At 45.5% G+C, this 72,089-nt stretch overlaps 2 protein-coding genes across 4 annotated transcripts; one reads left to right on the top strand and one right to left on the bottom strand.

Annotated features, from left to right (window-relative positions):
• Window positions 1-3,819: 3,819 nt before the first annotated feature.
• Window positions 3,820-6,135, top strand: LOC136458886 (FCS-Like Zinc finger 8-like). Of its 3 annotated transcripts, none has more exons than XM_066458792.1 (3): window positions 3,820-4,064; window positions 4,811-5,559; window positions 5,705-6,134. In XM_066458792.1, exons 2-3 carry the CDS (start codon window positions 4,889-4,891, stop codon window positions 5,799-5,801), a joined length of 768 nt encoding a protein of 255 aa, XP_066314889.1. In that variant the 5' UTR covers window positions 3,820-4,064; window positions 4,811-4,888; the 3' UTR covers window positions 5,802-6,134. The 3 variants fall into 3 exon arrangements, with proteins under 3 accessions (XP_066314889.1, XP_066314890.1, XP_066314891.1); XM_066458793.1 differs by lacking the exon at window positions 3,820-4,064 and adding an exon at window positions 4,076-4,248 and having other exon boundaries at window positions 5,705-6,135; XM_066458794.1 differs by lacking the exon at window positions 3,820-4,064 and adding an exon at window positions 4,256-4,475 and having other exon boundaries at window positions 5,705-6,135.
• An 18,116-nt stretch (window positions 6,136-24,251) lies between these two features.
• On the bottom strand, window positions 24,252-29,153 carry LOC136456474 (probable E3 ubiquitin-protein ligase RZFP34). The gene is made up of 12 exons (XM_066456369.1): window positions 27,947-29,153; window positions 27,224-27,785; window positions 27,028-27,115; window positions 26,477-26,536; window positions 26,353-26,385; window positions 26,190-26,267; window positions 26,053-26,096; window positions 25,928-25,968; window positions 25,237-25,319; window positions 25,030-25,121; window positions 24,848-24,953; window positions 24,252-24,695 (listed from the first exon to the last, which is right to left on the bottom strand). Exons 2-12 carry the CDS (start codon window positions 27,400-27,402, stop codon window positions 24,591-24,593), a joined length of 909 nt encoding a protein of 302 aa, XP_066312466.1. The 5' UTR covers window positions 27,403-27,785; window positions 27,947-29,153; the 3' UTR covers window positions 24,252-24,590.
• Window positions 29,154-72,089: the final 42,936 nt, after the last annotated feature.

Raw genomic sequence — 72,089 nt, forward strand, 5'->3', positions numbered from 1 at the left:
ATCCCGTACCCGATGGCGGAGGCAACGAGACTAGGCAGCGTCCGTACACACACTCTCTCTAAAAAAACTAGCTATTATCTCTCTCAAAAAAAAACTAGATCCGATCAAAGTTAATAATATTAGCTTTCACTAAATTTATAGAAAATGGTATGAATATGTATGACTAGCTCATATGTATGACTCTAAGCATGTTATAATTATATATTTCATGAGTCATGAAGAAATATGATAATACTTATTTAATATGGTAAATTTGGTTAATTTGGATAATTTAACTAGCACTATTTTAGAATTATATTTTTTTGAAGGAGAAAATAGCTAATACTAGTATAGTAGTATGGCCTCTAGAAAATACTGTATACTCCCTCCGTCCCTAAATTTATTTAGAGATACTAATGTTACATACATTTAGTTTTTTTACAAATCGAGTCAAGATCCACGAAAACCAGCGGCCACAGTTATTGGGGGAGTGGATGAGTACTCTAGTGTCTTACCATGCAAACTGCAAAGCCCAACTGGCTATACTACAGACTACAGTCTTGGGCCCAGTTTGGATGACGAAAATTTTTGCAAAATGGCACTGTAGTATTTTCGTTGTTATTTGACAATCAGTGTCCAATCATAGTCTAATTAGGCTTAAAAGATTCGTCTCGTAGATTTTGTCTAAACTGTGTAATTAGTTTTATTTTTTATTTATATTTAATGCTTCATGCATACGTCTAAAGATTCGATGTGACAGAAAATCTTGAAAAATTTGTCAAAATGAAGTGAAACTAAACAGGCTCTTGCTGCTGGCCGGCTGGCTGGCTGCTGCCAAGAAAGGCGAACCGCTGAGCTCGTGACAGCATCTGAAACCCATGCTGACAAAGACTTTGAAATCTTGCAGCACACTGCACACGAGCTTTGATGTTGATGGTGCATCACAGTTCGCAAACAAATGCACTGCATCCCATCGCATGCTGACGCACCGCCGGGACCGCAGCGTCAGAGGATACAATAAATAAACTCGCTCCGGAGGAAAAAAGCTTTCGTCCACTTCGCTTAGTTTATAAGTCCTATTTTTTAACAAATAAATAGTATTTTTCTCTCGTAACAAATCAGTTAACCATACTTTCGACTTATCAGCGAACCGAGCTGGCCATTTGAAATGTGCATCGCCAGTCGCCACGCCACCCTCTGAGATTTCTGGCCTTCGGGGAGACAGATAAATTTTATTTTTGGGCAGAGGGTGAATCACCACTGGCTGTCCCCTGCAGGCGCCACAATCACTCGGTGCCCTGTAAAAAAGAGGCACGAACACCCATCATCGAAGCAAAGCGAAGCAGACGCAGCCCTCCGATCTGAAAAAAAAAAACAACTAGTAACAATTTGCAGCAAAACGGCAAAAGATGAGAGGACCAAGCCAGGAATTTCTCGTGGTTCGCGACGGTGCATGAGCCAGCGGGTTAATTAATTAATAATTAGCGTTAACCGTTCGTACCGCACGAGGGGGGTTTAACGCAGAGCAAGAGGTGGCTGCTGCTGCTGCTAAGCTCGGCTAACGATAGGATAACGACGGCTCGGGAGGTGATACCTGCCCCCCATGGCCTGTGACAAAAGCTCACTAGGGTTACTAATTCTAATCACCATGTTTGGCCGCTACCGTGTCAGTCTCAATGAACCTGCTGGTGAATTAATTTAGGGCAATGGCCGAAAGCACTGCATCCATCTCACCAGATCAGAGAGAGCGCCGACAGACAGGACTTTTGCTTCTTTTATAATCTACCTTTTTCAGTTTGTTTTTTCAGCTAGAACAGTGTTTTTCTCTTATAATAAATCAGTCGGAACATTGTTTTGACTTGTTTTTTCAGCGAAGCGAACGGACCTTTTTTGTATTGTACGACACAGTAGTATAGTTTCACTACTGGCTGCTATCCTATTCGCTTGCCTGATAAGCTATGACTGAAAATACTATTGGTTAATTTATTGTGAGAGAAAAATATTATTCGTTGGCTGAAAAATACGGCTTATAGGTCAAGCTAACTTAGCAAAGATTAAAGGATTTCAACAACTGGTCCGTGGGCCGGCATGTAATACGACGGTGGTGGCCCAGCGGACAGAGTATCATGTGCCGTCGCTTTTCAATGGGTGGAGAAAAGAAAAGGCAAAAGGCCCAAAGGCCCAAAGGCCAAAGGCCGAGCTAGCTGCTGCTAGCAGGTCCCTCCGTGGTCGTCCAGTACGATGGATGCTCCGGTCGATAGGAGCACGGCCATACACGCGTCGTACTACGGATGTCTCTTGGTGCACAAAACGACAAGAACCCACCGTTCATGTGCGATGCGTCTCCGTTTCAACGTTTTTACAGCAGCGGTCTAAGATGTACTCCTGCTAGGCTACTGGTACAATGGTTGTGGCTCTAGACTAGCAGTAGAGTACAGGAACTGCAGTGCAGCAGTAGAGTAAGAGTAGAGTTCTCAACCTTTTTTTTTTCTTTGGGCGCGTTGTTGGCAAAATTTTTTGGTTTTAGCTACCATAGCACTTTCGTTTGTATTTGACAATTAGTGTCTAATTATGGACTAATTAGGTTCGAAAGTTTCGTCTCATGATTTCTCACCCAACTATACAATTAGTTTTGTTTTTTTGTCTACATTTAATACTCCATGTGCCGTAAAATTCGATGTGATACTTTGGGGTGAATTTTTTTTTTGAATCTGGGCCTTTGTTGACAACCAAAATGCGGGTCCAACCGGCTCAAAATGCGAGGACATCAGGGCACTGTTTGATTTTCTTATATTCTGTATTTTTTAATTTATTTTTTAGTTTAAACAATATTTTTCTCCCACGATAAATTAGTTAGAATAATATTTTAATTTATTTTTTCAGCAAAACGAAGAGCGTACTAGTAAAAATTGCTTTCGGTCAAAACAGATCGGCGATCAGAGTACGAGTAGTAGTACGTAGTAAAAATTGCTGCAAGGCCAGTGACCGGTTCAACGAACTGAACGAAGAGAGAGCTAGTACGATGAGATAGTACTGTACTAGGTAAACAGGTGGCTCATGATACGACACGACTCCTCAAGCAAAGGCGTTACAATACGGCTAAAAGCTCATCAACACAATGCTGCATAAGCACATGATGACGACACGTTTCTGGCTGGACCATCTTACTGGAATTATTGGATTACCATTGAGGTGTCACTCGTCGTGACGCGTGATGATAATTGAGCTAAACCACCGAGTCATGAACACATAAAACATTTTCTCTCTCTCATTTTTGTTATATGTACCCGGTGAAAAACATTTCTCCTGCATCCGGATTTGCTGTACATTTAGATTAAAAGCCCTGCAAGAGTTGAGTAAAATGTTCATTCCTTGCACTTGAATTTTAATTGCAACGATTGTATCTAAAAGTTGCATCAAAAATAGTTTTTTTTGGGTGAATTACATCAAAAATAGTTGTACGCCATAGGCATCGTTCGGCTTACCCCATATTCGACTTGTTTTTTCAGCCGGAATAATATTTTCTCTCTCACAACAATTCAACCAGAACAGTGTTTTTCAGTCAGTTTCAGCAAGCCGAACGAGACCATAGTTTATCAGTAATTGAAACTAGAGTTTTTTCTTGTAACACAATGCGGGTGAAAAAAAAATCTAAGCTGTTGATTTCCAATCAGAGGGTCGAACATTCGGATGTTAGAGTGTTTTATTACTAGCCATTTTTTTTATCTTCCGTTCTAAAAAAATCAGAAAAAAAAAGATACAGAGAGAAAGAAGGAGAGGGTCTAGAGTGGAGAGGTGGTGAGACGTGGAGACGCCAGCGCAGTGACCCGTTCATGCAGCTCAGTGACACCACCACCGCGCGCCCCGCGCACGAAACCCCACCACAACAGCCAGAGTTGGGAAGCGGCCCCACCGGCGCGGCCGGAGCAAGTCTCGAGCGAGGAGCAGTGTGTCGCCGAAGCCTCCTTCCTTCTCCTTCCCCTTAAGCAGCAGCAGCCCCCCGTGGCCAAGGCCAAGAGAGCCGCCGCGCGCCCGCCCACACCCAGACCGAGAGCCAGCGCGCCGATCCGCTCCCGGTCGACGAGGTACGCCGCCGCTGCCCATCCTCGTCTTGCACAGAGTGCTCGCGCTCTTCCCTGCCATGTGCTAGCTTGTACGCGGCTGCTTGCGCTGGGGCCTGCGTTCTCGGGAAGTTCATACATAGCTGGGCCGCTGGGCCTGGGGATTGGGGATTGCTTCTGTTGCGGATTAGCGAGACTTGTGTAGAAGGTGATTGATTTGTTGTGCTCATATGGTTTTTTGATTGGGATGTAATGCCGCCTTCCTCTGGTGGAGCTATGAGTTTGATTTCTGCATTCCAAGCTTTTCTCAGTTCTCATTGAAGCGACCTGTTTGTTCTGAAATGTTTGAGACGAATTCGTCGATGGGGATCATAATAGAGGATTTGGGAAATACCCTACTCCGTGCCATGGTGATTTTGCTGCACAGAGTTTCAAGTGAGTGTTCCTTTTTCGGTCCCTGGCCTTGTTCGGTCCAATGACTTCTTCAAGTGAGTGTTCCTTTTTGGTGATTTCATCTTGCTCTTTGGACCTGCAACAAAATCACGTTTTCTTTGAATCGCTTGCCTTTGCGTTTTTGTTTTTTCTGAACTTTTTTTGATGCGCGCATAGACAATCATTACCCCTTTCTCTTTTTTCTGCAACTTTGACTTGATGACAAGAAAAAGCAAAAGCTCAATTTCAGTTTCTTTGCTCCCCAATACAAATTGATCCATCCATCTTATTACAATGATACAACTGAACCAACCGACAAACGTGGTGACCGTTTTCAGGGGCATCCTGCTGACCTGCTCTCGTCCTGAGCGCTTGGTGGAATCCAACCGCAACAGTTACCGCTCGACCGCCAAGCCATGGTGGAATCCAATGGCCACCGGAGCACCACCGCCCCCGCGGCCGTCGGGTTCTTCCGCGTCCCGGGCCTGTTCGTGAGGCTGAGCAGCAAGGGGGGAGTGAGCAATGCCGTGGACGCCGACTCGGTCTGGAGCCCGACCTCCCCTCTGGACTTCAAGCACCACCTCAGGTCCAGCCCGCCGAGGGTCGGCCTCGGCCTCGTCGACGCCCTCACCGCCGACGAGACCGGTGGTTCCATGCAGTTCGGGGGCAGGAGCTCGTTCCTCGACTCCATCAAGCCGTTCCTCGACCTGGCGCTGCCCAAGGCGGCGGCGGTGTGCGGGAACAAGGCTGCTGCTGCCCCTGCCTCGTCGGCCGACGTCGCCGCCGCAAGCCTGGACAAGGCAAACGAGTACGACGCCGACTGTGAGGAGTATACTTGCGTCATCTCGCGCGGGGCCAATCCGAGGACCACGCACATCCTGGCCGGCGAGACGGTGGAGGCGGTGCGCAAGCAGGGCGATGTAGGTGGCTGCAGGAAGGTGATTTTCAGCATCGAGCCATTGAGCGACCAGCAGCCGCCGTCGTCCACGTCCTCGTCGCCGGCGGCGGCAACCGCTAGCGTCGCGTCCGGCCGTTGCTGCTGCTGCATGAAGAGGCTGCAGGAGGACATGGACATCTTCATCTACCTGTGAGTTTTTTAGTTTTCACCATCCTTTTTTTTTTTACTTCTCGCTAGAGCTTGAATGCAGCAAGCAATACGTGTGCCGGTGTGCGACATGTTTTTTTCTAGCTGTTCAGTTCTTGAATTTTGACGGAACGTGTTGTGGGTGCAGGGGAGAGAAGGCTTTCTGCAGCAGCGAGTGCAGGAAGGGGTACATCGAGGAGGCGGCAGAGGAGCTCATGATTCTGGATCCTGCTCTAAATCTTTGATCAAGATTTGTTTGATGGTTGATGCTGTGGCAAAGTAGTAGTAGTAGTAGTAGTATAATATTGCCCGCAAGATTTTTCTTCTGCCTTCAATTTTAGGGACTACTGGGAGAATGAGGGAGGGAAAAACGAAGGAAGGGAAAAATAAATGGAAATGCCTCTCGTTCAAGTTTTTGCTGAAAGGAGAGGTCGGTTCCGGTTTGGCCAGTCAGTGCAACGGCCGAGCCAATTTTCGTGATTTGTTGAGCTCCATTTTGGCTGCTGTCAAACTAGTAGCTATTCGCATCAATCAATATATTACTGTTTTGTTAAAGGCCAGTTTGTGCCTTTTGTTCTCCATTTTTCCTTTTTATACTATTGCATTTTTTTTCTTGTTACTGATAATAAAATACTGCTATGCTCGCCGTAGAGCTCGTTTTACCCTACGATTTCTCATCATCATGCCTGCTGATTTGTTGTACTCCGTCAGTAAGGTCCTTGGTCGGACCCTTTTTAAACATAATTTAAGGCAGTAGTCGAAAAATACACAGCTTCAAGCAACCCCTTAAATTACAACTCAAGGCCTCGGGCTAAAAACATCTCTACCAGATTCAAAATAACTGACCATTTCTCTGGAATAAAAAGGAATATCTTTTTTTATAATAACTAGAGATTAAAGGTAAAAAAGAAAAAGCGTCAACAAACTTTCTTCTAAATAAATCCAACAGATCACCATTTCATTTCTTTTTCCTAATATTTTCTTTTCTCGATTGAGAAAATCAGTCTCAGAGAAAAAGAAACTAGAGATTTTTCTTGATCCAGAATGCTCCAGCGGCTTGTCGCGTCAAAGCCGTCAACACAAAATTTCACAGAGGACGACGGCAGGCTTGCCGCTGCCGGCCCGGGCTCCTCGCTCGGCCCGGCCGGATCAGCGTACCGTATGCTTGCCAGGCCGCGCGGCTATGGGCCTACTGTACTCCTATGGGCTGTGGCATGGAATCCAATGCTGGTAACTGGTACGGAGTAGTACTACGCAGTGATGTTGCTAAAAAAAAAAGTACTACGCAGTGATGGCCGATGGAAGAACTTGCGGCGTCTTTGCGTTGCAGATCGCACTATCGCACAGCACGTGCCTCACGGCGACCGCCCCCGAGTCCATCCATCCTCTTTCGGGAGACACTGACAGCTCTGGCACTCCGGCCGCCGGCGACATCCATTCCAAGAAGGATTCATCATTCATGTAGTGCCTTTTTTTTTTAATCTTTCCGAGATACTCCCTCCGTCCAACTATGAGATGAGACTCGTGCAAGTTAACTAGTTTACTAATTTTGAACAACAAAGTTTAAAATAAATAGTACTAAGGACATGTTTAGTTGGCCGGAAGCGGCGTCGCAAAAAAATACTGTAGCATACTGTAGCGTACCGTAACATTTCGTTTGTATTTGGTAATAATTGTCTAATCGTTGACTAATTAGGCTCAAAATGTTCGTCTCGCAAAGTACAACCAAACTGTGCAATTAGTTTTTGATTTCATCAACATTTAGTACTCCATGCATGTACCGCAAGTTTAATGTAACGGGAAATCTTCTTTTTACATAGTGTCAAAGTTTGGATTTTAGGGTGAACTAAACATGGCCTAACATTTATGTTTTCAACTAGGGTACTATATGATTCAAAAAAACCTAGGGGTACTATAAAAATATATTATATAATTAATTCGATAATAGTACTTATTTTGTATCACAAATGGTAATACTTTTTTTACTAACTTGGACTAAAGTTTAAATTGTTTGATTCCTCTAAAAGTAAAAATTATATCTTTTTGACGGAGGGCCTTTTGTCCATAAAAGAATATAACTCTAGCATAGTATCAAGTTAAATTATCTTGAGTTTGACTAACTATAAACAAAAAAATCAATATTTTTAATTCGTCATAAGTATCATTAGATTTGTTATGAGATAGATTTTCATACTATACTTATTTGGTGTCATAAACATTAATATTTTTTATCTATGTATTTAATCAAGCTTTAGACAAGTTAACAAAAAAATACACTGTCGATGCGGGACCCACAGGATACCCCGCAGGGTAGAAAAAAGATCTAGTCCAACTAGGATTCCTCTCATATAATCGTAGTAGTAGAACTATTAGGTAATCCTACTAGGAAATCTCATTATAAACCGACTAGGACTCTGGCCTCCTGACTATATAAAGGAGGGCAGGGCTCCTGAGAGGGGGAGAACAATTGTACAACACAACACAACACATTACAATCGATCCAACGCAAAGGCTAACGCCGACTGGACGTAAGGTTATTACTCGATCTACGATCGAGGGCCTGAACCAGGATAAATCGACTGTCTCTTGCGTTAACCATCGAGTTCAGCATACGCCGAAGTCCAAACATACTGCCCCGGGTACCCCCGTGGCAGGCTATCGGTGGTGAAACATCGACAGCTGGCGCGCCAGGTAGGAGATTTCGGTGACTTTGCTTCTGAGAGCTCGATGGACCTCGACAACATGATTTTCCCGACGGGATCAACTTTCATCTTCGGCTCATGGATCTGCGAGGCAGACAACAACGGCAAGCTTCAAAGCCATCTCCTCGAAGATTTAGATCATCTAAAAGAAGTTCCTATTCCAACGACTACAACAGATCAGCTCACCAGAAGATTCGCGCAGCTCATAGTATCCGAATCAAATCGGATTTCACGACCACTCGTATCCGATTCGAATTCAAGCTCCAAAGCGAAGTTTTATCAGAGTGTTTTCCAGAAACCGAGTTCTTTTTTGGCAAGATTCCGGAACACAACCCAAAACAACTCGGATTACCCCCAGAATTCTCTCAAGAAGTCGAGTTCTTCTCCATTTGGACTCGACAACATGGCAAGATCCTATCAAGGACATGTCGAAAGATTTTTCAATCCAAGATTCGGGATACCACTGATAGGAGCTCAGGAGGGCCTCATGCTAACGATAATATCGCGGGACTGTATCATCCACTGGCCGGATTCCGTTCCTGAAGGTAGCGGAACCCAACTAGTCGGCACGACAACAACAGCTATTTTACCTTACCAAGAAGGAGACTTGATCCACGACACCGAGGCATCCACTAAAGTTATCAGCAACTCCGACAGTATGAAAACTAACGCCAATAACAGAACGACTCATGCGCGAGAAGTGTTCATGGTTCGACGACCGCGGTCACCATTAAATCCCCCGGAAGCACCCGATGTTAGATCATCAGATGAATCAGAATCCAACATATCACCCTTTGCCCAGGGCTATGACGGAGAAACAGATAGTCAGAAACAAGCTAGAGAAAGAAAAAACAAGTTGAAGCAAGGGCGCCAACACCGTGCTAGGCAGCGCAGGGAAGCTTGGACCAGATACGAGTCAGAATTAGATGAGTACAACAGAAGAAAATCATAACGAGAAGTCGAAGGGAGACGCACGGTGAATACGCCTTACGATAAGATTCGAGAAGCATTAGAAAAACTCAGAGCAACTTCGCATCCTGGTGAGAAGTATGAACAGCTCCAGGACTTGCTTCGATCGACAATCCCGAGAACACATGAAGAGAAAGCTTGATCAAGACTACCCACCAGATCAACAACCCACCGGCAAGAAGATCAAAATCAAAGGAAATCCGCCTTTGAAAGACTTGGGCCGGGTGGAAGCCATGACGGAGGAAGTAGGAAGGAACATAATCAAGGCCACCGATTTGAACAACTAAGGAAGACTAGGAGCAGGGTTCCTACCCAGACAACCTCGCAAAATTGTTCCCATCAGAACGACAGTTGGCCAGAGGAAGGCGCCGAATCTGAATTCAAAGAAACCAAGGCTCACGACAGGTTCCCTTGTTTCGCGAACAGGCTCGCATTGGTACGATTACCTCACAAATTCAAACCATCTAATCACTCCAAGTATGATGGCAAGACCGAACCAAAGCAATGACTCAGAATATATTCACAATCGATTGAACTAGCCGGAGGAGACGACAATATCAAAGCCCTCTTCTTCCCCATGGCACTAGAGGCCATGCCCCTCCAATGGTTCGATAAACTAAATCCAGGATCTATCAGAAATTGGGAGGATTTGCAGAGAGCTTTTTGTGAGAATTTCGCAGGAATCATTACACACCCAATCACTCATGCAGAACTAAAAGGACTCAAGCAAAAGGGAGGTGAAAGTCTCAGAAACTATTATCGGCGATTCGGCGAACTACGAGCTCAAGTGCATGACATAACCGAACGAGAAGTAATTGAAGCTTTTTCTCACGGAATCATGGCCAGATGGCAATTTCAAGACTTCTGCAAAGAAAATCTGAGAAACAATGAAGAATTCAGACGTACAGTAGAAAAGATGATTACTGCAGAAGAAAAAACACGAGAGAGGTTCCCGGACAGAAACAACCAAGACAACCCGGACAGGCAAAATCAACAAAATAGCAGACATCAAGAAAGAAAATGTAGACCAGACAATACTGTGGCAATGGCCGACAAATCAAAGAAATTTCCCAAACCAAGAAGATATGATGACATTGAAAACATACGTTGCCCATTGCACCCTGGTGGGAGGCACACTATCGGAAATTGCTACACTTTCAATGATCGATACACAAGAAAAGATAGTAAGGAAAACACTAAAGAGGACAATCAGAAGAGAGAAGAAGACAACCACGAGGACAAAGAATTCCAAAAACCTAGGGGAACGGTAGCAGTGATTTTCTCAGGGGCTCCGGATTGCAGAAGCAAACATCAAGAAAAACTAGCACTGCGGACCATTATGACAGCAGAACCGGCTACACCAAGATACCTCAATTGGTCACAGTATCCTATCCAATTTACCAGAGAAGACCAATGGACTAGCGTGGGAAACGCAGGCCATTATCCATTGGTTCTGGATCCGACTATTGCTGGTATGACCGTCACCAAAGTACTAATCGATGGAGTAGCTAGGCTTAACATCATCTTTTCAGAAACTCTAAGGAAAATGGGGCTACAACTCGCCAGGATGATTACGCCAACAAGCACACCTTTTTATGGAATAGTACCCGGCAAAGCAGCCATGCCACTCGGACAAATTACTTTACCTGTTACCTTTGGAACTCCTTCAAACTACCGAATAGAGTTTATCAAATTTGAAGTCGCCAATTTCGATTCATCATATCATGCAATCCTCGGACGTCCAGCACTAGCCAAATTCATGACAATACCACATTACCCGTACTTACTACTTAAGATGCCAGGACCCAACGGTATCCTCTCCCTTCGAAGCAATTTAAAGCGCGCTTTTGACTGCGACGTTCAGGCGATCCAGATCACAGCTAAAGCGCAAGCCGACAATGGAAGAAAAGAAATAGCCGCAATCGCTGCAGAAACAAGCCAAGAAGAATTAGAAATACCGGCTAAAAAGCCCAGCATCATCGCACCACCAAAAGAAGCCGACGTCAAGCAAATCGACTTAGGCACAGGCGATACCTCCAAGACAGCAACTATCAGTGCTCACCTCTCGGCAAAATAGGAACTCGCGCTCACCAACTTTCTTCGGGACAACAAAGATATCTTCGCTTGGAAGCCAGCCAACATGCCAGGAGTCCCAAGGGAGTTGGCTGAGCATAGAATCGATGTTAACAAAAGCTCCAAACCTGTAAAACAACGGCTATGACGATTCTCACCCGACAAGAAGGCAGCAATTAAAAAGGAAATAACAAAACTAATGGCAGCCGGATTCATCAAGGAGATCCTACATCCAGATTGGCTAGCAAACCCGGTCCTTGTACAGAAGAAAAACACGGACGAGTGGCGTATGTGCGTCGATTACACAGATCTCAACAAATATTGCCCAAAAGATCCATTCGGGCTACCACGCATTGACCAGATAGTTGACTCGACAGCAGGATCTACGTTATTATCTTTTCTCGATTGCTATTCAGGACATCACCAGATCGATCTAAAAGAAGAAGACTAGAGCAAGACATCTTTCATCACCCCATTTGGTGCCTACTACTACAAGACCATGTCATTTGGACTAAAGAACGCTGGTGCCACGTACCAAAGAGCTATCCAGACTTGCCTCGGGAATCAAATCGGTGAAAATGTGGAGGCATACGTGGACGATGTGGTGGTAAAAACAAAGAACCCAGACACTCTAATTGAAGATTTAAAGCAAACCTTCGAAAACTTGAAGAAATGGAGATGGAAATTGAACCCAAATAAATGTGTATTTGGAGTTCCCTCAGGACAACTACTCGGATTTTTGGTCAGTCAGCGCGGAATCGAAGCCAGCACCAAGCAAATTCGAGCTATAACAGAAATGGGCCCACCTAGAAGTGTCAAAGATGTTCAGAAACTAACAGGATGCATGGCGGCCCTCAACCGTTTCATATCAAGACTCGGCGAAAAAGGGTTACCTTTCTTTAAACTACTAAAGAAAACAGACAAGTTCGAGTGGACAATGGAGGCCGACGAAGCTTTCAAAAAACTTAAAGAATACCTCACTTCATCACCTATCCTGGCACCTCCGAAGAAAGATGAAGATATGATGCTATATATCGCAGCAACTCCTACCGTAATCAGCACAGCAATAGTCATAGAAAGAGAAGAACAAGGGCACGTGTATAAAGTGCAGCGTCCAGTATACTACATCAGCGAAGTACTGTCAGAATCCAAAACCCGGTACCCGCATATACAAAAACTACTCTACGCCCTACTCATTACCTCACGGAAACTTCGCCACTATTTCGAAAGCCACAAGATTACCGTAGTGACAGATTTTTCACTCGGAGACATCCTACACAATAAAGACGCCACAGGGCGCATATCCAAATGGGCAGTTGAAATTGGAGCTCTTGACATCAATTTCACCCCACGGAAAGTAATCAAATCTCAAGCCCTCGCCGATTTCGTGGCCGAATGGACAGAGATTCAACAGCCCTTATCAGATACAATCCTCGACCACTGGAAGATGTACTTTGACGGATCACTCAAACTAGGCGGGGCCGGTGCAGGCGTTCTCCTCATTTCTCCAGAAGGAAAACAACTCAAGTACGTCCTTCAGATATTATGGCAAGCTACAAATAATGAAGCAGAATATGAAGCCCTCATCCACGGGCTACGAGTCGCGATTACCCTCGGAATAAAAAGACTACTCGTATACGACGATTCAGCAGTGGTCATCAACCAAGTCAACAAAGATTGGGACTGCACCAAAGAAAACATGGGTGCTTATTGTGCTCAAATACGGAAACTTGAAAAACACTTCCAAGGATTAGAAATTTTACACGTCCTACGCGATTTCAACATTACAGCAGATGTCCTTGCCAAGCTCGGATCAGACAGAGCAAAGGTTCCACCCGGCGTATTCATAGAAGAGCTATCAGTTCCCTCTATCAAACAACCCGGTGAAACAACACATGAAATTCAGGCTAAAGGCGTTCAGATCTTGATAATCAACACTTCATGGACCCAAGTTTTCATTGACTATATCAAAGAAAACAAATTACCAGCAGATAAGGTACAATCCACCCAAGTTGCTCGCAGAAGCAAAAACTACGTTCTAGTAGGAGATAAACTTTACAGAAGAGCAGCATCATTAGGAGTACTCCTAAAATGTGTCTCATTTAAAGAAGGTAAAGAGATCCTAGATGAAATACACTCAGGTTGCTGTGGAAATCATGCCGCTTCAAGGACACTAGTTGGCAAAGCATTTTGCACCGGATTCTACTGGCCAACCGCTTTGAAAGACGCAGAAGAGCTTGTCAGAAAATGCAAAAGTTGCCAAATGTTTGCAAGACAAGCCCATGTACCAGCTCACAATCTTATCTGCATCCCACCTGCTTGGCCTTTTTCCTGCTGGGGGCTAGATCAAGTAGGACCCCTGAAAAAAGCAAAAGGCGGCTTTGAGTACATCTTTGTAGCGATCGACAAGTTCACCAAGTGGATCGAATACAAACCACTCGTGAAATACAGCGCAACCAAAGCAGTCGAGTTCATCCAAGACATTACGCACCGCTTCGGCATGCCCAATCGAATCATCACAGATCTAGGCTCCCCTTTCACAGCTACAGAATTCAAGAGCTGGGCACAAGACTGTGGTTTCAGTATAGACTATGTGTCTGTTGCACATCCAGAGGCCAACGGACAAGTAGAAAGGGCTAATGAACTCATACTAGCTGGATTAAAGCCAAGATTATATAAAGAACTAGTGGACTATGGGTCCAAATGGATTGAAGAATTACCGAAAGTAGTATGGGGACTACGAACTCAAATAAGCAGAGCAACATGCTACTCACCTTTCTTCCTAGTTTATGGGTCAGAGGCCGTACTACCTGCCGACTTGATCTGGACATCCCCAAAGATAGAGTAATACGATGAAGGAGAAGCGGAACACACAAGAAGATTAGAACTCGACAGCTCAGAAGAAATCAGAGTAAACGCTACCCTCCAATCAGTCAGATACCTACAAGGTTTAAGATGGCATTACAACAAGAGCACCCAACCTCGATCACTACAAGTCGGAGACTTAGTACTAAGAAGGATACAAAAGACTGATGGACGACATAAGCTACTCAGTCCATAGGAAGGCCCGTTCATCATCATAAAAGTCACCGAACCAGGCACATACAAGTTAATGACCGAAGATGGAAAAGAAGTCAGCAATACATGGCACATCAGCCAGCTAAGAAGATTCTACGCGTAAAAACAACTCAAGAAGAAACAGATATGCAAGCCACAAGGGACCTACTTTCACAATCAACGAAAGACAATACTCTTCAACAACATATGTATTAGTTTATACTCATGATCAATAAAAGATGATATTCATCCACAGCATGTCTTGTCATGACTTCCAATGAGTTGTTTTTATGAAACAAAAAGCAAAATGGCTGAAAACATGCCTGAGCATTCCGGCCAAGAGCAAAATAGCTGAAAAAACGCTTGAGCCCGCCGATGAGGGTAGCTAAAAGCTAACACCTGAAACAAAAAGCAAAATGGCTGAAAACATGCCTCAGCATTCCGGCCGAGAGCAAAATAGCTAAAAAAACGCTTGAGCCCGCCGATGAGGGTAGCTAAAAGCTAACACCCGAAACAAAAAGCAAAATGGCTGAAAACATGCCTGAGCATTCCGGCCGAGAGCAAAATAGCTGAAAAAATGCTTGAGCCCGCCGATGAGGGTAGCTAAAAGCTAACACCCGAAACAAAAAGCAAAATGGCTGAAAACATGCCTGAGCATTCTGGCCGAGAGCAAAATAGCTAAAAAAACGCTTGAGCCCGCCGATGAGGGTAGCTAAAAGCTAACACCCGAAACAAAAAGCAAAATGGCTGAAAACATGCCTGAGCATTCCGGCCGAGAGCAAAATAGCTGAAAAAATGCTTGAGCCCGCCGATGAGGGTAGCTAAAAGCTAAACACCCAAAACAAAAAGCAAAATGGCTGAAAACATGCCTGAGCATCCCGGCCAAGAGCAAAATAGCTAAAAAACGCTTGAACTCGCCAATGAGGGTAGCTAAAAGCTAACAAAAAGCAAATTGGCTGAGTCGACCAAAATTTCAACTTCAAAAGACCCTCCAGCACTTCGTTCCGAAAAGCAAGAGGCTCGGGGGCTACATCCAGATAGGAATACTTTTTCCTTAGGAAAGCACAAGCGCCACTCAAGAAAGCACTCGGATGCCGAGTCATAGCACGGACAAAGCACTCGACGGATCACAAAGGAAAGAAGAAAAGAAAAGTACTCGACAAATCGAGGGGCCTCGTCAGAATAACGCATAGAGTTGTCTTACGGAGCAGAGATGGGAACAAGACAAGGTACTCAGCAAGTCAAGTAACTTCAACCACACCCAGGCAAAGAATACATCGACAAAGATAAAGAATCTTCATTTAAAAAGAAGTGTAATATTACAAGAGGACGCTCAGTCGAGTCAGGCGTTGTCATCAGAAAGGGAAATATCAATATTTAGACTATCTACAACCCTACTGGCTAGATCTTCAACCTCGGGCTCCATCCTTTCAACGGCGTCAAGATATTCTTGGCTTTCAGCTTCTTCTGCTATCTTGGAGAGAGGCGCTTCTGGAGCAAGGACCCGGACCTGGGCCAGCACATTCTTGGTACATACTTGGGCACACCTCTTCGTGAACTCTTGGAAACGAGTCGGAATCCAGGGAATGAACTACGCCCAAGATTGCCCGTCATCCGCTGGAGTCTGGAGGACATCGGCCACCGAACAAAAAGATTTCCACAAGGCATTCCAATTCTCGGTAGCCGTCGCCAGCTTCCCGGACAAGCCTTCAATGGTTTTTTAGGCCTGCACAAGATCTCTATCAGCTCCACGCCTAATCAGCCTAGCAAGGGTGAGTTCTTCCTCAGCATGAGTATTTACCTCCTCAGCTCTATTATGACTAGAACGAACAAGGGCCTTCATTTCATCAATACTCTCCGAGAGCTTCTGCTTCTCAACTCGGAGAGCTAGACAGAACACCCAAGAACAAGTCAGCAGAAAAAGAAGTCAAAATACAAGAAGAAACAGGCAGAACCCGCGGCACCTTTGCATTCATTCTTCGCAGACTCCACCGCAGTATCTCTCTGTTTCTCCGTCTCCACTACCCGGGCGCGAAGGGCTTTCTCCTCCTTTTGGTGCAATTAACGCTCCATCTCCAACTCAACCCGGAGAAGGTCAAGATCGGCTTTCAGAGCGTCCACCTCCGAAGACAACTTCCTCTCATTTTCAGATGAGAAAAAGAAGCCAGAATGATCACGAGAAAAAGACTGGGCAAAAAGAAGCAAAGAGAAACAAAGCGTAAGGATAGAAGAAAAAATAAGCATGCAAAAGAGGAACGACAGTAAAACCTACCTGGAGCTTTTCACCAAAAGAAGTCGCGAGGGTCGACAAGCTCCCCCAGGCTGCGGTCAACTCCGATAACCGATGAGTGGCATCGAACTGTTGCACCACGTCACCAGAAAAGGAGGGGCCGCCGGAGACAAGAGAAGGGGAAGGAGAGGCCGGCTGGGGCGAAGGAGGAATGACCAAAATGACCTCTAGGGAAGCTGGAGCCAAACCCTCAGAAGAACCCGGCGCGACGGCCACAGTTACCTCCGGAGCGACCAAGTCCGCAACCCCGCCAGGTAGCTCTGAAGCCCCCACGGCGACTTCATCAACGCAATGTTGTGAGTCCCGAGGCTCGGAACTCGTTGGCACGGCGGGAGGCAGAGAAGAAGTCGATGAAGAAATTAGAGAAGACGAAACACTGAAAAGTGATAAAAGGAAGCACCAATAAGAACCAGAAGAAGGAAGATAAAAGCCAAAGAGATAAAGCTAGAATTTACTCACCTGACTACTTTTTTCTTCGCGAAACCAAGAGAAGGCCTCGCAGGGGGAACCACGACGGCGAAGACGTCCCCGCAACTCGGCGATGGGAGCGGGACAGCAGACAACGGAGCCGCGGAAGAAGCCGGGGCTGGAGCCGTGGAAGAAGCCGGGGCTGAAGAAGAAGCTGGGGCTGGGGCCGAAGAAGAACTCCGCACCGGAGGAGCGGTACAGCTCGGGATAGAGGCAACCAAAGAACTCGACACCGGAGCTTCAGAAGAAGTCGGCGTGGGAACCTCAGAAGAACTCACACCCGACCTCTGATTACTTCAAAAAGTCCAAGACTAAAATTCAAAACAAAGAGGAGAAATTCAATGCAACAAGAATATGAAAAACAACTCACCGCCGCATGACGAGGGGGACTTCATCATCCTCTTCTTCTTCAGCCAACGAAACCAGAGCACCCGCTGAAAAGGAGATGAAAAGTACTCGGTTCAAGAGAGAAACATGGAAATAAAAGAACAAAGAGTATTAAATGTGCTCACCTAAGAGCATGCTAGCAACAACTGGAGTACCTGAGGGAGTACTTGGTTTGCGAGGCTTCTTGGAGACAGGCAAGCCAGATGAAGACCCGTCCATTCGCCCCCTCTTCGGGACACTGCGAGGACCGCGAGGGACTAGACGAGGAACATACTCTTCATATACATCAACAAATCTGAAAGAAACCCCAGGAAGGGCTGTAAAGGTTTCAGACTTACTAATTGTAGAAGTACTAGCTAGACGATCCCCAGTCTCCGCCACGGCAGGGAGAACACCAAGGGGGATTGGATCGACAAAATTCCGCCCAAGCTCCTGCGAAAAAAGATAAAACACCAAGACAAAGAAAAGCTAAGCAAGAACGGATGCAGCAAGAGTACATAAAGAACTCAAATAAAAAAGATAGACAACTCACAGCTGGGGGCGGGTTGATGGCTGAGAACTCAGAGACGGCAAGAGGAATGACGCTCACTCCTTTCAGCATCTTCTGGAGGCGCTCGAGTACCTCCTCACCGGTCAGCTCAAGAGCTGGAACCATGCGTGAAGGATCCTCGGCCCCAGAATACTCAAAGCCGAGATGTTCCCGCTCTTTCAAGGGCTGAACCCAACGACGAAGAAAGCTTGAGACAATGCCAAAGCCGGTCAATCCCTGCTGTTTCAACGTGCTAATCCTATCAAGGAGTGGCTAGATCGCTTGAATCTTAGCAGGGGACTCAAGCTTCTTGTCCCACCGGTCATTCGCCACAGGACCGGATCCGGAGTGAACAACAAGAGAAGGGATCAAATTGGCAGCGTAAAACCACTCGGCACGCCAATCTTTGACAGAATCAACCAGGTCATAGTCAAAAAACTTAATTTTGAGACCCTGGCGAAACTGAATCCCGCAACCATCGAGGGCACTGGTTTCTTCACGGCGGGGTTGGGGTTTCAGGCGAAAGAAAAAGCGAAAAAGAGATAGAGAAGGAGGGATCCCAAGGAAGGCTTCACAAAGGTGAACAAAAACAGAAAGATGGAGAACGGCATTGGGGGTTAGATGGTTCAGACTAACTCCGAAATAACTAAGAAACTGATGAAGGAAGGCGGAAGCAGGAAGACAGAGTCCAGCGCGGACAAAGGAAACAAAAAGGACAATCTCACCAGGACCCAGAGCCGGAACCCGATGCTCGCCCGGAACTCTTCATTCAGCGATGACTTTGCTTTGGATCAAGCTATCACTAACGAGCTCGCGCAGCTGGTCTTCACTTGTTGTTGGAGCCGGCCAAACTTTCTGAGCTGCCCTCTTGGCCACAAACTCCTGGTTTTCAATCAAAGACAGGGATGACTCCTCGTCCACGAAGGTCGCCTGAGACTTGCTTGCGGTTTTCTTCTTTCCCATGAACTGGCGGAAGCAAAAAAGGCGCTAAAGGAGATGAAGCTAGAATGATGGTGCTCGGGTGATGGCGATAATGACGGCGGCGGATTTTTGAGAACTAGGGTTTAAAGGCAAGAACTGGGCGACAAAGGAAAGGAAGATAAAAGGTCTTTAAATAGATTTCTCAGTAATACAAATGGCCCACAAGGCCCGTTAAAGCACAGTGTGGGAACGCAACGGTCCATTTACCGGCGCAGCTAAAACGACGGAGGGCACGAATCCTCACAACGGTAAAAACCAACGGGCAGATTTCAGACTTATCCGTCCAACGCCACGGCAGGATTATCAGATCGATACAAGAACGACCTGTCAAACCAAGAAGAAAGAAAGAAGAAAGAAAGGGCTACCTCACGAGGAACAAAAGAACCCGATTATGTAAGAAAGAACTCAGTAGTCTCATGAACGACAGTGATCACAACAGAAAAGTCAAAGACAACTCAGAAGACAAGATTCGTTACATTACAAGCGATTTCAAAAATAGAAGATTATAAATCTTACAAGACCCAACGAACTCAGCACCATGAAAAGCAAAGTACCAAAGAGGAACACGGACATGACTAGGCTCTGGAACGACTACGTGTCCCAAATTGCTACTCGGAAGGACAAACCGCCATCAGTTACACTGTTTTCTTCAAAGGACGAACGCAGTGCATTCAAGGTGGAAATCGACAGCACGGCAGGGCAACATGGAGCATAGAAGACCGGCAGGCATCTGTCTACCCAAGACCGATGTGATGCTGGATATGGTGTTGATCTGCACCGGACGGTCTCAAGACAGGCGACGAGGATCAACCCAGAACTGCCGGATGAAGGAACGAAGCCCACATCACAAGACTTCCTCCAACTACCACCACATACATCCTGGCACAATGCTGTCGCGGGATCAGCCTACCTCTAATCCCTATCACAAGACTTCCTCCATCTACGACAAGACACATAGAAAGTACAAAACATGCCCGGGGGCTGCTCTACTTCACAAACTACCATGTTCATGACCACCAAGATTTCAACAGAATATCCAATGAATGAAAACAAGCACTCAGGGACAGTATTTATAGACCAAAGGATCGACGCACATGGACTAGGAGTACCAACGAAATAGGCCTAATAAAGGACACAGTGAAAAGACAGGACACAATAATGGACGACTCAGGCGAAAGGAAGCGGTACTCGAAGACGGGCATATTCGGAAGAATATACCAGCACAGTACAACCCGTGAACAAAAGGCATTTACACTCAACCACCACCATACAACTACACCTGACAACAGCAAAACTATCAAAGAATACGCCAAAACCACGCATCTGAGTTCTTCCTGAACAAAACAACACGGATATACGCTCAGGGGCTTGGACGGCATCATAGCTTAAACAACACTGAGCTAGGGAGCTCGGTCTTAATTTTCACCTATTCCCGGAGGCTCGGAACCAAAGACAAAAGACCAACAATACAAGAAACTCAAGACTACAACGACGACACATCAAGACTCTTCATCCGACTTCTTTTCTAAAAAGAAGAACTCGGAGAAAGCACGGGGCCTACACTCAGTGAGTGCAATTTTTTGACATAAGCTCGGAGGCTGCTTACCGCAAAACTACTCAGATGATGACGTAATCCAAGTCTCGGGGACTACTTCAGAATACAAAATTTTCAAACAACATAAAGGATCAAGACCCTCCAACTTTTTGTTCCAAATAGCAAGAGGCTCGGGGGCTACACTCAGTGAGTGCCCTTTTTCTTCGAAAAAGCGCACGTCACCAATAGGCTTCCTCAACGCAGACCACTTCAAGACATTACGGCAAAAAGAACCCGAAACAAGCCATGTTCGGGCGAGTTCTTTTTGATAAAATTCCAACGAACAATCAGGGCAACTTCAAGACAAGATCCTCCAGCTCCTTATTCCAAATAGCAAGAGGCTCGGGGGCTACAACCAGAGGGATGCACTTTTTCTTCAAAAGCACTCACCACCCAAAAATCCCAAGAAGCGCTACAAGGTTTCACTTCAGAAAACGCTCGGATGATATTTTGTTCCTACTCAACAAGACCAGAAGGAGCAGAGCGAGATTTTCAGAACTCAACCATGAAGTGCTCGGGGGCTTGTCGATGCGGGACCCACAGGATACCCCGCAGGGTAGAAAAAAGATCTAGTCCAACTAGGATTCCTCCCATATAATCGTAGTAGTAGAACTATTAGGTAATCCTACTAGGAAATCTCATTATAAACCGACTAGGACTCTGGCCTCCTGACTATATAAAGGAGGGCAGAGCTCCTGAGAGGGGGAGAACAATTGTACAACACAACACAACACATTACAATCGATCCAACGCAAAGGCTAACGCCGACTGGACGTAAGGTTATTACTCGATCTACGATCGAGGGCCTGAACCAGGATAAATCGACTGTCTCTTGCGTTAACCATCGAGTTCAGCATACGCCGAAGCCCGAACATACTGCCCCGGGTACCCCCGTGGCAGGCTATCGGTGGTGAAACATCGACATGCACCCAGAATTGTATTCTTTGTCGATGATGGTAGTACAACTTTAGAATAGTATTAAGTCCAAAACTTTTAAATCTAACTAAATAAAAATATATTAATACTTATTTCCTCCTTTCTCAAAAAAAAAAAACAATTCTAGGTATGAGTTTGTCTAGATTCGTGTTTTTGGGACGAAGGGGTACCATATTAAATATAATCATTAGTGTATCTATTTGAAATCATGAATATTTTTTTACAAATCTAATAAAAGTTTAAACCTAGGGCTAGACTCAGTATCATTTTTTAGACTGGATGGAGTAACTGCCTTCATTTCAGATCGTGAAACGTTTGGGGGGGCTATCTGATCCGTTCGTTCGAGAGAAGGTTCAGACTTCCGAAGTCAAAAGGTGAGCTCACACGCGATCGTACGCCATCAAACGCTGCAGCACTGTAGGCTGCGGCCATCAGAGCTGCAGAGCAGGAGATGTGGTGCTCGGCTGTGCTACTCCAAGCCGTTGCAGTACAGTAGTAGTTGCTGCAGCAGGAGCCCTTTGAAAACACTACTACATGCTACATCTAGTCCACACAAGGATGCAATTTTCACTTTTAAAGGGTCAAATGACCTAAAGCTTGATCAAGGTTATAATAAAAAGTACTAACATTTATGATATAAGATACATACCATCAAATTAATTATAAAAATATATTTCATAATAAAATCTAGTTGTAGACATAGATATTAATACTATTCACTTTAAATTTTTTTGTTGCGAAAGCTATTCACTTTAAACTTAGTCAAACTTAATTTAGTTTAACTTGCATAAATCTCAATTGCACTCTTTTATAGACAAAAGGAGTACTATGTACCTTATTAGTACCTAGAGTTACAATTCCAAACCTCATCAAATTTAAGCTCTCTCAATTTTGATTAATTTTAAATATATAGGACTTCAAAAAGATGTACTATAAAGATATATTTTACAACAAATACAATGATACTTATTTAGTATATAAATACTAGTAACTTTACATATGAATTTAACCTAGCACTATTGTATAATTACTTTTTTTTACTAGGGGAGTATAACCAAAACAGTTCAAGAATCCAAATGGATAAGAATTTATGAGTATTTTGACCGATAGCATCATGGCATTACAAGCTAAAACGCTGAATAACAAGTACTCCCTCAATTCTAATTTATAAGTTGTTTTTAGCTTTTCGAGATACATATTTTTGCTATGTATCTAGATATACACTATGTCTAGATATATACTCAGTCCGTTCTCAATTATAAGTCGTTCTAGCTTTTCTAGATATATTGATTGTACTAAGTATCTAGATATGGTGTATATTTAAGTGCACAACAAAAATTATGTACATAGAAAAACCAAAACGTCTTATAATTTAAAATAGAGGGAGTAGTTTAGTATGTATGTAGAAAAGTCAGAATGACTTATCATTGAGAACGGATGGAGTAGCAAAGTGCAAAGAAGTATAGCTCCCAAGAAATTACTTACTCATTCCATCCTACACTCCTTCCTTTCCAAATCAGATTTTCTAGATACATTACGTTTCTTATGTATTTAGACATAATATATCTAGATATGCAGCTTATCTAGAAAAGGTAGAACGACTTACAATTTAGATCGGAGGGAGTATATAAGGCGCAACTGCTTTAGCATAGAGATCAGATAAGGCATTTTACTTCCGCATGCATGGGGTTGGATGACTGTTTACCAGTACCACACACCCATTTAGAGCATCTCCACCAGTATTCTAATAATCTATCACTCAATATAGATAGACCAATATTATTTTTATGAATGCTGATGAGTTGCTACAACAGTACCTGATATATCTCCCGTAATACCCATATGAAAGACACCAACACCCATATGAAAAATGACCCCCCAACAGGTGTGTAATAGAAAAGATGGTTGAAAAGTGATGGTTAGGATATGCCTAATTAGGAGATGCAACTCTCCCTTTATTTTAAGATTTGAGACGAGAAGAAGAAAATATCAGTGGCCACAAAAAGAGGTATTAGGAGATTGTTGGTGAAAAGAAAACAGTGACCCTAATATAACAGTTTTATCGGGATAGACGACTATTGGAGCCTAATATAGCAATTTTATAGGGATAGGAGAGTATTAGAGGACTGCTAGGGATACTCTTAGGTTCCATTTGCTTGCATGCATCTAATTACTTCCATGCGTATTAATTCAACCAAGGAAAACACTTCATATGTGAGACTAAACAAAAAAAAAAATAGTTGCACCTTCTATATTGGAACTTTTATTGGGCCGGGGGGAGTAAAACACAACTTGGGAACACAAGAACACTAAAAACACATGGAGAATGGGAGATCCGGATTTGCCGTACAACCACAGGTGCACATCTACCAAGCTTGCCTGGCTAGTAGCTTAAGTAGCTACCCGCAACCATGACCTCTCTTCCTTGCTCAACAAAGGCACCTTCATGAATCAATTATTCAATTCCAGCTACAAAGCTTGAACAATTATCTCATCTACGAACTCTGACGCTACAATCTTGAAGCAACAGGAAATGTCACATTATCACACTAGAATCGCAGAGCGACAGGAGTAAAGGGGCAAGAGGACCTAGGCCTTGTTTAGTTCCCTTCAAAGTTCCAAGTTTTTTCACTCTCTTTCCATCACATCAATTTTTGTACGTTTGCATGGAGCATTAAATATAGGTAAAAAAAATAACTAATTGCACAGTTTAGTTGGAAATCACGAGATGAATCTTTTGAGCTTAGTTGGTCCACGATTGGACAATATTTACCAAATAAGACGAAAGTACTACTATTCATCGGGTTGAAATTTTCTTCAATCTAAACAAGGCCCTAGTAAGCTAAGATGCATAATGAAGGACGGCAGCTAGCAGCAGACAAATAATCTCGAGCTGTTTGCCTCCGCAGGACCCAGTGGAGTCTTGCCAGATAAACCAGTGCTCAGCAGCTCAAAGGAAGGAGCCATCACGCTTCTTGAAGAATGCAGAAACCCCACATGGATTTGTTACTTCAGATCTGACGGTGTTGTGTGACTGCAATTCTTACTTCAGATCAGGCGGGTGTTGTATGACTTGCAATTCTGGCACTTGTGCGCAATCAAATGGAACTGCACCTCTGATATTGCCCCGCAGTCGTTGCATAATATGCGGACCTACATGGGAATAAAATCCAGTTAGCAGTGTTCAAAACAGATTAAAAACTATATTTAGCACACCATCAGTATTGCAGTAAGGAGGGAACATATTTACTAGACTGGAACTAACTACTTTCTTTTCAGCTTCTGTTCTCAGAAAAGAAAATTACCATTTTATCATCACAGGAGTCAGACAGAGTTGCCAGCTCCATGTCGAGTCTCTCCCATGCCTTCGACATGTCACAAACCGACTTGGAGCAAAGGGGGCATGCGAACCTGGAGATTTATTAGCCATCAAAACCTAGTCACCGGTAACTAAGGCACACTAAAGGGACAGGCAGAACCAGCTTACTGGCAGTGCTCCTCCATTTCTTTCAGGCACTTTACATGAATGGTATGACCACAAGGCAGGACAGAAACATCATTTGTCGACTCGAACAAGTACTGAAATTCACGAAACAGGTCAGCGGGAAAATATAAGAACAGACTGTAAACAATTAAACAAAAACATGATCAGATCAGCAATATCTTGAATATAAAAAAATAACAGAGCAGCAACCTCAAAGCAGATTGGACAGTCATGATGCATTGCCCCTTCAATACATTCATGACTATTCTTCAGCGCAATTGAATAGCAACATCCTACATGAAACAGATAAACAGAGATGAGTTATAGCATTTACCCAAAATTGCCTATATAAGTTAGAACAATGCAGAACTACATAATAATATAAGGGTTGGGAATAAGTAAATAGTAAAATGCAGCCCTGTTTGACAGTTAGCCAAGTAAATTTTAGCAGCGGCAGACCTGCCACTAGGGCCACTAAGTTCATGGACCAGTCTTGGGTCATATTTACAATGCACCTCATCCTATGTTTTACTGTAGCGCAATAGATCCAGCACATGATCCTCATGTAATGACCCTAGTCAATTGGCCAGCCTAGGTCCACCCCTGCAATTTAGGATGTGTACCTTCTATTTTCCAAATTATTCTACAGCATTGTTCAGCTAGTAATCTACAAACTATGAAGAATGCAAACTGTAACTGAAAAGCTATATTCATGTAGCCTTACATACGCACAAACATGCATGTCTCGTCATAGGATTAATGGCAATGCATGCAGAGGAACACTTAGTCCAAACAAGTACAGAGAATGATCAAATATATAAGCATCATAAAATGGCAGTATATACATTAGCTTTGTTTCCTTAAAAATGAAATGTAAGACACAACAGGCATGAAGCATTACCACATTTTGAACAGTGGAAGAAATTCTCCCTCCCTCCGATTCTGCAAATGTAGCCAAAATTTAAGTACTAGTTTCCATACACTGCATCCAGACCATGTCTACTTGGAAAGTTATCACATACGCACCTACATATTCCACATCCGTTGCAGTGATACTGCTGTTTAGAGACCTAAAATCACAAAAAGAACCTTTAGCAAGGCATACTCCAATGCTTACAAAAAGCAAACACAGGAGGTACAATATCAAGGTTTCTATTACTAACATCATCGTCAAAGAGTTTGCACAACCCACAGAAGTACTTCCCCATGCAAACACCGCAATTGATGCATACTTGTCGTACCTGCCAGCAGACAAGAAACCATGATGATATAGGTGATACACATAGCGTTTGGCGAAGTATTATTAGTAAAGGTTCAGTCACACACCTCCTGTTCAGTGCCACACAATGTGCATACAACCTGATGACAGATAAAAATAAAGACATTGACTAAGTTGAATGCAAAAGTAGCATACAAGTAAAAGGGCAGTAGGCCTAGGGGCCAAACTTACCTGCTGCACTTCATGGCGTGGAAGTTCATGTCTCTTCATTTTATCAATTTTAATGGAATTCTGTTAATAGAAGTACAAACATTATAAATTTCCAATATTTAAGATGGCCCATAAGTTCAAAAATAATAATGGGCACACTCATGCATACAACAGAATGTATAGATCTTCCAGGGAAGACAACAAATGCAATATATAAACAAAACTTGTCAAATAAGATAATTTATTATAGATTTTGGACTTAGTTTCAGGTTGCGACAGGTGTGGATGAGATTTTAGCAGCATCAAACTACTAGTCTACAAAAGGTACCAACAGTATCTAGAGCAGAAACCAAGAGCTATGCTACCTACTATCATAATAAAAATTTACCATATCATGTATGACGATTTGTTTTCAGAATTTTCACTATTGCTAAGATTACACATCAATACAAATGGCATCAAGTTAAATCTCATGAAGAAAAATGATTACTGGCACCTCAATGAAACAGAGAGAAAAACTGGGCGCAAGATGTCATAACTCGGTATTCTAAAAACTTCTCTAAAATGGGTACCTTAGTTTCATTGTGGCAGTGTCGGCAATCAAAAATTTCATTGCAGCAAGGAGCTCTTATGCGGCATCTCCTTCTATAATGTGGACACCTGCCATTCAAATGTGTTAATTGATAGCATGGAGTTTTATTCAGCAAGTGAATGCTCTAAGCAGATGCCAAATGCATAAGGCAACCAAAAGAGAAGTGAAACACATACCCATACTGCATTATCCCTTTCTCAAATTTCCCATGGTCATCAGGGTTTGAACCATTGTTCTTCTCTGTATTGTAGTTTCCATCAGACAGCAAAGAGCCCTTGGCATATTCCTCGACATTTAGCTTGGCTTGTCCATGTTGAGCAGAAGCAAACTCAAGGTGTAGGTCCAAGGCGCCCATCTTGACCTTTTTTTACCGGTACAAGCTATCACGTTGCAAACACAACACAATACCTGCAAGTATCATGTATTTAGCAGGATTGTTCTCAATACAGAATGCAGTCAGAGGTCCTAAATTCGAGGAAACCACTGCACACAGTTCTGGAACGCCATATGCTGCCGAAGACCGGGCATATTGACAAAAGATGAAAGCAACGCCGGACAGCTCCAACCAGCAAAATCTCGATAACCTGGTTACCCAACAGTCACAGATAGCACTAACTATCTGGACAGTGAGCTGAGAGGGGAATTATACTACTCGATAGGTATCCATCCAGAGAACTCCAATCAATTTGAACACAGCATCCATCTGCACCAAATTTACCGCGTTGTCCACACCATTCTCTGGCAAGAGAAACACATCATAGCATCAAATGCCAGGAAATGGAAGAAAGAAAGAAACATGCTTCTTTCGTGACAAGGTTTCGACGTGTTAGCATGTACCACTCGTGCACGTTGTTATGCTCTTAAAGGTTATTAAGACGTTAGATTTCAAGGAAGCCTACCTCCAGCAGACATCAGCTTCATCTTCAAAATCTTTAGTTAATAAGCACTTCTATCCATAAGAGATTTTCAGTCCATTGATTCTTCGATCAGACATACCTTCGAGGAAACCAGCACGCTTCTTTCACACAGCATCCTAAGATTTTATTTAAAGGTTTCACCGTTCAGACCTGAAATTTAACCTACCTCTACTTACCAAGCGAATAGAGATAATCTCATATCACCAGTGATTGCACACCCTGTATAAGAAAAATGTGCTTCCCAATTCTTTCCCAAGGAATACAGAAATCAATAGCCTGCCAGTAGTCCACAAACTGCTCCTTCCCGTTCTTATCTGTGTATAGCTGGGGCACATAGCGGAATTCATCCAGAAGATGATATGTTCCCCCATTACGCTGATAAAATTGAGTGATACTTCTCTTTAATTTAGCCAAAGAATAGCTATTTTTCTGCTCACTGATGATATATGCAACGGCCGGCCAACAGAGGAAGTCAATCGATGTAGTATTGTGCCACAAGGAGAGATGAAAAGGCAAAAACAAGTGCGGTATGCATATGCAGCAAATATTTTTTTTCTGACGGAAAATATATGCAGCAATACTGGTTACCACAGAGTGTGCTGCTTTCGATAGAACATAGGGGACTACTTTCGCACAGGGAAATGTTAAATTCTGGTCCATCAATTGCTGTTAGGCATCTTGAAAACCATCATCCCCACGCATCAGAGAAGTATTAGCCAACCATTAACCATGCATACAGAAAAGAACACGCGAACCTAGAAGATTAAACACAAGCAGCAGAATGTTCAATCTCATCACAAATAGGCACCAAAAGCTGCCAGGTACAAACCAAATTAATCAAGCACATGCAGTGGTTTCAAAGCAATTGAGGGATTCGACATTTAAGATGAAACAATCAGTCAGCACAATCAAATCGAGCAATTAGTCACAGATCTAAACAATCAGACATTATCGAGCGATCATCATCTACGCGCACTCACGAGCAATCGACAATCTCGCGTACCTAAGCAGATCGATCAATCGGACAAAACATTGGGCGCATAGAAATCAAAATAGAGACTAGAAAAACCGCGAGTGGTGCCTGGATCCTGTAGCGCCTGCGGCCTGAATTTGGGGAAAAATCGGAGACGAGACGATGTGTATGAAGGGGTTCGGACTTCAGAGCACTGACTGCGATACGGCAGGGAAGGCTGGGAGGAGGGTATTTAAACTGCTTCGGGGGGCACACGGTTTCTGGAGGATTCCGCTGACGTGGATAGGGCCTAGTGGACCGCGACTGCGATTTTGGCCTTATCATTGCGTTTGCGTGTGACGGTGTGATGTGAGGACGACGACTGAAACGCTCGTGTGGACAGGGCGTATCGACGTGTACTGGAGTAGAGTGCGAAAAATGTTTTTTTCGAGAGGTGGTAAAACATATTTTCTAGTTGTAGAAAAGAATAAATATTCATAGTATCTTTTTTATTATTTATTTTTCTTCTCTCTTTTATTTCTATTTTTTTTTCACATTATCATGTCTCCTTCACCTCTCGCCGCCCCCACGCAATCCCGCCATCCCATTGCGTGCTCTCCGGCGCGCCTTCTTGTCAGAATCATTGTGCCTTCTTAGGGCTTCTCCAGTGATGTTTTAGAAGCGACTCATGGGAATATTTTAATTAGCATGAGTCAATGGAGAGACCACTGTAGCAAAAACGATGCATGGAGTGTGTCAAGAACCGACCACGAAACATGAGCCTAGTATTCATGCACAAGAAGACGAGGAGAGAAGGGATGAAAAGCACCGGTTCACTTGTGCATGTGTCCTGCTCATGAGGACAAAATAATTTTTTATTTAATTGGCTCACGGAAAGAGTCGACCCGCCACTGGAGATTATTGGAATCGACTCTGCCGTAGCTCACGTGGTCTTCTCTCTCTAAAAAATCGACTCACCACTGCGGATGGCCTTAGGCCACAATGTGCTAGTGATGCTCCAAATTAAACGGGTCCCACATCAAGTATTGGGCAGTGGTGCCTGAAGAGCTGCAGTGTTCCAAATATTGACACCGAAGCCATAAATCCGATGGGACCCATGGTCTCTGAGTCTAGCAGTTCCTTCTCTGAGAGAAAAAAAATCTTCTTTCTAACTTTCTTTGCATCAACCGAGGTCAGCAGCCAGCAAGAAAATCTTTGTTTATTTTTCAAGCATCGCCTGGCAGCTGCGCAACTACGTGCTTCGCTCCGCGTTTTTCCTGGCATCACTCGTTTTAAGCATCACTGGCCACAATGGCAGGAGTAACTCTATAATTTTCTCTCTCTCTTTTAGGCGTCACTCAAGCAGCACATTGTGGCCGGTCTTAGTCACCCATGGCGTGCCGTAGGAGCTAGGACGAAGTTGGTGGACAGGGGCATCAACGTCCACCCTAGGTGTGCCCAGACAAGGAGCGGACGGAAGCTAAAGGCGCGTTTAGAACCAAAATTTTTTGGGTTTTGGTACTGTAGCATTTTCGTTTGTATTTGACAATTAGTGTCTAATTATGGACTAATTAGGTTCGAAAGTTTTGTCTCGAGATTTCTCATCTAACTGTGCAATTAGTTTTTTTTCGTCTACGTTTAGTACTCCATGCATGTGCCGCAAGATTTGATATGACGACTACTGCGCAAAATTTTTTTTGAATCTAAACATGCCTTAAATTTTTCAATTCACCATCCACCTAGCTCCTGTGAGGCTTTACACGTGGAGTTGGGCGGAGCTGTCTGTCCACATAGAGGTTGGAGTGTCTGCGAGAGCTGTTGGAGAAGCTCCACCAAACGTCCTCTTAGCAACACCCGTGTGGTGAGCTCGGGTTAGGATGTTTCCAGCGATCTAGCACTAGGTAGTTGATAGTTGATACATATGGACGACAGACAGTGGCAAGTAAATATCATGTTGTGAGAGAAATATACATCGTGAAATGTGTAAGACTATCTATTATGTTCATGCTCATCTATTACTCTGTGCACTATTCGATGAGTAAAAAATTAATTCGACTAACCTAACATCTTTAGGTATGTCTGGGCCTCAGGATGAGGGGCGACTGAGCCGACTACGGGGCAGCGAGGCAGTGTCAGCAATGCCAATTGAAGATGTGCATGCAGCCCGCAGTCCGGTGGCCTGGTCCGAAGCACGGTTTTTTGGCCCGACCCAAGCACGGCACGAGCCAATGTTGTGCGGGCCCAGGCCGTGCTTGGGCCGCACCCCAGGCACGCCGGCCGGCATGGCACGGCCCGGTAAACAGCCTAAGTCCCGATAAAGGCCCGTTATATATATACACAAAGAGAAAACCCTAAATCCTATTTACTGTATTGTTTGTTTGCTTGTTCCTCCCATCCGGCGCCACCTAGCCGCGCTCGTGCCCTTCTCCTCCCCGCTCCTCGCCCAGTCGCGAGTCGTGACCTTCTTTTCCCCGCGGAGCCGCGCGCTTCTCCTCCCCACCCCTCCCAGTTGCGCCCTTCTCCCCGCCTCGCAGACGCCGCCGCCGCCACCTCTTGCACGCCCCTTCTCCTCCCCGTCTCCCGGCCACCACCGCCACCACCTCGTGCTCGTTCCCGACCCGCGACACGTGCCTCCGATGCCGCTTCCCCTTCGTCGGCTCCGTCGCCGCCGCCCCTCACCTTCTTCCCCGCTACCCCCACTGTTGAGCACCACGGACGCGACCTGCCGACCTCCTCCCTCGACGCCGGCGAGGCCATGGCCATGAAAGCCGCGACGGCGCGGGCCTCGGGCCGGCCTGGCACGGAAAGTGACTCGTAGCGCCGTGAGCCTAGCAGGGCACGGCCCGGCGGCATGTCGTGCCTTGCCTGGCCCGGCCCGATCGGGCTGTGCCGAGCCGGGCGGCCCGAATGCTCATCTTTATTGCCAATGTCGATGTCGACGAACCATTGACGGTACTCAGCCTGTTCCAGCTACCGTAGACCGTAGCTCTTCTTTTGCAGCCACAGTACACAGCTAAAAAAGCACACCCACTGTTGCCGGTGTGCCTGAGTTCAGGTCAAAGTATGGAGGCAAGAAAGAAAGAAAAAGAGCAGTGTACCAATTTACCATCTCGTGAGAAAATGGAGGGCATGTGCACTCACTTTTTTTTTTGGCTAGACAACAAAAAAAATATGATGGATGTTAAATTTCCATCAACTGTTGTCAAGCGTAAACGATTATTTCTTTGCGAATTGCACCGTGGAATGTGCATTTTCTCAATGTATTTGACTTTTCAACATAGTATGATGTAAATATCCACACAACAAGAATAAACGCACATTTATCGATATAGACATCTTTGAGGAACTATAGATCGATAATCTTGACATTGATATGATCGCGTAGAGATATGTTACGACTTTACATACTCTAAGGGCCTGTATGGATGGGATTATAAAATCCGAATTCAAGATAAAAATAATATTTGAGATTTTTTGGATTACATGTCTGTGTGTAAGATTTCCCTAGAGTCTTATGCTGTTTTTGGAAGGCATTCTGCGATTCTAGAAATTTTTTTTATCCAGATTCTTATAATCCATGAGTAACCAAACGGACCTAAGTACGAGACTTTTCCAGTGAACAAGTTCCACGGGACTTTTTAACTGAAATTGAGCCGAGCCCCTCACAGGAACCGCCGCACATCGCTTCGGCCCCCCCCCCCCCCCCCCCCCCCCCCCCCCCCCACGTGGCTCCGCCTGGATCTGCCGGTAGCAAGCAGTGCCGTGAAGGGATTACGCGCGACCCGACCGTGACGGCGCACGGCACTGCATGAGTTGAACTGAATTTTGAAGGAAATGAATCATGCATGCATCAGGCCAGAGCGAGCTCTTCCCGGGATCAGATCACCATGCATCCATGATCCGTTCGCTGATCTGGCTCTCCGCCGGCCAGCGCCGCCTCCATCTGGAGACACGACGTGTCCGCGTGGCGAGACGTGTAGATGGGCTAGTGGCTCTCCCGTGCACAGCGTCGCGCGGTTCATGAATTTATGCTCCTGATAAATTCTGAATTTTTGACGTGTTTGACTCGGATATAGTACTCCAAGTTGCAGCTCGCCACGAAATCGACGGTTCAAATGATCACGCGGATAAATCCAAGTTGCAGCCCGTTGCGTGTACGTCAGCTAAGAACTGCTATAACCAGGATCACCTCTTGCGTACCTGGCAGATTAAAAAAAAACTCCTGGATTTATGAAGAAACTGATTTGATTGGACGATCATTCATAGGACGAAACGCGGCAGACGGCCACTGGCCACGTCGCGATTATTGGTTCCAGGCAGGATCATTACAGGCAGGCAGCAGCCTCTGAATGCTTGATTCGCCAAGCATTAACTACTAACCAGTAGTAAACTCGTACATCAGGGAATGATGTTGCTCTGTCGTGGAGGGCATCGGCGATATGAAAGCTGTGTGGCATGACCGATGACGGGATTTGTGGTGCGGTTCATAAGCACGACGACGACGCCATGGACCAGTGTTTTCTACACGGGGCGGCAGGCAAGGCCGCGAGAAGCTGACGGTCAGTTGACTAGGACAAGAGCCGGTCGGTGCGTCTACCGTTAGCGACTTGACATGATGTTCAATCGATGCCTCTGTTCGAAGAAAGCAGGATCCGAGATCAGAGAGGATCGGTGGATCACGCTGTTGCTGGGGCCGTCGGTCGCTGTCAAGTCTGCTGATCTAATCTACAAAGGAAAAAAAAAAAGTAGTGATCTGCATTCAGTGATCAGAGCTCACGTTGTTCTCGGGGCCGATCGATCAACGTCGAACCTTTAACCTCCTCGTCTAAAAAAAAACTTTAGCCTCTTCTTTTCGTATATGCTGTGACCAGTGAGACAGAGAAAATGGGTAGAGAATTTGGTCCTCAACCATGCGTAACCACCAGATTTCCCAAAGCCCACAGAGATAGAGCAGAGATGGGCTGGATTGGGAAAATGGCCCATCTTGTTTGAATGCCTTCTTCCCCTTTTTTTGGATGCATGAAGGACTTTTTTTCCCTCAAAAAAAAATGAAGGACTTTTTTTTAAGATCTATAAAAGATTCATGTCCTACATACTCTGCTCAGATCTGATGAGTGATAACGGTTTGAAGGCACTTGTTCAGATCTGCAAAAAACCGTCTTCGAAATTGCAGTGCAAGATTGAAGCTGTCTTCACACGTATTCCAGGTGGTCATCCCTGTTCGCGCTCAACATCTTCTGGTAGTAGGTTAATCCATCGTGTTCGTGTGAGCCATCACTAGGTTCACTACAGTGTCAGGGCCTCCGAGGCCTCAAGCCGTGCACGGTGCACCGCCTAGGGTTTGTTTGGCTTTCAAAATTTTCTAAATCCGGTTATCATTTGGTTGGCTACTAAAACTTGCCAACCCTCTCATATTTGACTTGCCAAATTTATGGTAATTATTTTATTTAGTTTTGGCTTGCCAAATTATTAGCATGATAAATTTTGGTCGTAAACCAATCAGACCCTGAACTTTGCTCTAGTACGCTTTTTCTCTTGCCTGACTACCGCCCGTCTTCCCAAAGTTGCTAACTACCACTACCTCCTCGTACGTGCAGGTGCATCTGATGTGCCTTTTTGTATCCTGTTGGCTGGTTTGGCAGGGCAGTTGCATTAGCACACACTCAAATCACGCACTGTTTATATTCACATGCTTGCTTGAGGGAATTTGCTCGTCAGTTACAACATTCGGATCAGTCAATTGCGTACTAGTATGAAATTGAAATGCAAGGCTGTGATTTCCTAATTCCTACCTATGCGGTCAAATATGGCAGCTCTGTCATAAGCCTTCACTTCTCTTATAATCTGTCTTTTTCAATTTTTTTTAGCCAGAGCAGTATTTTTCTCTCACAACAAATCAGCCGGAACAGTGTTTTGTCTTGTTTTTTCAGCGAAACGAACGATGCCTAAACAGCCATTTGCCCATGCATAGTTCATCCTGCCTGAGCGGTCCTCTGTGTGCCTTTTGACAATATGACCTCTGCTCTACATAGGCCCCGTTCGCTGGTCTGAAACTTGGCTGAAACTGGCTGAAAACACTGTTCCGGCTGAATTGTTGTGAGAGAAAAATACTGTTCCGGTTGAAAAAAGAAGTCGAACAAGCCATTTTTAAGACAAGCGAACGGGGCCTATCAGTCAAGGCTCTAAAGCTAGTTATCACCATTTCAACACTGCATGGATAATTAGGTATTCAAGTTAGTCACCAGTTAGGTGTAACAATATACTACTTAACTGCGGGTTCTAGAAATTTCGATATATACGCATATTCATCAGTGACTAAAGCAGCAGGGTAAACAAATGGACTTCTAGAAACTGATCGACTGACCAGCACTGACAACTTTTAGTTCATATAATCCACTCACTCTCTCGTTGTTTTCCTGATCAGCTCAGTTAAGACATCTCGTCCAAAGGGCTCATTTCAGACTTTCAGTTCGGTAGATTGGCTCATATGTAATTGTTCCCTCCGTTCTAAATTATAAGTCGTTTTAACTATTTTAGTTAAATTTATAAAAAATATACATAAACATCTACAACATTAAATTATATTTATTCAATATACAATGAAACAATTTAAAAGTAGATTATTTAATACTATATAGATGTTAATATCTATAAATTTAATTAAAGTTAGATAAACTAAACTCAAAATAAAATCAAAACAACTTATAGTTTAGGACAGAGGGAGCACGGAGTAAAATACCCAAATGCAAATGATAAACCAGATGGTAGCATATTTAACACTGATTCTGCAATACGATGGCTGATAAAAGTAGCAAATCATCTATTTTGACATGTGATTACCCAAAAGGTGGCGGATTCTACTTGATCTTCTTCCGAATCATATGCCGTCGTCACGCGTGACAGTCGAGTGGCTAATTATGAGTGCATTCCGGTATATTTCACCTGAGGGAGGCATCATTCGGCGGTGGCTAGTAATGAGTGCATTCCGGCATATTTCAACTCTCTTTATGCGGTGATTTGGAAGTGATGACAGAGTCAGATTCGAGGAAAGTGCTGCATCCCTTTTAGCATTATTGGCACAATTGCCCTGTTATAATAGTTCAAAATGCCCTATTCTTCGTTGAACAAGAACAAGATGGATCCATGGTCATGCATCAGATCCCCAGCCCTATCCACCTGCATGGTGGGTGAAAAGCTAGAAGCAGGAACAAAGAAGTTGCATTCGTGGTCGTGGCATAGATTGTCTAGCTATAGCTAACTCGGGGCAAAGTAAATAGATATCATTCCGGATTCCATTATGTTCTGAGGGAAACATTAAGATATAGTTAGTGTCCTGCTAAGCTGGAAAAAAGAGAGTTTTGAAAATCTGGATCATGGCCACATTTAGGAATAAATGATGTCAGGGAATGTTGGCCTAGCGCGAATAACATTGATGACAAGCTAGGTAAGAGTTTCTTTGCAAACGTATCAATGTTTTACATGCCTGTCTTTTCTCCTTTTCTCCGAGAAAATTGGATATTTCTTTTGAAAGTAAAGGCAGGAGTTTTGCCTCTCAATTAAAAAAGAAGAGTTTTATGTACAAGGACACCCACGGTGCCAAACACCACCGGCCATAAGACAAAAAACACAGTTAGCCACCGCTCTCATACATAGTGTATTACTCCGCAAAACACATAGCCCTACACCTCTGCACAATATCTTCCTTAGTCAATGAGGCGACTTGTTCCGTAGTTTTCTGCTCATTTTCGAAAATTGTTCTATTCCTTTCCTTTCAAAGGTTCCACACAATGTAAATAACCACTCCATTGAACGTTCTCCATTCTTGCTTTGGCACCTTGCTCGCCGCATTTTCCCACCATTAGGCAAGGCACAGTGGGTCTTGTTGGGGCAGCTGCACATCAAAATTTTCCCAGGAAAAAACTTTGCTCCAGATGGCTCTAGCGAAAGGGCATAGTAGAGATAGATGCAGTCTTGTCTCCAATGGTCCATTACACAACACAATGATCTTGATGTGGTCATCCTCTCTTTTGCAGGTTGTCTACCGTGAGGATTTTGTCATGTATTAGTATCCAGGCATGCAGTTATTTTTCGCCCTTGCCTTCCAAACGAGCTCAGCCTGGAACCTGGAATGTGCTCCTCGAAACTGTATTATGTACGCCAAACATATGGAGTAGTTTCCATCAGCCGTCCATTTCCAAACTATGGAGTCCTGCACATTGGGCGTCAGCTGCACACCCTGAAGCCTGATCCAGAGGGCGACAAATTCTTGTATGTGTACAGATGTTGTCATTCGCGTCCTAAGGGATCAGATCCAGTTACCATTTTGTAGCTCCTAGCAAACTGTCTTGTTCTTTCTGCGTACTAGCTCGATAAGGTGGGGCGCAAGGTATCTTGGAGCTTCACCCTCTAACCAATTATGGTGCTAGAAATGTGCCTTGTTGCCATCCCCAATTGTTATCTTGGTTGAGGCATTGAAGAGCAGACGATCCATATCATTGCACGGCAGTGCCATTCCCACCCATGGTTTGGAGTCATGTGCCCATTCCTGCCACAGCCAACATAGGCCCAAGGCTCTTCCAAATCTATCCAAATCTGGCACCCCAACCCTTCCAAATCCTTTGGCATGCATGTTGTCGCCCAGTTAACCAAGCAATGCTCCCCATTTGCGTTCTCATCTCCCTTCCAAAGGAAAGATCTTCAGAATTTGTCAATTTTCTTTCTTGCCCATACCGCTAGTGGAAATACAGTGAGGTGATAGGTAGGCATTGAGGAGAGTACCGAGGTGACCAATGTAAGTCTGCCCACTCTGTTGAGCATTCTACCCTTCCAACCCGGTAGCCTCTTCCCAATGTGTTCAATGAGAGGCTGCACATGGACCTTCTGCATGGATCTCGTGTGGAGCTGTAGTCCCAAGTAACAGCATGGGAAGGATTCTCTTGTCCCTACAAAGGAGGCTAGCACGTGGTCTAGATCGATGTCCTGGCATCTGATCGGGTGGACTGAGCTTTTTTATAGATTTATGTGTAAGCCTGATACCCTGCCGAATTCATGAAGGATCATCGTGATGGAGTCCATGTCGTCCTTGATCAGATTAATGAAGATGGCCACATCATCAGCATACATAGAGATTTTCCACCTGGTGGTGGCTAGAGGTAGAGCAGTGAGGACGCCTTGCTGTGTTGCCATGTCTAGCAGGCGTTGAAGTGGGTCCATAGCAAGTATGAACAACATTGGCGATAGAGGGTCGCCTTGCCGAACCCCCTCCAGTGGCTAAAAACTGGACCCTGTTGTCCATTTAGTAGCACTCTCAACGATGTCGTGTGGAAGAGAATCGAAACCCATTCCTACCAACGTGGTCCGAACCCTAAGGCCTGCAATACCTCCAGTAGGTAGCTCCAGTTCACCGTGTCAAAAGCCTTGTGTATGTCAAGTTTCTAGAACAACGAGGGCATCTTCCCCTTTTGCATTGTCTGCACTGTGTTTTGGACATATAGGAAGTTGTCGTGGATGCTCCTCTTTTTAATGAAGGCGCTTTGGTATTTTGAGACCAAGGAGTCCAGCAGCGGTGCCAGCATGTTTGCGAGTAGCTTGGCGAAAATCTTCGCTATGCTATGAATGAGACTGATCGGGCGGAAGTTTGTAACTCGCAAGGCATCCCTTTTTGGGGGGAGTAGGATGATGTTTGCCGTATTTAGGAGCTCAAAACCTTGGGAGTTTAGCATGTACAGGTTGTTCACCATCGTAGCAACATCGTCCTTGATAATGTCCCAGCAGGCTTTGAAGAAGGCACCTGTGAAGCCATCTGGGCCCGGCGCCTTGTTGGATGGCATGGAGTTTGAAAGGATCAAGATGCCCAAGAGGGGAGGTGAATTGGACTAATTCTAAATTTCTTTGCAATAATTAAATCCTATGGTTAGCCCAATTAACCCCTTGTGCCTAGAAAGTGTTTCTAATTGTTCTACCGCACAAAAGACTTGCAACATAAGTTCCAATCCTACTCTAGCATGGCAATTCTATGAATGTAAAGACAAAAATTGAATTGCTCAAAGTAAATAGAGAAGGAGGAATACAGTGATGTTTTGTCGAGGTATCGGAGAGTCACCACTCCCCACTAGTCCTCGTTGGAGCACCCACGCAAGGGTGTAGCTCCCCCTTGATCCATGTAAGGATCAAGTGCTCTCTACGGGTTGATTCTTTGACACTCCGTCGTGGTGAATCACCCACAACCGCTCACAACTTGAGTTGTGTCACCCACAAGCTCCGCCAGGTGATCACCACCAAGCCGTCTAGGTGACGGCGATCACCAAGAGTAACAAGCACGAGCTCTCACTTGACCACGACAAGCCTAATGAGAAGGTGGATGCATACTTTGCTACTCTTGATCTTTACTAATGAGGGCTCTCTTTGAGATTCTCAAATCTCAATCACCTTACTAGGACCTTACTCTTCTTGGCACTCTCTAAGGTGTTTCTCAGCTGTTGGAATAAGCAAAAGTACCCCCACACACGAGCGGAGGTTGTATTTATAACACCGGCTAAAAAATGAACTGTTATGTGTCTCTGCGGGTGATCGGACGCTCCGGTTATGTTGACCGGACACACTGGTCAGTACACCCCGAACTCCAGTGGTTAAGAGTTGACCGGACGTTGGCAGCGTCTGATCAACACTGACCGGACACGTCCGGTCACATTTTCCCTTCACTAGAACCTTACTGATGTCGACCGAACGCTAGACCTCCAGAGTCCGATCACTTGCTGAGCAGTGTTCGGTCAGTAGCCGGAACCTGATCAGCGTCCGGTCAATATTGACCGGACGCGTCCGATCAGGATTCTCCCTCTCTGGGACCTTACTGGAGTCGACCAAATGCTAGCCTTCAGCGTCCGGTGACATGACCTCATAGCATTCGGTCACTTCTAGACGCTTTCACCTTAGTCAAATGAACTGACCGGACCCTGAGCCAGCGTCCGATCACACCGGAGCCAGCATCCGGTCAGTATTTGACCCTCCATTCTCTTCCAACTCTCGATCATATGTGAATAAAGTTTGCTCCATTGGATCAAAGGGCTGTTGTGGAGCTACCTAGTGCTAGTTTTAACAAGTGTGCACCACACCTAACTCACCTAGGTCAAGCTACCCGTTCATACCCCCCTTAATAGTACGGCCAAAGGAAAAACAAAGTCCTAAACTACTCTAAGTGTCTCTCCAACTCCAAATGACACTTAGAACTAGTCCATCCTTAACCTTGTCGTCCATCCTTTGAAAACCGAAACGATTTCCATCGTAGGGGCATGACAACCATGATTGCCTAATCAATCTCCATTACCATGACCTAACTCAATTGTTTCTGCAAAACACATGTTAGTCACAATAATCACATATTGTCATTAATCATGAAAACCCAACTAGGGGCCTAGATGCTTTCAATCTCCCCCTTTTGGTGATTGATGATAATACTACCTCGAGTATGTAAAAGAGATGAGATTTTTAACATGCTTGGTTCATATAAGCTTTTGGCAATAAGAACAAAGGTGTTAGGCAAGCTTATATGACCCAAGCCAATATGATGTACTCAAAAGATATGAAATAAGCATGAGTACAAGTAATAAAGCTCATTTGCATTGGAGTAAAACGCGGAAGCAAAGGCAAATGAGCAAAGCACAAGTGATATGACATAAAGAATTCAAAGTAGAGAGCACACATATCATATATCACGATCATGTAGATATTACTATCACATAAATATAGTAGTAAACATGAATGCATAATGTATCACACACACAAATGCATAATAGTGTATCTCACATATAAAAACTCCAAATGTAATAGATAAGCTAATATAATAACTAAGCTCCTCATGGATAAGTAGCTTCCCCTAAGCCTAACATACTCGAACCCCCTCCCCCTTTGGCGTCAAACACTAAAACCTAAGGGTCGGTCGGCGGGGCTGCAGTGGATGAGCCAGGCGCTGAGGTATGAGGAGCAAGGTGGAACTGGGTGCCATCATCGTCTGATCCTGAGTTCTGGGCTATCTGACCCTCTATAGCTGGTAGTGATGCTGAAGCAGTTTAGGTCAGATCAGGAACTAGTGCTGCTGTAGGCTGAGCTGGTATAACTGAAGCAGCTGGCTCTGATGATGCCACTGAGGAGGGGAGCATCTCTGTCGTCGCTGTGATAGGTGCAGCCATAAAAGGACCTAGAACTTGTAGGTATGGAGGAGTGGGCTGCCCTGTCAACTCACTGAAGGAGGCTCCAAGACTCTTAGAGACTGAAGTATCTGGCTCAAGCAGCGACGACGTCTGTGCCGATGTGAAGCCCATTTGGAGTGGTGTGAACTGTGGGGCTACCACTGGCGAAGCGAACCACTGGGACACCTGCTCTGTCGATGAAGCATACTGTGCTGGTGGCTATCCCTAACTTTGAAGCCCACTAGGCTATAATGCTAGAGTCATCGAAGTGGTTGTAGGCTTACCAAGCTGGGGCAAAGCCTGTGGCGGTGGGGCCCCAATCGCTGTCACTACATGTTGTATGAATCCGAGAAGCTGCTGCTGCATGAGGATCTACTACTGATGCATAGCCTGCTGCTGCTGCTATAGTGCTTGTGTCTGCTGCTGAATAACAAGCTGCTGGCGCTGAAACTCATCCTGCCGAGTCTGAAACTGAGCAAATGTAGTAGCTATCTCCTGAGCCTATCGTACCTAGTCCTGCCTCATCCACTCAAATATAGCAAGAAGAGCAGGGTCTATCTGCGGAGCAGGTGGCACTGAACTGGAGCTACCGGCCTCAGCATCATGTCATCGTGGAGGCATATGAGGAATGGGCTGGTAGTCATCATCACAACTGTCACTGGGCTCGCTAGTGACCAACCCCTCCTGCTGAGCAAGCTCCTCCTCCTCTATGGCTGCAATACCCCTGATAATATCATCCTGCTAGGCTATAGTCTCTGGCACCTCTAGACGATGGCATGGCTGACTAGGTGCCTATGGTGTACTGTGGTGAATCATCTGAGTTAGGTTATAAGCAGGAAACTCTATGGTGGCATCACTATACTCAGCAATCATCTCAGGTGACCAAACGGTAACTACTCTGTGGATAAGGAATGTGACCCAGTGAGCATAGGGTAGCTGCCTATGACCTCTGAAGCCCTCAGCTATAGTGTCCTCCATCTCTGATAGAAGAAGATCCCAGATATCAAAGACTATCTGCTACATCAGAGAGTTGAGAAGCCATAGCTGTATCCGAGTCAATCCCTCTCTATATCCCATCCTCGGAAGTAAAGTCCTCATGATAGCCTCAATCACTCGAGCAGTGGGAGTGAGATCACTGGGGTTCCTCCTCGACCCCTCGCCAAAGGGCTCTATGAAGCAGTGATGAACCAAGTCTGTAGGAGGTACCATACCACTATGAGGGTGTCTAGGGGTGTGGTCTGTCCATAGCACACCTCATGGAGCCTGACTGGCTGCTCCTGTAGCCTAAGTATCTCCCTAACCCTAGTGCTCGTCAACCGGTAGTCTCTGCCTCTGAATGCAAAGTGTATAGACCTATGATGTTGGTCAATCTAGAGAGATGCATAGAACTAACGAACCCAAGATGGAACATATAATCCGGTCCGTCCAATCAAATCTGTCAGCCCTAGCAGATATGCAAGGTAGGGGTGAATGTGCTCTCTAGCTGCTGCAATAATAGACTCGATGTTGCACACCCTCTGTGATCTGAAAACTGCTCCGCTGTTCAGATAGGCATTATAGAAGTCCTCCTGCAGGGGTGTATAGAATCCCTCTGATGCTCTCTGATCCCTCCTAGGTAGAAACCACACCTCAAAGTCCACAAACCTCAGCTGCTGCACCTGATTGGCCTTGGCAGCCCTCAGGTCAAGATGGGTCACTAGAGGCGGACCCTGTGGTCGAGGCGGTGGACGAGAACCCCTACATTGAGTGTTTGCCCTTGACATGACTAGAACCAGAGTACGACCAGAGCTGTGTAACTATGGCTGTGGTGCCGGCTCTATCTCCTTGGCTTGTTGGACCTGCTCACCCTCCTAAGACTGCTGTGCTGGCTGTGGCTCCTGAGTCTGCTGTGCTAGCTAAGGCTGCTGCTGAGGTGGCTGAGGCTACTGCTGTGCAGGCTCCCCCTAAGGTTGAACCTTGTCAATGGCAACACACCGTCCGCCAATCATGAGAGTCCCAGCTAGACCACCGTGAAGGTGCTCAACTCGCTCAAGTGAAGCCATCGCCTCTGGTGAAAGCAGATCAGCAATTAGGACTCCACTGTGAGCACCTCCTCTCTCGACATGCTCTGCGGCCTTAGTAACCGTGGTGGCTCTCGCTGTGTCTGCATCTGGATACTTGTGCTTCCTTACTGCCAACTTCTTGGTCGCCTTTCCTTTTGGTTCTGCAGGCTAACAAGGCAGGGGCCTCCAATCCTCATCACCGGGAACACCTCCAACATTCTTTGTACGAGCCATCTAATGGATCAAAGAAGAATCAACTGCCCCTGACAAAGATCAACTGACACTTTCAAGGCTTGGCCTCGTTCTATACTCACGAGCTTAGCCCCGAGTTAACTGACAACTGCCACTGACACCTCAACGGAACCGGCTCGCTGCACGATGGAATAGGTAGGATATACAAATAACTTAGATTATGCATCTAGAGATACGAAACCCTAATAGAGCAAGCAATTAGGTATGAAATTGAAACATAGGGCTTGCTACCTGGCGAATCTGATGAAACGACGAGAAGAGGAACGACGTGCGGGGAACCACCGAATCGCGAGGCAGGGTTAGGGTTAGCAAAGCGCAGGAGTCTCTGGCGAGGAAGCAATGTAGGCGCTAGGGTTTGGCAGTGGCACTGGAGATCCAATGGAGGAGCAACTTCTATGAATCTCGGTGATAGCTAGGGCAGTGGAGGCACGGCAGCTTTGCTGTGGTGGGTCTTGCGGTGGCGCGAGCACAGGGAGGCATGCGAGTGAGCTCGGTGGCGCTAGTGCAGGCACGGCTAGGGCATAGTGTGGCATAGGAGCAGTGGTAGCGCATGGGCAAGTGGAGCAACAACATGGTGGTGTGGTGGTGTGGCAATGGCGAGATGCGCGAACATGGGCACGACGCAGATGTGGCTGCTGCGGTGGCTCGACGGCGGCACAGCGGTGCGTGGATCTATGGTGGCTCGGTGACACATGGGAATGGCAGCATAGGCAGGTGGCTTAGGGCGAAGCTGCGGCGTTGATGTAGGAAAAATGCACGGTAGCACGCGTTAAAAAGGGGTCCTTGACATGATAGAATAAGAAAGGAGAAAAGAGTCCTGAAAATGCACATTCCCCATTGACCGAACGCTCCGGTGGCAGCGACCGGACGCTACCACCCAGCGTCCAGTTGATTCCAGAGAGGTCCAATTCCTCTAGAATTGCGATCGAACGCATCTGGTGGACACTGACCGGATGCAGCTCAGAGTCCGGTCAATACTGCCTTCGTCTTCTTCCACATGACCGGATGCTGAAAGCCTTCTGACCGGATGCTAAAAGCCAGAGTCCGGTCACTCCTTCGCAGCAAGTTCACCTCCTGTGAACTGACTGGACGCTGGACTCCAGAGTCTGGTGCAGCGTCCGATCACTCTTTCTTCAGCAAATCTTCAAAGTCCTTTGTGCTGCCTGTTCTCAATCAAGTCCCAACTCAAATAAGATCCAAATAAACACCAATTGAGACTGATGTGAGTGACCTCTCAAACCCTCAAGTTTTTCAAAATATTTTTCCTTAGGCTATAATTCTTTTTAAGAAAATAGACAATAAGAGGGCAATTTGAAGACAAACGACAAAATAACATTTATGCATATGCAATGCAATACTTGTAAGTAAATCTAGTTGCTTGTCAAGTTTGATCCAAGGTTAAGCTTCTTCACACACTTTTCGGCGGTTATCTTAACCATGTTAGACAAGCCCTATATGCATTACCAAAGATTTAAACATGTTGTATTTTACAATGCAATGCAAGGGACAACACAAGCTCAATTTTTAGTGAAGTTACTAAAATCAAGCACATTGAGCTCATTCCGCAATCTACAAAATGTGGCCTCATCTAGCGGTTTAGTGAAGATATCTGCCAATTGATCCTCGGTCCTTACACCTTCTAGTGATATATCATTTTTAGCAACATGATCTCTAAGAAAGTGATCGCGAATATCTATGTGCTTGGTGCGAGAGTGTTGAACCAGATTATTTGCAAGTTTTACCACACTTTCATTGTCGCACAAAAGAGGTACTTTATCTAGAACTACACCATAGTCTAGCAAAGTTTGTTTCATGTAAAGTATTTGTGCACAACAAACACCCGTGACAATGTATTCCGCTTCGACGGTGGATAAAGCCACACTATTTTGCTTCTTGGAGGACCAAGACACAAGTGATCTATCAAGCAAATGGCACCCTCTAGATGTGCTTTTTCTATCAACTCTACATCCGGCATAATCTAAATCAGAATAGCCAACTAATTCGAATATAGCTCCTTTGGGATACCAAAGGCCAATGCTTGGTATGTGCTTAAGATACCTAAGGATTCTTTTTACGATAATTAAATGAGTTTCCTTAGGATTAGCTTTAAATCTAGCACACATACACACACTAAACATGATGTCGGGCCTAGATGCGGTCAAATATAACAAGTTACCAATCATAGAGCGGTAGAGAGTTTGATCAACTGGGTTACCTCCCTCATCTAGGTTGAGATGTCCATTAGTTGGCATTGGTGTCTTGATTGGCTTACATTCATCCATCTTGAATCTCTTGAGAAGATTGTTAATATATTTCTCTTGAGAGATGAAAATCCCTTCTCTCATTTGCTTGACTTGAAAACCAAGAAAGAATATAAACTCTCCAATCATTGACATCTCGAACTCCTTCAACATCAATTCACCAAACTCTTTGCATAAATCTTCATTTGATGATCCAAAGATGATATCATCAACATACACTTGACAAATGAAGATATGCCCATCAAGCTTCTTAGTGAATAGTGTGGTGTCGACCTTCCTAATGGTGAAGCCCTTCTCAATGAGGAAGTCTCGAAGGCGCTCATACCAGCTCTTGGGGCTTGCTTAAGCCCATATAATGCCTTGGACAACCTATAAACATGATTAGGATATCTAGAGTCTTCAAACCCGGGAGGTTGATCGACATAGACTAGTTCATTAATAAAGCCATTTAAAATACACTTTTGACATCCATTTGATAAAGTTTTATTTCATGATGTGATGCATATGCAAGGAGGATACGGATGGCTTCTAATCTTGCAACCGGGGCAAAGGACTCTCCAAAATCCAAACCTTCAACTTAAGAGAACCCCTTTGCAACTAGTCTTACCTTGTTCCTCACAACACCTTGATCATCTTGCTTGTTTTGGAACACCCACTTTGTTCCAATGACTCTTGCACCTTTTGGCCACTCTAGAAGAGTCCAAACTTCATTGCGGGTGAAGTTGTTTAACTCTTCATGCATGTCATTTATCCAATCCAGATGTTGAAGAGCTTCTTCTACCTTAGTAGGCTCAAAGCAAGAGACAAAAGAGTGATGAGCAATAAATGAAGCAAGTTTTTGAGATCGAGTCATTACACCCTTTGATAGACTCCCTATGATGAGATCTTGTGGATGATCTTGAAGTAGAGGTGTATTTCTTCTATTGACCACTTGAGGAGGAGGTTGTGGGGCATCAACATCTTGTGCTTGTACCACCATTTGTTCATGGGACACATGAGTATCTTCATTTTCTACTCTCCCATCTTTTTCACCATATTATGGCACACTTGATGAAGAAGGTGGATCAATCACTTGTACATCATCTTTATCATCTTTAGGATTGATGTCTCCAATCGGAATGTTCTTCATAGCCTCCCTCAATGGTTCATCACCTACATCATCAAGATTCTCATGTGCTCCTTAGGAGCCGTTAGATTCATCAAATTCCACATCATATGTTTCTTCAACCAAGCCGGTGGCATGATTAAATACTCTATATGCTTTGGACTTTATTGAGTAACCAACAAAAAAACCAATATCATAATGTCTTTGAAACTTCCCTAGGTGTTGCCGCTTCTTGTAGATGTAGCATTTGCAACCAAACAACCTAAAGAAAGAGACGTCTGACTTCTTCCCATTGAGCAGCTCATAAGGTGTCTTGCCAATGAACTTTTGAAGGAATAGGTGGTTTGATGCATAGCATACGGTGTTGATTACTTCCGCCCATAGAGCTTCGGGGGTATTGTACTCATCAAGCATTGTTCTTGCAAGAGTGATCAATATTTGGTTCTTCCTCTCAACTATACTATTTTGTTGAGGAGTATATGTTGCGGAGACCTCATGTTTGATTCCAACTTCATCACAATAAGCTTCTATGTTTGTGTTGTCAAATTCCTTCCTATTGTCACTTCTTATCTTCATGAGCTTCACTTCAAATTCATTTTGTGCTCTCTTGGCAAACTTCTTGAAGCAAGATGCAACTTCGGATTTGTCATGAAGGAAGAATACCCATGTATACCTTAAATAGTCATCAACAATCACAAGACAATAAAGATTTCCTCCCAAACTCTTGTATGTTGTTGGTCCAAATAAATCCATGTGAAGGAGTTCTAGCACTCTTGCGGTTGACATGGAAGCTTTTGTTGGATGGGTATTTGCAACTTGCTTGCTGGCTTGACATGCACTACAAAGCTTGTCCTTCTCAAACTTCACATCCTTTAACCCTCTCACCAAATCATTCTTCATTAACTTCTTGAGTGAGCTCATACCAACATGAGCAAGTCTTCTATGCCATAGCCACCCAAGTATTGTTTTGGTGAATAGGCATTTCTTTAAGTTTGCATCTTCAGAAGTGAAGTCCACTAGATATAGGTTGTTGTATCTAAATCCTTTGAATATCACATGATTATCATCCTTCTTGGATACAACAACCTCCTTCTCGATAAACAGGCATTGAAGCCAAGATCACACAATTATCTAACGGATAGCAAGTTGAAACTCAATGAAGCAACATATAGCACATTGGAGATAGAATGATCATTTGATATTGCCACTTTGTCCAATCCTTTGACCTTGCCCTTTGAGTTATCTCCAAATATGATTCTTTCTTGTCCATCTACTTCTTCATCTAGTGAGGTGAACATATGAGGATCACCGATCATATGTTGTATGCAACCACTATCAATAACCCAATGACTTCCACCGGTCTTGTAGTTCACCTACACACAAGAGATCAAGCTTTAGGAACCCAAACTTATTAAGGGCCGTTCACCTTCTCAACAAGTAACTTTGTAACCCAAATTTTCTTAGGCCTATTCTTGTTGGGAGGACCTAAGAACATCACTTTCATCTTTCCACTAGAATCCTTTCTAAGTATGTAGTGAGCATTGAAGGCAAAAGGTCTAGCATGCTTGGGCAAGGGATGTGGTGGTGGAGTTTGGCACTCATGAGCAAAATGGCCTTTTTGTCCACACTCAAAACATCTCTTTGGCTTTGGCTTGGTCTTATGTTGTTGTTGAGCTTGAGCCTTCTTCTTTTGATTTGCTAAGTACCCAATGCCACTTCTATCCATCTTCATGACGGTGTTCATAAGTAGCTCACTTTGAAGATGCTTGCCTCTAGTGAACTTGCTCAATCCAATCTTAAGATACTCTTTCTCCAACTTGAGTTTCTTGTTTTCTTCCTTGAGAGCATCATTGTTCTTCTGTTCCTTGAGCTTCTTGTTCTCATCTTTGAGCTTCTCATTCTCAAGGATCAAACCATCATCATGAACAATAGTTTCCAGCACAATAGACTTGGTGGTTTTGAGTTCTTCAAGATCTTTCTTGAGCTTTTTATTGTCATTCTTGAGCTTGACAAACTCATCATAATCATCAGCTTCAACCACTTGCTTGCCCTTGCCACTAGAACTTTGCTCAATGCTCTCAATAATCAAGTCATCACATGATGTAGCTATATCAATCTTAACAACATTGTTAGTAGTATTATGTAGCTCATTGGATAAGAATTATTGAGCAATAACAAGAGTATCATGATTAACCTTAAGAGCAGTATATTCTTCTCTTAGCTTGTTATGGCTAGTGATGAGCTCATTATGTGTCCTCTCAAGTCTATCATGTTTATCTTTAAGCTCTTTCTTAGAAGATTTAAGCTCCTTGAGTTTGGATGTTATAGCTCATTTGCTTCTCTAAGCTCAACACTAGCCTTTTTGGCTATATCACATTTTGCCAAAAGAGCATCTCATTCTTAGCTCTAGTTTTTATAATGATCTTAGTGTATTGTTTTAGTAATCTAGCAAGATCATCATAAGTAGGTGATTCATATTCATCATCATCACTATCACTATCATCATCACTACTATCATCATTGTTCAATACCATGTGGTCACCCTTGGCCATAAGGCATAGGTGTGTAGAGGATGATGGTGGTGGTGGCGATGAAAATGATGAAGAGTTGATAACAATTGCGGCCACCTTCTCGTTGTCACTATCATCATCGGATGAGGCACTAGATGAATCAATGTCCGTGAGCCAATCACCGACAATGTATGCCTTTTCACTCTTCTTCTTGTGGAAGTCCCTCTTCTTTCCATCTCTCTTCTTGTATGGCTTGTTCTTCTTCTTCTCTTCTTCTTCTTTATTACTTGAGTCATCTTTCTTGCCCTTGTATTTGTTATTGAACTTGTCTTTCTTGGGCTTAGTACATTGGTGTGCTAGATGACCAAGTTCTCTAGAATTGAAGCAATCCATCTCGGAGATTGGCTTCCTTCTAGAGCTAGTGAAGAACTTCTTCTTACCATCAAACTTGATGCCACTCTTGTTAAGCTTCTTTAGCATCTTGGCGGTCTTCTTCACCATGAGAGCAAGACTTTCATCATCAACTTCATCATCACTTGAGCTCTCATACTCAAGTCTTGCTTTGCCCTTCTCTTGACTAGCTTTGAATGCTAAGTCCTTATCTTTCTTCTTGGTAGAGGATGAGCCATCTTATGGTGTGATGTGCATGTACATCTCATGAGCATTGATCTTTCCCAAGATTTGTGTTGGTGTAGTAGTAGAGAGATCACCTTGATGTAGCATGGTCACAATATGCCCATATTTGTCAATGGGGAGGATACTCAAGATCTTTCTTACAACATCAGATGGTTGCATTTGAGTGAGTCCAAGCCTATTGACTTCCTCTACAAGAACATTCAAATATGAATATATCTCATTAGCACATTCTTTAGGAAGCATTTCAAAAGAGTTGAGCTTTTTCATGACAAGATGATAGCGTTTCTCATGCTCACTCTTAGTTCCCTCATTGTCGATAGAATATCATCGGTAGTCCTCCGAGGGGTATCCCAAGAAGGTAGATTGATCGGTAGGGGAGCAGAGATCAAGAACAAGAAGGCAACAGAGACATATGAGTTAGATAGGTTTAGGCCATCAGTATGACGTAATACCTTACTCATATGGTATGTTGGTTTGTATTAGCTACCGTATGATATGTCATGATTTTAGAGGGGGTCCCTGCCCGCCTTATATAGTCTAGGAGGCAGGGTTACAAGTCAGTTAGATCTGAGAGATAACTGGAAAGTAATAACTGATTACAGGAATCTTGGGATCATACATATCCTAACAGATCTCGTAGTATCTTCTAGATATCTTCTCGATGTCTTGCAGAAGGCACCGAGTAGAGTCATGCCCTACAAGGCTTCTTCTTATGGGCTGGGCCACCCCTAGGGGCGCAACCCATGTGGTCTACCATGGGTATCCGGGGTCGTACACCCCACAGCTAGTCCCCGAGTGCCTTGTACCCATTATGCAATGTCGTCTTAAGCTTGTCCGAGCAGGTGCGAACAACGCCGAGCAGTCAAGCTCATGGTCCAACCACCATGCTGAACTACCGAGCTACATGAGCCATCACCAAGCAGTGTGAACTGTTGCCAAGCAGCATAACCTATCGCCAAGCAGCGTGACCTGTCATCGAGCACTGTGAATCATCGCCGAGCAGAATGACCAAAGTATGGCTTGCCATAAGGGTGTAAGGAGCTCAAGTTTAGAATCAAAAATTTCTCCGTAGTAGACCAAGTGTGCCCACTTAGAGTCCAAACAAAGTTGTAGGAGTCAATCTTCCACTATAGGCATCTAGTCTTCTAGAAAAAATCCCGCACACTCACCACGAGGTGAAGTATGCCCACTTAGTCCCCGAGCCTGACAACAAATGATGTAGTCATGTGGTGCTAGGGTTAGAAACTTGAAGAATAGTAGAAAACTAGCCGAGTAGGCTGCCAGTCCCCGGTTGTGGCCCAAAAAAGAGATAAAACACATTCACCATAAGGTGAAGTGTGTCCACTTAGTCCCCAAGCCTGACAGTAGGTGGCGTAGTCACATGGTGCCAGGGTCAAAAATAGAGAAACAATCAAAGACCAATGGAAAAGATCGCCAGTCCCCAAGCTGCAGGCAAAGTTATCTGAGAAATCCAATCATGGAGGGAAAACCGGATTAACGGTTGGACAGTGTCAGTTACTTAGCCTCAATAAATGGTGGAGATGTCGGTGATATTTCGGCGTGGAGCAACTAAAGGCAGTGATAAATGAGCGCCATGGGCTGCGGTTGCGTGGAAGCCCAGGTAACGGCCCATTTGCCGCTTTGGAGAAATCGCAACGATGTAGATCACGGGAACGGTTCCCAAAAAACCCTTAAATGCAGAACAGTGGGGAGGATCCTATATAATAGTGGCGCCGCAGTCCCTGCTCCCACCTTTTCCACTTCATCTTCCTCCTCACTTCTTGCTGCCAAACCCTAACCAGATCTGAGAGATGGCACCGAAGAGAGGAGCTACAAAACCGAAGAAGACGAGTCCCAAGAAGGTGGATGCCGTGGCCCGACGCGATGAGGACTGGGTGCTGTCATGAATAGGAGAAGCTGAGCTGAACCGATTAGTGGAAGCCAGCGTTCTCCCTGACTGTGTGACCACCGGATGGCGGCCAGCCCTCGGTGAGTCCTTTCCCACACCTCACACTGACGAAGCGGTAGTATTCGAAGACTATTTCTGGCATGGATTAGGGTTTCCTGTGCACCCATTTTTGAGGGATCTGTTGGAGCTCTAGGGGGTTACTCTGTGCAACCTCCACCCCAACACCATTCTTCACATCTCTATCTTCATCCACTTTTGTGAGGCATACCTTGGCATCCTACCCCACTTCAATCTTTTCTGTCACCTATTCTAGCTAAAGAAGAGAGGCGGCGTTGGTTCGAAGGTGGTCGACAGGGTGTATCTCCAGCTTCAGGATGGGATGGCGAGTGAATATCTTACCATACCACTGAACACTTCACTGAAGGGGTGGAACACTAGATGATTCTACATGAGACAAAGCCACCCAGTGGTGCGTTGTAACGCTGACCACATCCCAGAAAGCCAAAGGAGTTGGTCGGAGCTACCGAGCAAGGACGACATGGATCAAGTGAATGAACTCCTTGGCTTGATAAAGGGCATGAAGACCAATGTTGGATTGGTAGCGGTGAGTTTCATAGTGCGCCGCATACAACCCTACAAGGAGAGGGCACACCCAAGCTTTGAATTCAAAGGGGAGACCGACGGGACTCGAGAGAAACCTAAAATTCTTTCCAGGAGCGACGTCAAAGAGCGAACTACCGAGCTGTTCACTCTGCTATCCTCCTTCAGGCTGCCAAGGTACATGAAGGCCTTCAATTGCAAGAATTTGCCTCCTTAGGTGAATGTCTTTACTATATGTTTCCAAGAATTTTATTTATATTGCCGAGCAATAAACTAATCCTACTCATGTGAAGATCTATTCGTAGGATAGGGCGGTGTATTTCTCAGGCGTACCGAGAAACGATTGGCCGCCATCAGTGGATGCATGTCGACCTATTCAAATTGAGGAGAGCTCTATCAGTGTCTCCTTGGAATCCAAAGGAATGGACACTGGTCGGATGGAGAGTCCTCCCCCGGTGTTGGTGAAAACTAAGGGAAAGAGGCCGGTGAAAGATGAGCCGGCCCAAAAGAAGAGGAAAATAGCAGCGACTGCTCCCCGCAAACTAGGCGGGATCTCTCTGGATGATGACCAGACCAATCGAACATGAAGAACCACGGTGTTCGATTGGTCTGACGATGATGAGATTCTCATGAACCCTCCCTCGAGCATAAAAGGGCCTCCGCTCTAACCACACGTGGAACAACAAACCGGGGTAGGCAAAGAAGTCTTTGAGGCTCCGACAAGGAGAGCCCCCGAGCATCGAGCGGAGGGAATTACGGCGCAGCAGACATTGGGAATCCCCATGGAGCGGTCAATGGAGATCCTAGAACAACAAATGATAGTAGCCCCGGAGCAGCAAGCGGAACCAAGGCCGATCGAGGAAGAGTCGAGAATTCCCCCGCCAAGCACAGGAGTCGACCCCGCAGCTGCGCCTAGAGGCTCTAGCCGGCACCGTCGGTTCAAGAAATTGAACCGTCAGACCAAACCGTAAGTGCTCTTGTGTTGTAGTTATTTTGCTGTATTTTCTTTACTTATGTTGTTACTGAATAACTGATTTGATACAGTGCAAGGCGAGCAACAGATCTAGCCCCACCCGCTTAGACTGATCGACAATCGGAAACTTGCCCTAGAGCGGTGGAGACGCCAGCAGACCACATCCTAGAGTCCCCAAGTGCTCGAGAGCACGTGGGGTAGCCAATTGCTGCCCCTGGTGAGCTTCGTGGCGGCGAGCGACTGCCTACAATGGCGAGCGAATCAGCAATAGCTCCTTCGGTGATGGTGGAAACGGGAGTGGAAAAACTTTCGGAGTTAAATGAATAAACGGTAGTCCCCGATTCTTTGGAGGGCATGGTTGGAACTGCTATCTGACCACTGAGCCCCAAGGTTGTCCCTTCGGCTATGATGGAGGAGGATGATGTGAAGGAGATCGTGCGCGATGAACCTTGACCTCAAGCAGTCCGAATCCTCTGAAAGCGCGGTGAAGAAATAGTTATTATTGAAGAGGAGGACACCACCAAGGAGTTCAGGAGACTAGAGACTTCCCTTACTGGTGTGATGAAACAGATCAAGGTGAATACTTCATCTAGAAAGGTCCTAGTCGTTTATTGGAATTGGTTAACAATAATGTCATCATATTTGTTGCAGGAAATATCTCGAGTTGCCGAGCAGTGCCGCCAGCTAATAAAGCAAATGGAGCCCCTTGTAGTGGAGAACGAAAAACTCAAAGAGGCCAGGAACCTCTGGGAGAAGAATATCCAGTGAGCCCAATGCGCGGGACCTAGAATACCAAAAGGGGGTCCTTACCAAAAAGCTGGCAGCTATGTCTGAGCAAGTGCGGAGCTAGTCTGAGCAGCTGGCCGCTATCTCCGACCAACTAAAATGTGCTTCTGAGCAGCTAGAGAGGAAAAGCGAACAACTCAATAGTGTATCCAAATAGAAAGCAGGTACGGTACATCAACAAATGTACTTTAGTATTGCTGAACAGCCTCATTTCCATTAACAACTGGTGTGCTTGTAGAGCAAGATGCTAAGCTTGGCCAGATGCGCCAGACCATCGATCAACTTCGCTAGAAAAAAGCAAAGGAAGCAGAGCAGGCGGACAAACTTGCTGAGGAGCTAAAAGGTGAATTCCTTCTGGTCGGTATCATTGTTGTAGTAGCTCCTCATATAATGGATCATTGTAACTCTCGCAGGTTATCGTCATAAAGCCAAAGCATAATTCGACATGCTGGTGCAGGAGGCCAAGGTCCAGAAGGAGAACTTCGATACTGTAGTCACCGCAATTAAGTCGGTGCTTGACTACATCAACCTGAAAATGGCCACTCAGCACGACGGCAGGCGGCAACACCCTGACACCGTCATCCAGAGGTGCAAGGCAGCATGGAAAACTTCAAAACTTTCAACCGCAATGCCATTACTACCGTCGCTACCCATGTCCTTGTGGTTGTTCGGTCCCATTATCCGACCACCGACCTTTAGTCCATAGAGGGTGGGTTCACAGAAGGACTAAGCGATGCGGAGACCCAGCAGCTGGAGGATGAAGTGGAGGATGCAGCAAAAATGCTGGCCGGCGATATAGATCTGTTTGGCAAGATGGATGGTGATGGCGGAGCTCATTAATCTGATTATAGAAGACCATCTGTAAAACCTTAACTGTGTATTAGAAAATGCGATAGCGCAAGAAACAAGTACTTATCAAATATTTGTCATAAGGTGCTTGTATATGTAATATATGTAGTTTGTTTATAGTTCGGTAAAATAATCTTCAAAGTTTCAAACCTGACGCGGTTATGCGTAGTTCAATTAACATCCGACTTGTTGGTCTGCTATTGGTCCCTATGGCCTTGGCCAACCCATAGTCCATAACGTCGAGCGTGGAGCCCGTGCACGTGTAGGAGTAACAGATATGACCCAGGAACTGCAGCCGACCACCCATGACATAGAGCGTAGAGCCCATGGCACGTGTAGGAAAAAATTGGTGGCTGAGTCTTTTCCATAAAAAATAGCACTGAACGTGTTCTGGTCGATAGCTGTGATACGAACTTGGAGATAAAGGCAACACAAGCGGCGTCCGAGCAATATATTCTATGTTGAACTTTTGGCCTTAGCTGACCCATAATCCATAACGTCGAGTGCAGAGCCCGTAGACATGTAGAAAAAATAGGTGTGACCAAGGGACCGCAGCTGACCACCCATAACGCAGAGCGTAGAGAGAACAAAAAAGAAAAAATGTTGCTCTCTGATCAAAGAATGTTTTCGCTATATGGAAAACATGCTCTGCGATTTGGAGAAATAGAGTTTGGCGATTTGGAGAAATCGTGTTTGGGGATTTGGAGAAATCGTATTCGGTGTTTTGGAGAAACGAGTTCGGCGATTTGGAGAAATCGTGTTCGGTGGTTTGGAGAAAACGAGTTTGGCGATTTGGAGAAAACGGGTTTGGCAATTTGGACAAAACGTATTCGGTGTTTTGGAGAAAATGAGTTCGGCAATTTGGAGAAAACATATTCGGTGTTTTGGAGAAAACGAGTTCGACGATTTGGAGAAATCGTGTTCAGCGGTTTGGAGAAAACGTATTTGGCGTTTTGGAGAAAACGACTTCGGCGATTTGGAGAAAACATGGTCGGCGTAGTTACGGCGATTACGTACTGGAGTTCGTTATGAAGTAGCATATAGCTCGGCAACCATAACTGGTTGTTAATCCACAATGGAGACCAAAAAACATTACTGAATATAAATTTGTAGAGTATATATCTATAGTGTTTCAAGGATAGAAACATATAAGGTGTTCGATGTGCCACGAGTTGGGAACATCGACTCCTTCTAAGTCACTTAGGTGATAAGAACCTAGTCGAGTAACCTCTTTGATGATATAAGGCCCTTCCCAGGGGGAAGAGAACTTGTGCAAATCGTCAGTCTTTTGTTTTCTACGGAGAACGAGATCGCCAACAGTAAATGAATGACCTTTGATGTTTTAGTACCTCCACAAGACTTCCAGATACTTAGCTGTATGAACACAGGTGATTAGGTGCTCTTCCTCGGCTCTCTCGATGTCCTTAGACCGGACAGCCTCAGCCTGCTCTTCATCATAGTTTTCCACTCTAGGTGCTCAAAAAGTAACATCCGCTGGTAGTATGGCTTTTGAGCCATAGACCAAAAAGTATGGAGTCACGCCGATGCTGTGACTAGCTTGAGTACGTAGTCCCCAGACTACAGCTGGAAGCTCCTTGAGCCATCTGCCTGGGTGCTTTTCTTCTTTCTGATACAGTCATTTTTAGGGCATCAAGGATCATACCGTTCGCCTGTTCGACTTGACCGTTGGCACTTGGATGGACAATAGAATCATATTTGATAGAGATGCAATGGTCTTCGTAGAAGTCCCAGAAGTGATGTCTAGTAAATGTAGTTTCGAGATTGGTGATGATGCTATTTGGTAGACCAAATCTGTGGATGATATCTTCAAAGAGCTTAACTGCCTTCTTTGCAGTAGCCGAGATGAGCGGTTTATATTCAATCCACTTGGAGAACTTGTCAATGGCGACATACATGTACCGGAAACCACCTAGTGCTGGCTTGAAAGGCCTGATCATGTCTAGTCCCCAGCATGCAAAGGGCCAGGATGCTGGGATGGTTTGCAGCTCTTACGCGGGCACGCGTATTTGCTTAGCGAAGAATTGACATCCTTCACAACATTGGACAAGATCTTCTACATCAGTGATGGCTGTGGGCCAATAAAAACCAGCTCAGAAAGCCTTGCTAACCAATGTTCTTGAGGCCACATGGTTGCCGTAGGAACCAGAGTGAATTTCAAGAAGCAGCTTCGCTCCCTCCTCTTGGGTGATGCATTTCTGTAGTATCCCTTCCTTGGCACTTTTTCCTCATCAAGCTACCATCCACTAGCATGTAAAGCTTGCTCGAACGAACTAGGCATTCAGTTTCAGTCTTGTCTGCGGGTACCTCGGTGCTGGTGAGGTGCTTGATGAATTGCTCCCTCCAATTGGCGACCGGTGAAAGTACCATAAGTACCAACTGCTCGGTAGGGGGGAACTTCTTCAACTTCCTTATCTTCTTTGATGGATGGTGCCAGGAGATCTTGAATAAAAACCCCTGGCGGAATCATGGCGCGAGAAGAACCGAGCTTGGATAAGTGATTGGCGAGTTGATTTTGGTCACGTACCACGTGGTGATACTCGATACCATAGAATTTTCCTTCAAGCTTTCTGATTTCAGCGTAGTAAGCATCCATCTTCTCGCTGGAACAGGACCAGTCTTTGTTGAGCTAGTTGATAACCAATGCGGAGTCCCCGTACACCATTAGGCATTTGACGTCGAGCTCGATGGCTATACAAAGACCATGGAGACATGCTTCATATTCCACGGCATTGTTGGAGACCGAGAAGTGTATCCGAAGAACATAACATAGCTTATCCTTAGTCGGCGTAATGAATAGAATACCCACACCAGCACCGTTGATGTTAAGGGCACCGTCGAAGTACATCACCCAGTGTTTGGGGCAAGCAGTGGTGATGGGCTCTTGGATCTCGATCCATTCAGCGATGAAGTCAGCGAGCGCCTGTGACTTAATGGTAGGTTTGCTTCTAAATTCAATGGAATAGGTGCCGAGCTCAATAGCCCATTTAATGATGCGGCCATTGGCTTCTTTGTTGCGAAGAATGTCCCCCAAGGGGAACTCAGTGACCACGGCGATCTTGTAGTATTCGAAGTAATGTCGGAGCTTGCGCGACATAATCAGAATTGCATATAACAGCTTTTGTACCTGAGGATAATGAGTTTTTGGCTCATTAAGTACTTCACTGATAAAGTAGACTAGACATTCCACCTTGTAAGCATGCTCGGCTTCCTCGCGTTCGATGATGATAGCTATGCTCATGACGTGAGAAGTGGCAGTGATGTATATTAGTAGAGTCTTATCTGGCCTTGGCACTATCATGATCAGCGGCTTTGTTAAGAACAACTTGAGCTGCTCGAAAGCTGAGTCTATCTCCTCTGACCAGGAAAAGTGCTTGAAGGCCTTGAGGAGCTTGAAGAATGGTAGCCTTTTTTCACCGAGGCATGATACGAAGTGGCTTAAAGCAGCCATACAACCTGTAAGCTTTGTATATCCTTGACACATGTTGGTCGTTTCATATTGGTGATGGCAGAGACCTTGTCAGGATTAGGCTTGATGCCTTGAGCACTGATGATGTAGCCCAGCAGTATACCGGATGGAACTCCAAAGATGCACTTTGAAGGGTTCAGCTTCCATTGGTACTTGTTCAGATTAGCGAAGGTTTCTTCGAGGTCGGCGATAAGGTTGTTGGCTATCTTGGTTCCACGTCATCAATGTAGGCTTTGATGTTGTGGCCGATCTACTGGTCGAGGCACATCTGAATGCCCCTTTGATAGGTAGCCCTGGCGTTCTTGAGTTCAAAGGACATAGTTTTGTAGCAGTATGCACTGAAAGGTGTAATGAACGACATTTTTATCTGGTCTTCTTCCTTGAGGGAGATCTGATGATAACCAGAGTAACAGTCAAGGAAAGAGAGTAGTTCATAGCCGACGATAGTCTACAAGCTCTTCTATCCAAGGCAAGCCAAAGGGGTCTTTAGGGCAGCGTTTGTTAAGATCAGTATAATCAACGCACATTCTCCAGTCTTTATTCTTTTTTTGAACAAGAATAGGGTCTGCTAACCAATCTGGATGATACACTTCTTTAATAAACCTGGCAGCTAAGAGCCATTTTATTTCTACCCTAATAGCCTCCTTCTTATCTAGCGCGAATCAATGGAGTTTCTACTTGATCGGTTTGGCAGTCGGCGAGACATTCAAGGAGTGCTTGATCTTCTCTTGTGGTACCCCTGGCATGTCTGTAGGTTTCCAAGCAAACACATCAGCGTTGGCACATAGGAAGGAGACGAGCGTGCCTTCCTATTTGGGGTCAAGGTGAGCCCTAATCTTCACGGTCTTGGAGGCATCGTTGAGTCCGAGGCCGACCTCCTTGATTTCCTTAGACTTGGCGGAGGTGTGGGGAAGCTCTAGCTCTAGAATCTCCATGTCATCAGTGGGTACTATCTTAGCTTCGGCGACCACACTAGCCATCTGGATGGAGAGGTCGGTGGCTTTGGCAAGAGCGAGACTCTTTGTCTCGCAGGCATAGGCAACAGAAAGGTTGGCCCGCAGAGCCAGGACTCCTATAGGCGAAGGCATCTTCAACACCAGATACGCGTAGTGTGGTATGGCCATGAATTTGGCTAGAGCTGGCCAGCCAAGTATGGCGTGGTAGGCGGTGTCGAAGTCAGTGACGTAAAAGTTGATATGCTCGACGTGGTAGTTGCTTGCCATGCCAAACTATACTGGTAGGGTGATCTCTCTAAGTGGTCTGGATGCCCTTCTAGGTACCACACCCTAGAAGGAGGAGTCCGAGGGTGTGAGATCTAATATCGTGAGGCCCAACTCCCTTAGGGCTCTAATGAAGAGTAGGTTCAAAGCACTACTGTCGATGCGGGACCCATAAGGTTCCCCATGGAGAAGAGAGAATAAAACCTAGTCCAAATAGGATTCCCTACATGTAATCCTACTAGGACTAGTTACACATAATCCTACTAGGATCCCTACTTTGTAACCGACTAGGACTCCCGCCTCTTCTGGACTATATAAAGGAGGGCAGGGGTCCCTAGATCGGGAGACAGAAGAAGACCGACACACACACATAACCGACAGAACTCACAACCACAACAAATAGCACAGGGCGCAATATACTATCCACCCCACACTGGACGTAGGGTGCCGTGATTTTCCGGCGTGCCAAACCAGTATAAATCGTTGTCTCCCTGCGTTTACCATCGAGTTCCTGCAAACGCCGATACCCCTCTGAACAAATCACCGCCCTAGGTACTCCCGTGGCGAGCTGCCGGTGGTAAAACATCGATAGCTGGCGCACCAGGTAGGGGACCTCGGCGCTTTGCATTCGAGAGCTCGGTGGACCTCAAAATAAAGATTCGCCGCGACCCTCGTCGACCTTGTCGACAACTCACCGCGGCTCTTGTCAACCTCGTCGATAACTCGTTGCGGCTCGAAAGACACCAAGATCAAGATTTGCCACAGCTGTCATTGGCATCATTCGACAACTCGCTGAAGCGCATGTTCTCGGCGACGTCCTCGTACATCCAATCGATCGTTCAGGCTGCCGCTGGGAAGGTGCGCGTACACTAACAGCGACTCGACGTCTCGAGGCATAGTACAAGCAGCCAAGCAGCTGGGCAGTACACGGAGCCACTGGAGGACAAGTGCAAGCTGAACTAGAATCAGCTTCAGTCTGATCACGGTGCCAAGTCCGAATAGAATTAATTTACTCAACTCCAGGATGATTCAACTCCATCACGGACAACCTATCCAGAATAGGACACAGAGCAAGACGACATCAGGCAGATTCATAAGAGAAAATATGGGATGACGTATACATTAGCAAAGCGACAAAGATTCCGTACACAAGCTAATACAATGTTTAGAAGCAAGCACGTACAAGTCCTAGGGCCAATTCTATCCAAGCCGAGTACTGTATCAAGAAAAAAGTCCTGGCATCAGATACAAATTCTACTATGATAGACAAGACGATATCCATCTACTCAAAGTACATGCAAAGGATGCTGCAAGGATGACACAAGCAGCAAGCTAGCCAAAAGCAATCAGCGTATTAATATTTGGTTTTTTTATATACGCGTATATATGCAAATATACATGGAGAAGGCACATTGACAACTCAATTGGAACGGATCCGGTCAAGAATTAGATGACGAGAACTCACCACGATGTCCAACCACTTCAAGATGCAAATAAAGAAGGTGTACATACACATACATACATAACAAGCCATCCAGCCAAATCAGAACCAAGCCAGAAGCTAACAAGATGTCCAAGACCACAAGCAAATTGCATTGCTGCATCAAGATCCACCAGGTTGTTCGGCTACATGCACACGACGACAACTCGGCTCCATCAAGAATCTACCAGGGAGCAACTTACCTCACCATGCAAGCCAAGATGACGAAGCAAAGCAAGGCCAATGGCAACGTATACGTGTATATATTCGTGCACGAACAGATGTCTACGACTGCCTCAAAAAAAAGAGGGAGGGGGTCAACAAGAAGGCTCACGCCAAGCTAGAAGGGTGCACCGCCCCCACGCCGTCAGCGCCGATCACAACAACAACTTGACGACTCTACCGTGTGACGCTTGATGGACTACTCCCACTACTCGGACTCAACCGGGTACTCGACAACGGCTTCTTGATACTCGGCAGCGACTTCAGAGTACACGTGACGGGTTCCGAGTTGATCTGAGTACTCGACATGTCAGCGACAAGAGAGCTATCAAGTCTACCTCCATCTATGCCAACTACTCGGCTGCATGCCACGCCAATCAACTACCTGCCTGCGGTGATCGACAACTCTGCCATGAACCAAGCTAAGTAATGCTTTAATTTTTACATTTTAGATATTATTCGTATGCCTCTGTGGCCATATCATCTTCCCCTAACGGCTGTTAGTTTCCTCGGATAGTAAGCCTTAATTCGTGAAGCTTGTTTTCTCGAATGGATGGTCACGTCAATGAACCTCTGAACCATATGGATGGTCACGTCAAAGAACCTCTAAACCATACGGGTGGTCACGTCAATGGACCTCTAAACCAAACGCGAGATTCAAGTGCTTAAACGTAACAGGCTACTACCCAGGAAATTAACCGACCTAGCAAGGGAAGACACAAAAATCATCATGCGAGCAAACATAGTGCTCAAGATACAAAAAAAATCATCATGCGAGCAAACATAGCGCTCTAGGTCTTCTCTTAACGGTCGCCGAATTCCTCAGGTAGAACACGCCTTAATCCATGAAGCTTGTCTACTCACATGGACGGTCACGAACCGAGTACCAGGCTCACATGGTCATGTCATGAACCTCTGAACCGTACGCCAGAGATTCAAGTGCTTAAACGTAACAGGACACTACCTGAGGAATTTGCATGGCCTAGCAAGAGCAAGATGCAAAAAGTTTATATACATTTCATAATGCCGAGGTCCGCCCCTGATTGATTATTCAAATATGGGACATGCTCCCGACTTCATATCCAGAATGTCATTTACAATATATTTTTATGTTTAACATGCAGGAGAGCTACATCTATACCATGAGATCGGGGAAAACACGCTCTTGAGAGCTATTTTACTCAGACAAGTCCAGAAACAACCCTGAAGAGGTGCTGCAAGTACCAAGACAAATTCAGAAAGAACCCGGATTGATCAGAAAACAACCCGGATGAGGTACAGACAAGATCAAAAATGACCCGAATGAATAAAAAACAACCCGGATGAGGTACATATAAGTTCAGAAAGAACCCGGACGAAGTGCAAACAACCTGGAAGAGGTACATCAAGAACCAGAGAAGTCTAGAAACGACCCAGATGAATAAAAAACAACCCGGATGAGGTACATACAAGTTCAGAAAGAACCTGGACGAAGTGCAAACAACTTGGAAGAGGTACATCAAGAACCAGAGAAGTCTAGAAACGACCCGGATGAATAAAAAAACAACCTAGATGAGGTACATACAAGTTCAGAAAGAACCTGGACGAAGTGCAAACAACTTGGAAGAGGTACATCAAGAACCAGAGAAGTCTAGATGAATAAAAACAACTCGAAAGAGCATCACGGCTTAGACAAACACTAAGCTTAGGGGCTCAGCATTCCCTTCAACTACGTCCGGGGGCTCGAATTCAAGGATGAAAGACCAAGAATACAAGTACTCAAGACTACAACAAAGACAGCACATCAAGACCCTTCATCCGATTTCTATTCTAAAGAAAAGTACTCGGAGAAGGCTCAGGGGCTGCGGGATACATAACCCCCCAAAATTTTTTGAAGACAAGAATCTGGACCCTCCAACTTTTGTAAGCAAAAGCAAGAGGCTCGGGGGCTACACTGAGTAAGCGCAATTTTTACGAAAAATTGCACCCACCAAAAAAGAACTCAGAGCAACCAAGAAGACTAAAGGGACCCTCTGGCTTCTTGTCCCAACAAGCAAGAGGCTCGGGGGCTACACTCTCGGGGGCTACACTCAGTGAGTGCAATTTTTATGAAAAATTGCACCCACCAAAAAAGAACTCGGAGCAACCAAGAAGACTAAAGGGACCCTCTGGCTTCTTGTCCCAATAAGCAAGAGGCTCGGGGGCTACACTCACTGAGTGCACTTTTGTCCAAAAGTGCACATCAGCTGAAGAAAAGACAAAGAAGACCATCTCAAGATCTCGCTTCAAGAAAGAACCCAGAAAAGTCTACAACAACCTGGCCCTTGAAGCTCAATCATGAAATGCTCAGGGGCTTGTCGATGCGGGACCCATAAGGTTCCCCACAGAGAAGAGAGAATAAAACCTAGTCCAAATAGGATTCCCTACATGTAATCCTACTAGGACTAGTTACACATAATCCTACTAGGATCTCTACTTTGTAACCGACTAGGACTCTCGCCTCTTCTGGACTATATAAAGGAGGGTAGGGGTCCCTAGATCGGGAGACAGAAGAAGACCGACACACACACATAACCGACAGAACTCACAACCACAACAAATAGCACAGGGCACAATATACTATCCACCCCACACTGGACGTAGGGCGCCGTGATTTTCCAGCATGCCGAACTAGTATAAATCGTTGTCTCCCTGCGTTTACCATCGAGTTCCTGCAAACGCCGATACCCCTCCGAATAAATCACTGCCCCGGGTACTCCCGTGGCGAACTGCCGGTGGTAAAACATCGACAACTACCACCATCAACAAGGACTTTTCTGAAGAGCACCTTCTGGATGGTTGTGTCGAGGACGAGGGGGAAATGCCATGTATATGGTATGTTTGCCCACTGGTCGGCCCTACTGAAGGTGATGGGGACCTCGGACCATGGGCGATAGTTGGGGTCGGTGGTAGTTTCTTTTGAAGCGACGACGAGCACTCGTCGAGCGGCAAGCTTCCATTCCCTTCGACTCTTAGTGGAGGCGAGACCCCCAAAGATGGTGGCGACCACCTTATCATGGTCCTAAAAGGTGTTGTTGTTGTTCCTAGGCGGTTGGCGACCTCTGGCTCCATCATTGGCATCGTCATTGAGCCTCTTGTCCTAGAACTCCTAGGCCAGACCAATGCAGTCCTTCATCTTGTGTTTGGCATTCTTATGAAGAGGGCACGAGCCATCAAGGATCTTTTGGTACTGCTCGTCATACTTATGCTTGGCACGAGGTTGACTAATGGCGGTGAAGATGTGTTCTGGCCAACGGTGGTGATTCTAGCTAGGCCTATGCCCTCCTGTTCGCTCACGACCGCTATTGTGATGATAGCTATGGTCGTCGGGACGGCGGTCGCTGTGACGTTGGTCATCGGGGTGATTGTCATATCGGTGAGGTGGTCGCTGAGTCCCTGCATCCTCATTGAAGCACACCTCGGCTTCCTCTGCATCGGCATACTAGTTGGTGGTAGTTATCATTTCACCGATACCAGTTGGCGGCTTATGGTTGAATTTGGAGCGAAGCTCGTGATGGTGGAGTCCTCGGATAAAGGCGGTGATGACTTCAGCTTCCATGATGTTAGGGATAGAGTTCCTCATCTTAGAGAAACGTCGGATGTAGCTGCAGAGGAGCTCGGATGGCTTCTGGTTGATGCGGCTGAGATCATGCTTCGTGCTGGGTTGAGTACACGTGGCCATATAGTTGTCGGTGAAGACTTTTTTCAACTCTTCCCATGAGCTGATGGAGTCCGATGCAAGGCTGGTGAACTAGCTCATGGCAGGTGGTGTGAGCATGATGGGGAGATAATTTGCCATGACACTGGTGTCTCCTCCTACGACGTGGATGGTAGTGGCATAAGCCTACAGCCACTGAGTTGGGTTCATTCTTCCTTCGTAGGGCTCAACCTCGGTGATCTTAAAACCACAGGGCCATTGAAGCGTTCGGAGTGCCCTTGTGAAAGCTAGAGGCCCCTCAGGGTTATCGACACCATAGTCTATGGTGTTGTGGTCGGGGATAGGCTCGAGGGCTGAGTCTGGGTTGCTGTACTCCTTTTCGTAATCCTAACGGCGACACACTTCATCTTCATGGCGACCAAAGCGACATTGCTCGATATGCCGCCATGCATCCTGGAGGTTGCTAAGATGTACTTTAGCATCCTATTTGACCTCCTGGTCATGTTGGCGATGGTGTTCGGCATGATACCCCCTGGGTCCCCCCTGGAGAGGTAGCAATTGGTCGGTGAAACAGCTTTGACTTGGGTGGCGATTGGACCTCAGCGCAGCTGATCGGTGAATCATGCTCGTAGAGCACAAAGGTCTTTGATCCTCGTGGATCTCATTGACCTGATAGTGAGCTGCTTTAAGCATGGCGGCGATCTTGGCAAGCTCAAGTGTTTGAGGGAAATGAGCAAGCTCGTTGGCAGCTACTGCCAAATTAGCGCTTGGAGTCTTGAAGATGTCGTGGCTGTCGACATGGAGGAATTCTTCGTTAAGGTCATGGAAGAGCAGGAGCGGTCTTCCTCGAGAGTCAAGCCAATTATTCTGATCAGCCTCAGCCCTCGTGATGGTTGCCTCATTTTCTTATCGCTGCGCATGGTTGACATTTTGGTTCTCTCGAGCAACGCGCTCCTCCTCGGTTTCACCATTCCAGGGAGGGCTATCGATGCTGACATTGAAGATCACACCACCTCAGAAGGGTGGAAGGAGAAAATGACCAGAGAAGGTTTCGGTGAGGGTCTCCGTAGAGCCCTAAGACTCGGAGCCCGGAGCTTCTTCTAGGATGGTCTAGAGGTGCGCCCTAGGGCTCCGACCTAAGTGTAGCATGTTGATGGCTGGCGAAAGTTGGACGGTGACCTGGTCGGCGAGTTTGCCCCTTAGGGCATGTTGGTGAGCGGCGGCAGCATTGGAGAACCCAAAGGGTAGGGCCATAGCCCCTGTAGTTTCCCAAGCACCCTTCGATAGATCTAGATCGGAGGGTGGTTGGCACTGAACCAGAGTGTCTAGTGTCGATTTGGCGATAGAGAGACAATCGACGAGCTTTAGTCCGACCCAATCGATGGATTCGATTAGATCATCGTTGTTGATTGGCCTCCTCTAGTAGCGAGGAAGCGGACGATGAGTAGTTGCTGAAGGAGACCTTGGAATCGGCTCTAAGATTAGATCTATAGTTGTAGGTGCGGGGGTGATCGGCATAGAACCAATTTGCCTTGGCTCGAGGAGCTCTCCAACTCCGTCAGCATTGATGACCCACGAGATGGATCCGATCATGAAGATCTGGCTAGACTATGGAAGGGGTGAACAGGCTATGGAAAAAGCCATCTTGTTCGACAAGGAAACAGCACGCACACCCCTACTTGGCATGCCAACTATCGACAGAATATCATCGGCAGTCCTCCGAGGGGTATCCCATGAAGGTAGATTGATCGGCAGGGGGGCGCGAGATCAAGAACAAGAAGGCAACAGAGACACACAAGTTAGATAGGTTCAGGCCATCAGTATGACATAATACCTTACTCATGTGGTCTGTTGATTTGTATTAGCTATCGTATGATATGTCATGATTTTAGAGGGGGTCCCTGCCTGCCTTATATAGTCCAAGAGGCAGGGCTACAAGTTGGTTACATCTGAGAGATAACCAGAAAGTAATAACTGATTACAGGAATCTTGGGATCATACATATCCTAACAGATCTCGTAGTATCTTCTGGATATCTTCCCGATGTCTTGCGGAAGGCGCCGAGCAGAGTCGTGCCCCACAAGACTTCTTCTTGTGGGCTAGGCCACCCCTAGGGGCATAGCCCATGTGGTCTACCATGGGTATCTGGGGTCGTATAGCCCACACTCATGGAGCGCACAAACGTTCGACCATAGTGCATGGGCGTCTTTGTGGTTCCTCATCCGATTGAACACATCTTTGCAAAGGCCTCTAAAGACGGTGTTTCGAGCCTTTGCATTCCACTTCTCGTAATTCACCTCATCGCCTTGTAAGTGAGTAGCATCCCGAGGTTTTGGGAAGCCATGTGAGGCGGCTCTAAGTATACCAACATCTAGAGCTTCTAGATATGCCTCCATACGAATTTTCTAATAAGGAAAGTCATCTCCCTTAGAGATAGGAGGAGGTCCATCCCCATGAGACATCTTGCTCTAGGCGGTTAAGCCTAAATACGTGAGCATGAGGCTCTGATACTAATTGAAAGGATCAAGATGTCCAAGAGGGAGAGGGCGAATTAGGCTAATTCTAAATTTCTTTGCAATAATTAAATCCTATGGTTAGCCCAATTAACCCCTTGTGCCTAGAAAGTAATTCTAATTGTTCTACCACACAAAAGACTTGCAACCTAAGTTCCAATCCTACTTAAGCATGGCAATTCTATGAATGTAAAGACAAGAATTGAATTGCTCAAAGTAAATGCTCAAAGTAAATAGAGAAAGAGGAATGCGGCGATGTTTTGCTGAGGTATCGGAGAGTCGCCACTCCCCACTAGTCCTCGTTGGAGCACCTACGCAAGGGTGTAGCTCCCCCCTTGATCCGTGCAAGGATCAAGTGCTCTCTACGGGTTGATTCTTTGATACTCCATCACGGTGAATCACCCATAACCGCTCACAACTTGAGTTGTGTCACCCACAAGCTCCGTCGAGTGATCACCAAACTCCCAATCACCACCAAGCCATCTAGGTGACGGCGATCACCAAGAGTAACAAGCACGAACTCTCACTTGACCACGACAAGCCTAATGAGAAGATGGATGCACACTTTGCCACTCTTGATCTTCACTAATGAGGGCTCTCTTTGGGATTCTCAAATCTCAATCACCTCATTAGGACCTTGCTCTTCTTGGCACTCTCTAAGGTGTTTCTCAGCTGCTGGAATGAGCAAAAGTACCCCCACACACAAGTAGAGGTTGTATTTATAACACCGGCTAAAAAACGAACCGTTATGTGCCTCTATGGGGTGACTAGACGCTCCGGTCATGTTGACCGGACGCACCGGTCAGTACACCCCGAACTCCAGTGGTTAAGAGTTGACCAAACACTAGCAGCGTCCGATCAACACTGATTGAATGCGTTCGGTCATGTTTTTCCTTCACTAGAACCTTACTGATATTGATCAGATGTTGGACCTCCAGAGTCTGGTCACTGCTGAGCAGCGTCCGGTCAGTAGCTAAAACCTGATCAGCGTTCGGTCAGTATTGACCAGACGCGTCCGATCAGGATTCTCCCTCTCTGGGACCTTACTGGAGTCGATCGGACGCTGGCCTTTAGTGTCCAGTGACATGACCTCGCAGCATCCGGTCACTTCCAGACACTTTCACCTTGGTCAAATGAACTGACCGGACCCTGAGCCAGCGTCCGGTCACACTAGAGCTAGCGTCCGGTCGGTATTTGACCCTCCATTCACTTTCAACTCTCGATCAAATGTGAATGAAGTTTGCTCCATTGGATCAAAGGGCTATTGTAGAGCTACCTAGTGCTAGTTTTAACAAGTGTGCACCACACCTAACTCACTAGACTCACCTAGGTCAAGCTACCTGTTCATACCCCCCTTAATAGTATAGCCAAAGGAAAAACAAAGTCCTAAACTACTCTAAGTGTCTCTCCAACTCCAAATGACACTTAGAACTAGTCCATCCTTCACCTTGTCGTCCATCCTTTGAAAACCGAAACGATTTTCATCGTAGGGGCATGACAACCATGATTGCCCGATCGATCTCCAATACCGTGACCTAACTCAATTGTTTCTGCAAAACATATGTTAGTCACAGTAATCACGTATTGTCATTAATCACCAAAACCCAACTAGGGGCCTAGATGCTTTCAGAGTTAATTATGTCTTTGATCTCGTCCTCCGTGAACGGGGCCTCAAGTGCCAAAAGATCTCTTGGAACATATCCGAGTGTGGACCAATTGAACGTTACTGGTTTCAACATATGGGAGCCTAGGTGTCCTGAGAAGTAGCCCGTGATAAATTTTCTTTATCATTGTGTGTAGTCACCACCCTCTCATCTATGTGCAGATAATGGATATAGTTCTTCCTCAATCTTGTGCTAGCACGAATATGGAAGAAATTTGTGTTTGCGTCTCCATTGCGGATGTATGTCAGCCTCGAGCGTTGTCTGATTCTAGAGTTTTCTATGGCCGCCAATCCGGTGCTTCTGATTTTTAGATGTTGACGCAAGTTGAGCTCCTATTGGGTGAGTGTCCTAACTTCTTGTGCTGCCTCGAGCTGTAGTAGGACCTCTTTGATGATAGCTAGCTGCAACCGTGTGTCCCCGATCTTTTCCTTGTGCCACCACTTAATGCATTTTGCCACTCGCGCTAGTTTTATGTGCAGTCATTTGATGGGTAGCACAGAGTGGACCAGTTTATTCCAGACTTGTTCCACTAATTCCTTGAACCCATCCACCTTGACCCAGGAAATTTTGAAGCAGAAGGTCCTGTTGTGGTGGTGCTCGACCTCTCCTTACAGAAGCAGCGGAGTGTGATCAGATAGGAGAGAAGGCAAGGAGTGTAGAAAGCCTGTCAGGAAGGCTAACTCCCAATCTGGGGTGCAAAATAATCTATTGATTCTTGTCTATGTTAGATTGTCTTGCTCGTTGCTCCAAGTGAAGTGGTGGCCATTAAGGCTATCTTCTTCAGGTTCAGATCATCGATCACCGCTTTGAAGGAGCCCATGAGGCGTCGGTTTAGATTGGTGTTATTTTTGTTTTCCGCCTGGTAGATGAGATTAAAATCTCCTAGGATAAGCCACCTCCCATGGGCTGGGCAAGGGTTGGTAATTTCTTGGCGTCTCCTTGTGGGACGTAGACAACTGTGATGTGCCATTTGGTTCCATCTTCTCTCATAGTGATTGTTGCAGTCACGGCGTGTGTCAATAGCTGGTGGTCGGAGAGCTAAAAATAGTCCTCATTGACCGCGATAAGAATGCCACCTCTCGTTTGTGTGGCTGGTAGGGTAGCAAAAGTGTTGGTGAACTTTGCCCCTATAGTACGCCTAACGACGCTTTGGTCTAGATTTTGCAGCTTTGTCTCCTGCAAACACACGATGGTGGAGGCCATGTCTCTTACCAGTAGACTCACAGCATCTTGCCTCACCACGTCATTAAGACCTCTGATGTTCCAGCAAAGAATGTTACAGTTGCGTTGTGGCATAGGAGTTGGTTGTGAACCCATTAGATAGCAGCTGGACTTGGTGCCAGAAAATGAGAAAAGAGCAAATTACAAAGTCTCAGCCTGGGTGCCTCTTTTTTGATGGCTGGAGGAGCACCTGCCATTCCTAGGTCAGGCCGGCTAAGAGGCTACCTGTGCTGTTGGAGTGACGCCTTGGACGAAGATTGCCTTGGTCGTGGTGGAGGTCGCATAGTTGATGTTGGGTCCCTGGCCATCACCCTTGCAGCCTTCGTGGATGACAACAATAGACTGGGACGACACAATAGACTGGGACGACGAACGAAGACACTACTGAAGGAAATTGGCTGTTGGTAGAGACTTAACATGGATAACAAAATGTAGCCTAGGTACTTGCATCAAGGCTCCTAAGCCTGGGAGCAGGTGGCTTTCGCTCCACCGTCGAGGCCACACAGAGCTGTCATCGCCTTGATCACCAGATCTAAGAGCGGCCCGCTGAACAGTCTGAAGTAGTTAAGCAACATGTCATCCATCGAGTTTCCTTTCTCCTCCATGATGCCGAGCTTCTTCTTGAGCACCTGGCGATTTTTTTTAATTTTAACACTTTTTGAAAACTAATTTTAAATTTAACAATGTCTATTTTTTTAAACTAACATGTTTGGCCGCGCCTATTGCCCTGGCGCGGTCAAATGCCTGTGCCGCGCCATGCATGGTGGCGCGGCAGAGGGTTGACGTGGCGACGACCGGATTCGCTAACCGTTGACGTGGCGGGGCCTATTGCGCCACCGACCTTGGCGCGGCAGTACCGCGCCCTGATCCGTGGTGCGACAGAGCCGAATAAAACTCCGTGGCCAGTCCCGCCTGCCCGAGCAGCAAGCCCGCCTGGCCGCCGCGTCTGCCGCCCGCCCGACGGTACATGGACGGTTTAATCAGAATGCATCACGTCGATAGTGGGAGTTATTCTAAGTATTGCTTGATGTAAAATCAATAGTGGATTTATTTCTGTCTTTTGTTGAATTTTTTTCATGGACAAATAGAGAATTTAATAAGCCAATGATTTTTTTTCGTCTTTCATAATACGGTTAATCACCATGTTAACTAATCGATTACGAAAAATTTGATCAGATTGAAACGAATATTTTTTATGGGAACTTATTTATTTAGCTTTTTGGCCCCATATTGTAGGATCGACGGCAACATGACCATGGACCCTGGCTTCCTCGACCCCAAGCGCAAGATGCCGGCCACCAGCGTCGAGATACCCCAGGACTGTCGGTTTCTGAACTAGTTGCTACTTAATCTCGCATGCAATGATGCCACAACGCATTGAAACGAATATGAAGCAAATAAATGAAGTCCGTGCACAAGTTGACAAGCTGCCACATAACATTTTCATTGGTTTGACATAAGTTCGACATAACATAACCAACTAAGCCTATAAGTTTCGGACGCCAATAATAGTTTGACCTAACAAACTAAGACCCAGTAGTGTAAAGATTCCTCGAACGTCTCTGTCTCTTGGGATTTGTTG

This window comes from Miscanthus floridulus, chromosome 6 (assembly GCF_019320115.1).
Source record: "Miscanthus floridulus cultivar M001 chromosome 6, ASM1932011v1, whole genome shotgun sequence".
In the NCBI taxonomy this organism is placed as follows: Eukaryota; Viridiplantae; Streptophyta; class Magnoliopsida; order Poales; family Poaceae; genus Miscanthus; species Miscanthus floridulus.

What these genes read in the sequence shown, in the direction of transcription:
- LOC136458886 (XM_066458792.1), top strand. Translation starts at nt 4,889, where the DNA reads ATGGTGGAATCCAATGGCCACCGGAGCACCACCGCCCCCGCGGCCGTC. An exon ending in ATGGACATCTTCATCTACCT is followed by an intron (nt 5,560 to 5,704) that starts GTGAGTTTTTTA and finishes TTGTGGGTGCAG; the next exon opens with GGGAGAGAAGGCTTTCTGCA.
- LOC136456474 (XM_066456369.1), bottom strand. Translation starts at nt 27,402, where the DNA reads ATGGGCGCCTTGGACCTACACCTTGAGTTTGCTTCTGCTCAACATGGA. An exon ending in GCAAACTCTTTGACGATGAT is followed by an intron (nt 26,097 to 26,189) that starts GTTAGTAATAGA and finishes TTGTGATTTTAG; the next exon opens with GTCTCTAAACAGCAGTATCA. An exon ending in ACTCCTGTGATGATAAAATG is followed by an intron (nt 24,696 to 24,847) that starts GTAATTTTCTTT and finishes ATTCCCATGTAG; the next exon opens with GTCCGCATATTATGCAACGA.